The sequence below is a fragment of the Cynocephalus volans genome, chromosome 2, assembly GCF_027409185.1.
Source record: "Cynocephalus volans isolate mCynVol1 chromosome 2, mCynVol1.pri, whole genome shotgun sequence".
In the NCBI taxonomy this organism is placed as follows: Eukaryota; Metazoa; Chordata; class Mammalia; order Dermoptera; family Cynocephalidae; genus Cynocephalus; species Cynocephalus volans.
Window position 1 is genome coordinate 117,184,608 of NC_084461.1, and position 69,618 is coordinate 117,254,225.

A 69,618-nucleotide genomic window follows, 5' to 3' on the forward strand; every position below is an offset into this window, starting at 1 on the left:
GGTGTTGGTGCTCATGTACCCCAGCCATACTTGACTGAACCAGCTTGACTGATCCAAGCTGGAAAAATCAGGATGTCTTGCCTGGGAATTTTATACTACAACTAAAGGTCTTTAGTTTTCATCCCTGCATAGGGCTGGGCTGAAGGATGTACATTCAGAGCTGAGGGGCAGCCAGTGCATAGAGAAAAATCTGGTCTACAGAGAAAGAAGTATATTAATTAAGATACTAGGGCTGGCTGGTTAGCTCAGTTGCTTAGAATGTGGTATTATAACACCAAGGTTAAGGGTTCAGATCCCCATACCAGTCAGCCGCCAAAAAAGAAGAAAAAAAGATACTTTTGGCTGGAAGTAATAGAAACCTCAACTCAAAACACCTACTTGCCTGAGTATATCTGTAATGCTTTCTTTGTTGTCCTTGCTTCTATCTTCAATGCTGGTGGGCCTCAGTGTTAGTGCCCCATGCAGCAGGTGTCCAGTATGTGTCCTCTGAAGGCCCCTCCAGACCTCCCACTCCATGGTTCCCTGATGAGGGAGATTTCAGCTCTGGCTAGGCCACTTTTTTTCAATACCTGCCTCTTGTTCCAGGAGTCCTCTCTCCAACCAGCAGCTGTCTCTGGTAGAGTCCGGTGAGATAGCCCACATTCACCCACCTACCCCAATGTGCGGTGAATCCAAAGGTAACATATTTCCTTGTCACATCCGACTATTTACCTCTCTTGGTTCCTTCTTATAGCTAGATCTCTCCAATTCTCTTCTCTTTTGCTCTTATTTGTCCCTCCTCTGTCAAAGGGGGAAATTGGCAAGCGCACTGCCACAGTAGATGGCCAGCTAAGGCATAGAATGCAGGTCTTTCCTGTTCGCATGCACCTCTCTCCAGTCTTTACAAGAGCCTCCCTTCTCGCTTGTCTTACCTGGAGAGACAGCACTTTCCACCCTTCTCCTACTGGAAGGAAAGGAAATCTCTTCACCTTGTCATAATTCTGCAGTCACCATCTCCCTCTCTCACTCCTCCCCAGTTCTCCTACAGAGACTGGAGGGATGGGGTGATTGGAGTGGGGAGGAGACTGGAAATGTCTAGGCTGTTTCTGCCTACTCTTTTGGGGGAGCTGGTTGGCTCCAATTACTGGCAATTTTCTTAAGGGTGTAAGTTAGTTAGTGCTCTCACCTGTGGGCCCTATTTACCAATTCTAGGAAAACTGGAAAAAAGATCTCACAAAATAGCCCATTAGAACAACAGCAGCAGCAGCAACCACCACCACCATCACTAATATTTATTTTTTATGTGTCAGGCATTGTACTAAGCATTTTACATTAACTATTTTATTTAATTGTCAGATGAGATAGATATTATTTCCCCCATTTTTCAGGTGAGGAAACAGGCTTATAGACTATTACACAATTTGCCTAAAGTCACTCAGGCAATACATGGTGGAACTGATATTCAAGTCCAGGTTGCAGGGCTGCAGAGCCTTTAAGCAGTCCACTATACTCCCTTCCCATACTCTGGAAAGTAAGCTTTTCCCATTGGTTTTTAAGGATATATTCCTTGAAATAGAATTATTGTCAAACGGTATTCATATTTTTCCCAAATATTCTCTAGAAAAACTGAGCCTGATTACAATGTCCTTAACCACTTTGCTAGTACTAGGTATTGTAGTTTATTTTAATCATTTATAATATGGTATGAAAATGGAATATCATTATTGTTTTAATTAGCATGTTTAAAAATTCCAAGTGAAGTTGAATACTATATATTTATTTGTCATTGATATTTATTCTTTAGTGGACATTGTCTTATAATCTTTGGTTCATTTTTTTCTGATTGATTTATGAGAACTATGTTAATATTAAGAATATCACCTCTTTGATGTCATGCATGTTAAGGATATTTTTTCCCAAGTTGTCAAGAATAATTTTTTAAATTGAGAAACTCATTCGTAACATAAAATTTACCATTTTGACCATTTTTAAGTGTACAATTAAATGGCATTAGGTACATTTACAATGTTGTACAACCATCACCACTATCCATTTCCAGAACTTTTTCATCATCCCAAACAGAAACTCTGTGATAGAGTTTGCGTATGTTGTCCCCCCAAAGCTCATGTTGAAATCTGATCACCAATGTGGCAGTATTGGAACTGTTTAGGTCATGGGGGGGGGGGATCTCTCATTATTAGATTAATACCTTCCTTGTAGGGATGGAGGTAGTGAGTCCTCGCTCTATTAGTTCCCAAGAGAGCTGGTTGTTTAAAGGATGCTGGCATCTCCCCTCTCTCTTTCTTGCTCCTTCTCACCATGGGATCTTGCACCCATCTGCTGCCTGCTGTTTTCCACCACGAGTAGAAGCAGCCTGAGGCCTGCACCAGATGCCTTTTTAGGGCTGAAAAATAGTCTATGTATATATCACATTTTATTTATTCAGTCATCTGTTGATGGACATGGATTGTTTCCATCTTTTGGCTATAGTGAATAATGCTGCTATAAATGTTGGTGTATCTGATTCTTTACTTTTAATTCCCTTGGGTATATATACCTAGGAGTGGAATTGCTGGCTCATATGGTAATTCTATACTTAACTTTCGAAGACAAAGCATATATTTTTAAAAATTAAACACAGAAACATGACAGTACTTCAAAAAGTTCATGGAAAGGTTTGTAAAGGAAAGATTATCTTTTAATTCAAATTTTCCATGAACTTTTTGAAGTACCCTCATATATAGTGAGAGCATGTCAGCGATTTATTTAATTCATGAGGGTGCCAGCAGGATAGTTAAACTGATTCAATGGAGAATTCAAGAGACTGATGTAAAAGAAAGAATCCTGAAATTAGATTCCTAAATTAGATCAAAACTTATTTTTGTCCTACAGGGCAATAAAAGCATAATCTTTGGGAATATCTTTTCTACCAGAGGGAAATAATTTGCATCTTTACCATACAAAAATCATTTGCAACTTATCCATCTTCTATAAGTTAATGTCTAATTTTGCAGAGTCTGATTCTTAATCAATAGAAAATGTCAAGTCAAGTTAGATTTTCCTAGAGAATCACATGACCCTAACATGGGCTTGACAGTGTTTTAGTATGATATCGAAAGTTTAAGCAGTAATCTCTTTGCCTTATCTCCAAATTTTGGGTAATTTTTCTTAATTTTGTTTTTACTGCCTTTCATTTTGTTTATGGTCTTTGTTTATATGCATTTTCCATCTTTTCCTTTATTGTTTTTGTCTATTGTTGTTATGCAGACCAAAGTTCACTACATGTGTGCATGTGTTTGTGTAACCATATTTTCTGGTAATTACATTATTTTATTTTTGAAATTTAATTTCTAAACCATTAAATATTTGATTTATCAGGAACATATTCTTCCAAATGGCTTGAGCTGGGGATCTAAAATTTTTTTCTCAACATTTTTTTTCTCATCATTTTTTATTAGCATATTCATTATTACAAATTGTAATTATTCTTTATGCCCTTTACCAACCCCCCTCCGCACCCCGCATCTCTAGTATCTTTACGTTTATTCTCTCCTTCTGGGATCTAAAATTTTTTTCCAGGTGGTTAGTTTATGTCCCAACATCATCCCCCTCCCCTACTAATTTGAAATGTCATGGAGCATACACTATTCTCATACCTGAGTTTGTTTCGGGACTTTTATTTCTGTTCTACTTGATTTGACTTTGTCTTTTCTGGTGCCTTTATCTCAGTTCCAATTATTCCTGCTTCGTTACGCTGTGTTCTCTCTTGCAGTTCTGACAGGATGTCTCTGCTGCAGTTCTGACAGGATGTCTCTGCTGCCAGCAACCACACCTTTAGTTAAGAGAGGTAAGTATCACAGAGGATGGGGGAGTGGCCAGCCTTGCTTCACAAGTAGCAGCAACTCTCAAATGTTGCAGTGAAAATATGTTGCATGCTTTAAGAAATTCCACTGAAATCTTAGAGAAAGACACTAACCTAAGGAACCTGAAAGCAAATGCTCAGTGGTCTGTTTGTGTGTGTGAGAGTGAGAGTGAGAGAGAGAGAGAGAGAGAGAGAGAGAGAGAGAGAGAGAGAGAGAGAGAGAGAGAGAGAGAGAGAGAGAGAACCAGTAAACCTGTGTACTCAGAGAGGGAAAAATCAATAAAATCTTTGACCAGGGGTTCTCAAAAGAGGACCCCTGGCTCTTTCCTGTACTTTCCCCTTCCATCTTGCCATTTTTCACTCTTCCCCTTCTTAGTCCATTCCCCATGAGCTGAGGCTGCACCTGTCTACCTCCTCTTCCTGCTCATGTAGTGAGGTCCCAGGAATAGGCATGCTGGCTGCAGGTGCCTGCCTACACTAGGACAAGAGTAGCCTGTTTCTGGGAAAGATTTCCCAGAATTTCAAGGCTTAAATTTATAGGATTTTAACTGCCAGGTGGAAGCACAAAGAACAGTCTTTCAAAACCAGCCAGGTACCATTGGTCTTCATTCTTTGTTTTCTAATCTGTCCCTTCATTCTCCAATCTTCTCAATTTATCCCCTCTGCTCCCCAGGTCAGGCCCACAGGCATTGTCACTCCCTATGTTACACGTGCCTGCATGGCCACATACCCAGAATTGGGCTTGCAACTTTAAATTCATAGTCCTTTTGCAAGTTGGCCTGCAACTTCATATTCAAAGTCCTTTTGAGGCTACTCCATGTACCTCCTGAACTCTGAGCTGAGACCTCACCAAACCAGACCCAAACAAACGAAGAGTAATGATATATCTGGAAGAAAGGACAGTTGGGCCAGGTATACTGTTTTCTATGGTCAGGCCATGGTACTGAGAATCCTGTCCATTTTTCGGTTCCATCTTATCTTCTCCTGGTGTTTCTGAATTAAAACAGAGAATCCTGATTTAGCCCATGGTAGGCTCTCCAGAGGGTTTCCATAGACTGCCATATGACTTTCCATTTCTTTAAAAAGCTTCTGTTATTGATGTTAAATTATTTTTAGCACTCATTCCCAAAACAAATCTAGCCTAACTGGATTGTATAGAGCACAATCAGTCCTTTCAGCAAAATTATAAGTTGGTGAGGTTTGTTTTTGCCCTCTTCCCTTTCTATTGAAACTTTCTTTCTTGAGCTCATGATTGTATCTCATGCTCATTCATGAACTGCCTCTCAATCATGTGGTTATACTTTCTCTTCATTCACATGGAGATGTCAGATTGTTACTGTATCCCCAACTTTGAAAGGGGATTTTACTTTGAGAGAAGAAGCCCTGAGAAAGAACATTAGAGAGAATCCCTATTGGAGACATTTCAGCTACCACTCTAAATCACTGGAAGAGATCATCTCTTAGTACAGGTGGGGCCTTCTTGGGTCCCTGGACCTTATGAAATTCAGGGGTAAAATAGATATGCCAAATATGAATTGCTACTCCTTCTTGACTATTCACAATATGTGCTAATGTTACTGTAATAAAAAAATCTATATCCCAAGCTCTGCTCACTGACTGAGGCTGCCGTACCCAGTGAAAGTAATCAGCTGGAATCTTTAGGGTCACTACTCTTTCTTCAAAAATAAATTTTTGCCTTTGGTGGAAATGGCATAAAATATACCCATGTTATTAGACAAAATAGTATTCCTGAAGGGCCAGTTATCTAGTTTTGAAGACAAATGGCTTAACCACATTTCTATTCTCATTTTTTCAAAGCATTTCAAGAATACAGAAAGTTCTTATCAGGCTTTTTGTTTCACAATATCTCCATAGTAGAAGCTTCTTCTGGATGATGTCAGGTCCTCTTTTCCAGGCTTGGCCTTTGTCTTGTCTGGAAGAGACTCCTGATGCTTTCAAGTGATCTCCACATTTGCTGTTGCTGCTGTTGCTACTGCTGCCTTTGGCAGTAGGGACTGGATTCTTGTGCCATTCCAGGCAAAACATGTTAGTCACTTCCTCTGAGTTAGGGCTTGCATTCAAGTATCAAACTGTAATCGTCTGTGATATATTTAGATTTTGAACTCACATTCCATTTGAGCATTAACTACGTCAGCAAGAAAATAAATGGTCCTTCTTTGGTTGTGAAGCAATGTATGGGCAGAAAGCCACATGAACTTGAGGTTGTTCATAGTAACACTTATCCTTTATCAAATTTCAAATATTTGGAGCTGGCCAGTTAGCTCAGTTGGTTAGAGCACAGCCTTTAACACCAAGGTCACAGGTTCGGTTCCTGATGGAGTTTGGATGTGTTGTCCCCTCCAAAACTCATGTGGAAATTTGATCCCCAATGTGGCAGTGTTGGAAACTGATTGAGTCATGGGGGCAGATCCCTTATGAATGGATTAATGATTTCCGTGGGGGAGGGGGAGTAATGAGTGAGTTCTTAGTTCCCATGAGAGCTTGTTGTTTATAGGACCCTGGCACCTCCTCTCTCTCTTGCTTCCTCTCGCCATGTGATCTGCTTGTACCCACTGGCTGCCTGCCGTTTTCTGCCATGAGTAGAAGCAGCCTGTGGCCCATGCCAGATGCAGCTGTCCCAGAATCGTAAGCCAAATAAACCTCTCTTCTTTATAAATTACCCAGTCTCAGGTAATTCTGTTATAGCAACACAAAACGGACTAAAACAGTTCCCCATACTGGCCAGCTGTCCCCCCACCCCTCAAATATTCACTCTCCACATTGTTCTTTAATGAAGAAACCTGAAAAGTGAATTATTACTGGGGCCACAGGGCTTTTAATATAATTGCTTTTGAGTCTTAGAGCAAGAAGCAAAGAGCATTCCGTCCTGAAACAAATGAGCTGTACTTCAGCTGAAGGGAAACCAGCACAGGATACACTGAGTCCTGATGAATCTGATAGTTAAAATGAAAAATGGTCAAGTAAATTTTGTAAGTTGTAGGAATGAGACGACAGCTGCTGCTAGGCAGGACAGCTCCTGGTGGCCCTCTAACTCAGGAGCAGGACAGGCCAGAGCAGAGCTGGGCTGAGTAGGGAGTCATGTTTCTGCTGGCAGCAGACAGGCCAACAGGCAAGTCTTGGGGGTGAAGTTGGAATGCCAGCTGCTAGAGGTGGAAGAAAGATAAATCTGGGGCTGGTTGAGAGGGTAGAGCTGGTGGAAGAGGCTCTGTGAGTCCTGCCAGGAAAATTATTGGTGATCGTGAGGCCTAGATGAAGGGGTTACATTTTCATGATCATATCAGCTTATGTGACTTGGAGAAATGTCTGCAAAGTTCACCTAGCATTTTAAGATTATAAAGAGGGAAAGGCGTGAGTCTGCTAATGATACCACAAGCCATATGCATAAGTGAATCAGCTTGAATAAGAGCAAAAAAGTGGGGCTTTGTGGAAGGACCTTTGGATGAGATCATGTTGCTACTATGCAACGAGACAGTTTGATAGCCAGAGTGGAGTAAAGACCCTAGGATTTCAGCCAATTTGGAGTTAGAAATGAACTGTGATGGTAGTTTTTATATCAGAAGAGCATTATGGTTAGAAAAATGCTTGAGTGAAAAAAGCAGGAGACTAAATTATGCTCTACCACTTCTTAACCCAGTATTTATTTATTTTTGAATTTATTGATTTATTTCCTATATAAAGATGACGGTAAGGGGATCTCAACCCTTGGCTTGGTGTTATTAGCACCATGCTCAGCCAGTGAGCCAACTGGCTATCCCTATATAGGATCCGAACCTGTGGCCTTGGTGTTATCATCACTGCACTCTCCTGAGTGAGCCATGGGCCGGCCCCTGAATTTATGATTATACAAAGTTAAACGGGTCTCCCACAGGACTGCTCAGAGCCTTTAAAATGGTAATATTAACCTATTAATCTCCTGGAACACTGTCCTGTGGAACACAGTTTGAGAAAGGCTGGTTTAACCTAATATTTTTTTAATTCAATACACATATAACAAAAATACTGAAAAGAAATATTCTAAAATATCAACAATGAGGGCCAGCCTGTGGCTCACTTGGGAGTGTGGTGCTGATAACACCAAGGCCATGGGTTCAGATCCCTGTATAGGGATGGCCAGTAAGCTCACTTGGGAGACTGACAACACCAAGTCAAGGGTTAAGACCCCATTTACCAGTCATCTTTAAAAAAAAAAAATCAACAATGTGTAGTTGATTTTTTTCTTTTTGGTGTGTGTGTTTTTTCTATATTTGCTTTAATGAGCCTGTAGAAGGAACATGTACTACTCTGTTTCTGTTGCTTATAACAAAATTCCTGGAACTGGATAATTTATAAGAAAATGAAATTTATTGCTGACAGTTTCAGAGGCTGGGAAGTCCAAAATCCAGGGAACACCTCTGGTGAGGGTCTTGTCCTGGTGGTGACTACAGCACATGGGTATCACATGGTGAATATGGTGAAGCAGAGAGAGACAATGTCACTTTTTAAACCCTCAGATCCACGCCCATGAGCACCATTATTAATCCACTCACTACAGCATTGGCCTCAGTCTAATCACTTCTTCAAGGCCCCATCTTTCAATTACCATAATAGGATTTCCCACTCTCTTAACAGTCACCATGGGGATCAAGCTTCTGATACATAAAACTTGGAGGACACAATTCAATCCACATCAAAACATGAACTTAAAGAAAGCAGTGGTGTAGCTGTAGGAGACAAGTATTGAAGTTTTAAAAGCCGGATGACCTTGAACAAGTTTCTTAACCTTATCAGGTCTTGGTTGTGTCATCTATAAAGAGGAAAAATTGCACCTACCCGATGGGTTTGCTATGAAGATTATAATTATAATACCAAAACCACTCAGCACAATATCTGGCACATACTGTAGGAGACATGGTAACCACCATTATTATCAAGTTATTAGAAGTTTAGAGTTTAATAAAGAAGTGTTGTTTTGACTAAGGGCCCTGGTCCACTCACAGTGATATCGGGAGGCCAGAGAAGCACCATTACCTGAGCATATAGCTTCCTCATGAAGCAAAAAATTGCAGAAGCTGCTTCAAGCGTAGGATAGAATTCCACTGGACACTTGCCAGGGAGAATTATGAGTTCCCAGCTGATTGAGAACCTTTTGTCTCTGGGTAGGCAGCCTATGAACACACAAAAATATATATAAATACACATACACACACACACACATACACACATAAATAAAATATATAAAAATACACACACGTATATATATATTGTTGGCTGGCTGGTATAGGGATGAACACTATATTTAAAAACAAACACACATCTTTGTGATTGCTTAGAACTAAATTTAATCATTGTAACAGAGAATGGCATTTAACAACTTTCTGCTTCTAAAATACTCGAATGCTCTACTGCATGAAAAGAACTTGTGCTCCAATCACAATGTCTTCAACATTAAATATTCTGGAAACTTCCTTGCCTTATAATTGTGACTCTTGGAAACTTGCCACTTTAGATTCTTTGGAATTCTCAAATAACTTTTTCTGACTTCATTTATTTAAATATCCTAGAATAGCCTCTTGGGCTATAAGTTTGATGATCCAGGAAACTATTTATAGAAGGATGAGTACTCTCTGTGACTGATGTTATGTTTTATTTTGAGAAAAACAAATCTTTAACGAGAGTGATAGGGCTGGTAATTTAAACAGAAAGCAATGCTGAGGCAAACAAGGCAGGTGAGGTACGAATTTGGAACATAAAAAGATATGGATGTACTTTTTGCCAGGTTAGCTAAAGGTAGAGAAGGCCTTTAAAGAGAAGGAAGGCAAAGACAGTCAGTAACCCAAACTTAGTTATCTTTTAGACAGATTGGACACTCAGCTTAGGCAGCCTGGCCTCTGTTTGCTCAGTGCTTAAACAGAGTCAGGACTCTTCGTCATAATTAAGCTCAATACTGTCCTTGGTGTATTAATATTACCCCTGAAGTAGGAGAAAAATAGGGGACACAGGAAGAAAGGTCGTCAACTTGACCTTTCTAACATTTAAAAATTGTGGTAAAATATACATAACATAAAATTTACCATTTTAATTATCTTCAAGCGTACAAATCAGTGTCACTGAGTACATTCACATTGTTGTGCAACCATCACCAGTATACATCTCTGTAACTTTTTCATCATCCCAAACTGGAATTCTATATGCTTTAAACAGTAACTCTCCATTCCACTCTACCTGCAAGCCCCTGTTAATCACTATTTACTTTCTGTCTCTCTCTATTTGCCTACTTTCGGTGCCTCACACAAGCAGAATCATAAAATCTGCCCATTTGTGTTTGGCTTCTTTCACTTAGCATGTTTTCAAGGTTCATACATGTTGTAGCATATATGTTGTCAGAATTTTATTGCTTTTTGGGCCGGCCCGTGGCTCACTTAGGAGACTGTGGCGCTGATAACACCAAGGCCATGGGTTCGGATCCCTATAGAAGGATAGCTGGTTAGCTCACTTGGGAGAGCATGGTGCTGACAACACCAAGTCAAGGGTTAAGATCCCCTTACCGGTCATTTTTTTTTTTTTAAAGAATTTTATTCCTTTTTAAGGGTGCATAAAATTCCATTGTATGTATATACCACAAACCCATTCATCTGTCAATGGACATTTGGGTTGTTTCCACCTATGGCTACTGTGAATAAGCTGCTATGGACATGAGTGTACAAACGTTTGTCCATGCTTTCTTTTTTTCAAGGGCTTTTCCTTGCTGCCTCTGCTGCTTTTACCCCTATCGCCCTTTTCCAGGTAGCACCTGGTACTTGTCTTTGAAGACAAAAACAGGTTTGAATTAGCTAAAACGTGAGAACTGTTTGCTAATTTGCAAGCTTAAAGGCAAACAACCTGGGCTTTGAGGCAGCTGCTAGAGAGTGCAGTGCCTCCTGAGGCAGCAGGAAATAGAGATTTGCTTCCTATTAAGGGGGGGGCAGGGAGAGGGGGGAAGAATGTCGGTGAAATGAACTTTCTTCTTTGCTCATTCACTTTTTAAATGGTCCAATGACGATTACTTTAGTCCTGAGATCTTCAACTCAGTCTACCCTCCAACAATACAGAACATCTTGTAGTCCTCAGGCCACACTAGCTCTCTATTCCTGGTTTTTCCACCTTCAACAGTCTTTTCCTTTTTTAGGAGTCCTCCTAATCTCCACCATTCTGTGCATATAGCACTTGCCACCCTTTACTGAGATCCCCTAAACTTGTTTAGCTATGTGCCTGATGGAGGTGATCCAGGTTTTGTAGTTTAAGCTTACACACTGTTGGGGGTCCTCTAAGAAATAATCACAAATTATTCAGAACGAGAGATCACAACACGTTACTGGACACTTGGAGATTGAGATTCGTCTTCTTCTGACATCTCTAGACAATTTATCAGAAATGGTTACACAGAATTGCTTCCTGTTCTCAAGTTGGCTTCTCCTCTCCACCCGGAACAATCCGTGACTCTCAGCAACTCCCTGCTCTCCCAGCAGCCCATGCAAGTGAGGGGTCCTGAAGTTGAAAAATCGTTACCTTCATGTAAACCTGCCACTGTCTGGTCTAAGCGGACCTTTCAGGGTAGGTAGCGTGTTATCTGTCTGTTTCCCTTGCATTTTCCTAAGGGCCTACCACCTGCCAGATGCTTGGAATGTGTTGGGGACTGACAGGCTTAAGTCCTGCAGGCCCCTCAGTCTGATCGAAGAACACGAGTGGTGTAGAGAACGGAACAAGGGTGAAAGAAAACAAGTCGGTGTGATTAAGAGAGGATTCCTTCCCTTGACTGGTGAGGGCGCCGCCTTTGATATAGTCCGACGTAAGGCTTCGCTCAGGACCGCCTTCCAACGGCAGCCTTCTCCCTTAACGGCCAACGTACCCCGGGGGGAGCAGAGAGGGCCCTGTAAGACTTGAAGATCAGCTCGCCTTCTCATTTTGGGGGCCCAACAGGAGGTGGAGTGCAGATCCCACCACTGGAACTTTCTTTGAGATAAAAACAGCGGATGTTGGGCAATTGCAGTGCCTCAGCACTTCGCCTCAGGCCAGTTCTCCTACTTCCTTCTGCAAGGGGAGGTGCTCAGCTGTGGAGCGCCGCTGCGGCAGGTCCTGTGCGCAGGCTCAATCAGTCAGCTCCGCTTCCTAGCCACCTTTCAGCTGCCCAGTCCCCTCCCCGCTTCTCGAGCCAGGACGTGACGTACGCACTTACGTAGCTGGAGGCAGAACCTCGAGAGGAAAAGCCTCTGAACGGGATATCGCGAGAATATTCCGTTCCTTTGCAGTTCTCGCGCTCCATCCTTGCTACCGTCGCAACGAGATCCTTCGAGATCTTCTCCGCCCCCGCTGCCGGCACTCTCTTTGCGGCTGCCCAGCCGGAGCCGGCCTGAGCAGTGCACTCGGCTGCGGTCCACCTTCCAAGGACCGAGGCTCTCGCGTGAATATCCACACGTCCCCTAGTAGCCCCGGCCAGCCGACCCACGCGGTCTGCCCTCCGCGCGCTAGTCCCGCCGGGGTCCGTGTCCTGTCTCGGCGGCCGGACCCGGGCCCAAGCTGTAGCCGGCGCCATGTCGGTGGTGGGCATAGACCTAGGCTTCCAGAGCTGCTACGTCGCTGTGGCTCGCGCCGGCGGCATTGAGACAATCGCCAATGAGTATAGCGACCGCTGCACGCCGTAAGTGTGGGCCGGGCCGGCCGCGTGTACGGGGATCGGGAGGGAGCGCTCGCTCCAGTCTGTGACCCTCGCGGCTTGAGGAATGCGGGCTGGGGAGTCGCCTCTTTTCGGAGCCGAGGGCCTAATGGGTAGGGGGCCCCCACTGGGTGCCGGGTCACTGGTGGCCGCGACGTGCCTTGAGCGTGGGTCTGCGCCAGGCGCGAGGCCTTTCCCTAGTGGCCCGTGGGCTGAACGAAGGCTTTGAGCCGGTGCTCGGACCAGCGGAGGGCACAGGTAGGAACTGGAGGGAAGGCAGGCCAAACGTAGGATGGACCGAGATCTTTTTTCTACAGGGCAGAGACCAGGCCTAGGGCGTACTGATGTTTCTTGAGCGCAACACAGAGTTCGGAGTTTCGCACACAGCAGGCGCTTAGTAAAAGTTAGTTGAATTGAACTGATTCTGGCGATTGCCGGCCGCGAGACCCTGGAGCGGTCAGAGCCCCCATGTGAGTGGGGGCGGGGCGATGCTCCGGAGGGAGTCGGAGCACCTGAGGCTCGGCCACCTGAGGGACCCGGGATCTCGAGATGGGGGTGGCATGGATAGATACCAGAAAGGGGTTTAATAAAGCCTATGCTCTCTTTGTTATTTTTGCATTCACTTTTGTTTTCCACATCGTTTCAGGATATCGGACTACGTTGGGTCGTTCTCTGCTATTACTCTGTGCGCATTTACTCCTTAATTGCGTTGCACTTTCGCGATAATACATTCCAACCAGGGTGTTGGCCGAAATTGTTAATGAATGACTCAGGGGCTCGCTTTGACTTCTAGAACCTATCGTAAGTTATGGGACCAGTGTAGACACAACTCTAAAAAATGGTGACTCACCCAGGTCTATCCTTGGTTAGAGTGAAAGGGTCTGCCTTTTGAATATACTCCTGTGAAATACCCTTTAATCTATTGTCTTCCCTCTTGGACAGAATATTCTAGTAAGCTCCGTATTATTTAACAGTCTCTCAATTCTAAGGCCCATTATTTTCACCCATATTTTTCGTCACACTTCTTCAGCAGGTTTCTAGCCGAACTAGATTGCTTCATATACTAGCTTCATCTTTATCACTCAGGAGGTGCACAACATTTCTCTTCTGCTTGTCAAGTTTTTGCCCTCCCCTTGCCGGTTTTTGACCTAACCCAGGTGCTTCCCCTGAAAACCCATCCCAGAACCCAAAACCGTAGTTTGATGTCCCTTTCTGGAGTTTGTTTATAGTTTTCTTAACAGCTTTATTGAGATGTAATTGCATACTATACTGTTCACTCATTTGAAGTGTACAATTTGATGTACGGGTGCAGTCACAAAACGTGCAACCATCACCACAGTCAATTTCAGAACATTTTCATCAACTCCCTCAAAAACCCCTGTATCTATTAGCAGTCAAACCCCATACCCCTCTATTTATAGTTTTAAACAGTGGGTATTATATTTTAATTTGTATTTCCAGGGAAGTGTATTGTACACCGAAGTTTTTTTTTTTAAAAAAGCATTGAAGTTTGTTTTTAAGCATTTTAGCATTAATTTCCCATTTGCTATTGTCATCTTCGCTGGATCCTAGTTTCCTTCATCTGTAAAGATTGTCTCCCCAAGGAATTAAAAAGGCTAGGGCACTGAGTTCTGCGTGTAGTTTGGTCATTTCCTGCCTAGAATTGAACATACTTTAGCTCCAAAGGGTTGGACAAAGGAAGAGACTCCTAAATGTTGGGAAGAACAGTATTCTTGTCCTTTCTTTTATATTATTATCTCATTTTTCTGTTTTTCTTTTAGAGAAAAGGCAACAGTAGTTTTACCTTGAATTCTATTATTTGAAACTGAGTTATTGCAGATAAAGAATTTAACTTCGCGGATGGTAATTAAATTTGCCTCAAAGACTAAGTGATAGTGGCTAAATACATCATGTAATTGTGATAGGAAAATACTATTTATGTGTTTTCCTTATATTTTCCTTTATATTCTCTATTAATTTACAGGAAGACCATACATTTAAGTAATTCCTGAACAATGATTTTGATTAACTTAGATTTCTGCGTTGGAGTCTTCCGCTAAGTAGGATACGGGAGCAGAAAGGTCGATTATTGTAGAGGTTGTGGAAGAGTGGATTTGGATCTCAAATGTACACAGAGACTCCGTGCTGTAAATTTGTTTTAATGTGAGAGTGGAAATGAGATGCAGGCCCTAGAGAGCTGGCAATGGTGGAAGTGCCTCATTTCAAATTGTGGGTGTAACAGTCTGGATTTAGTTTTTGTGGAGCCAATGGTGTTTTATCCAGAAGAGACCCTTGCCTTTCTGCTTTAGTCTTTCTTCATTTTAGCAGCTGTTGAGCGTTTCCAGTATGGCTGCCATAGTGCCAAGCACTGGAGGTATTGTGGTGAACACATACAAGGTCCTGCTGTCATGGACATGGCTAGTGGAAGAAACCAGATGCTAAACAAAAGTAGTATATAATGAGTAACTGTCGTAAAGGACAAAGTGGAGAAAAACAGCATATGATGATGATATAAATGGAGGGACCTAATTTAAATTGAATGTGAGGTGGAGTTGGAAGGTGCTCTGAAAGGAGTACAGATTGACACCCAGAGGACACCCGGAGGATGAGTAGATTACCATGGAGGTCATAGTGGTTTTGGGGAGGAGCTGTTCCAGGCAGTAAGAACAGCAATTAGGAAGACCTGAGTCAAGAGGAGCTTGACACTCTTGACTGAGAGGATCATGACTATTCTTGAGCCACTTGAGAATAGTGGGAGAGGAGTCTGAGGAGTTAGGGCATGCTAGATTATGGAGGGGCCTTGTAAATCATGTTTAAGGATTTTTCTATAGGTGCAGTGGGAAGTGATCCATCTTATATTTTAAAAATGTGTTTGGCTTCTGTGTGGAGAATGGACTTACTGGAGAAGGGCAGGGGAAGTAGAATGATACTTAGAAGTAACAATGATACTTAGGCTATTGCAGTATTTATTCCATGTGGGGGTTGGTGGTTTCCACTAGTGCGTAGCAAGGGAGAGAAATGGGTGGCTTTGAGATAAATTTTAGGGTTTTTAATTATGAATGTTTGTGTTGACATTTTTTTTGAGCATAGATTTTGGAGTAAGGTGGAAAACCTATTTTTGTATTTAGTTGGATTATTATAGTAGAAAGGGTACAACCTTAAATCTTTGTAATAAAAATGTATTGGATTGCCAAACATTACAGAAGCTAATAGACCATCCTTTCCAAAATGAACGATTTGTAGGCTAGAAATGAGTTACCCATGAAAAATTCTGTGGATGAATTGTTTATATTATCATTTTCAAGAAATAAAACAATATATTAGGAATTTGAAGTAAAACAGTGTTTTTTTTTTTTTTAAATACAAAGATGACCGGTAAGGGGATCTCAACCCTTGGCTTGGTGCTGTTAGCACCACGCTCAGCCAGTGAGCGAACCGGCCATCCCTATATAGGATCTGAACCCATGGCCTTGGTGTTATCAGCACCGCACTCTCCCAAGTGAGCCACGGGCCGGCCCTAAAACAGTGTATTAATAACTGCCTTTGAGTGAGCAGAAGTTGAAAAGTATGTGTATAGTTTTGGTTAACTAGCAAATAAACATCTTGTCCCCTTATTTGTGCAAGAAAATTATTCCACTTTGAAGTGAGTGTCTTACACGTGTAGCTCTAAGTAAAACAGCAGGATGACTTGGGTCTTTTGTTTTCAAAGAAAAGTTGATTTGTCAACTAAAGCTTTAGACTGCTTACACCACTCCTCCTTTGTCTAATTGCAGAGGTCATAAAAGTAATTTGTTAGAATCGTTTAAGTTTGAATCCTCATTCCAGCCAACTGCCCAAACAAAAGAATCATTTAAGAACTAAAATATGTTGTATAGGGGCCGGCCTGTGGCTCACTCGGGAGAGTGTGGTGCTGATAACACCAAGGCCACGGGTTCGGATCCCATATAGGGATGGCCGGTTTGCTCACTGGGTGAGCGTGGTGCTAACAACACCAAGTCAAGAGTTAAGATCCCCTTACCGGTCATCTTTAAAAAAATAAAAAATAAATAAAAATCTTGTATAAAAAATTGGTAGAAATAATCTGCAAGAACTTTGTGTCATTAGGTTCCAGAGTGGGTTTTCGAAATTAAAAAATTTTGGGCCAGCCTGTTAGTTCAGTTGGTTAGAGCCCAGCCTTATAACACCAAGGTTGAGGGTTTGGATCCCCTTACTGGCCAGCCACCGAAAAAAAAAATTTTTTTTTTCTTATTTACTTAACAAGGTATTTGTTTGCTGTAACATTAAAAACACTAAAGTACCAAAGTAAAATTTAGTTTCCTCTCCTTCTGATTATTTGCTGTTTGCTGTGTATACTTCTGTACCTTTTTCTTGACTTCTTCATATGTACATGTAGAGTGCTAGTGTGTATTTAAATAAGTAGGATTACACTATATTTTGTAGCTGTTTTCATCCTCATATTTTAGACATATTTAAAGTCAATAAATATGAATTTATATCCTTAAATATGTAATATTCCATATTATGGCTTTAACATGTTTTCTTCAGACAGATTATTTCTAATTTTTTGCTATTATAAATAGTTCTTCAATAAGTAGTTTTTTGTGTATTTATGTTATATTAACGCTTTCATTTTTGTTGGGTACATTTTCAGAAGTGAAATTGCTAGGACAAAGGATATATATGCTTAAAGTTTCAGTACGTATTGCCAGAATACTGCCTGCAAATTTAAGGGATTAATTTGTACTAGGAACATAAGTGATTGCTCTACCTCATTGGAGATTATGGTGATTACAATGAGTTGAAACTGTATAATGCGTTTTTTTCTTGACTTAGTGCTTAGAATTATGCCTGGCATATAAATACTGCCAAAGAAATTAAAAAAAAAATACTGCCAAAGTATTTGCTGATATTGTTATTATTGCTTGCTTGTATTATTAATGCTCTTTATTACTAGGTTATATGAGGGTTCTTCAAAAAATTCATGGAAAGATTCGTAATATTTTTCAATTCTATTTTTCCAAGAACTTTTTGAAGTACTCTCATGTTAGGACAGTAAAACGAAATCTATGAAAGTTTGCCTTTCAGGTTCTATAGCTGTGTACCTGCAAAGCTTATTGACTAAGGAATTTGCTGTGTTCCAGGAATTGCAGCTCTCAAAAGTCTGAATTGTTTGGTCTGTTTGGTATCAGCTCTTTTTGGTACTTTCTGGTTCTAGGCTAAGGCAGTAAGTAACCAGAGAGAATACTCTGTTTAAATGGTATCTATTTTCATGCCAGTTTTGCTTATAGATCCTATTTGATACTAATCAAAGAAAGCGAATTAGAACAACAGCTGTCCTGATATCCTGAGTAGTTCTATGCACACTTACAAACATGAAATTGTACCTTTTAAGGATCTGTGCTGATCACAGCTGTTTGCAATATCCTATCAGAATGTGCATAAATATTTGGTCAATACTCTCTCTTACCCAGGAAAGGGAGAACAGTGCTATTCTCTGGCTGAAAAGGGATACTATTTCTAGGTTTTAAAGATAAGAACAGAGTTATCTTGAACTTGATTTGAATTAACTTCTTGTAATGTCAACCTGTAATTTGGAATGGAGGGAAAGTAATGTCAGTGAAGCAGCAAGTGTGTGAGTACGTCTTATTGTTTTAGCAGCATTGACTTGGCATTGTGTGGCATATAGAGAATGTGCAAGATAAAGATTCCTGCTGTTTATAGAGCTGTAACCAGTCTAGGTGGAAATAGGAATGACATAAAGCAACAATAGATAGAATAAGAGAGTACATTTATGGACAAGTTTATATAGTATAGACTTAAAATGCCATGTTCAGAGGAGAGGTACATTAGTGGGGGCTGGAGTGATGAGGAAAGGCAGGAGTGGGACGTGAGCGAATAGGATTAGAATACATGGGGGAAAAGATGGGGACTGTTTGAAGGTATAGAAGTAGGAATGAATTTATCAGGGTTTAGTAGGCAGAACAAGAGTATGTATGTGTGTATGGGATTTGCAGTCTGATAGTGCTGGTTTTGATTCTTGGACTCTAATATTTATTAGTTATGTTTCTGGGCACATTAACTTGACTTGAATCAGTTCTTCATCTATAAAATTGGGTCAGTAATAGTTCTTTTCCCAAAGTATTTGGGAGTATCAAGTGTAGAACACTTAGCACACTGCCTGGCATATGAAGACTCTGTAATAAAAGCTGTGGGACAAGGCAGCTTGACCTCCTTGGGTGAAAGACTCTTCCTGTCACAGATAGAGATTGGATGCAGGCTCTGTCCAAGTTTTGGAAGTGCCTGGTAAGTGGGAAGTAGTAGATATGTTTACTTTAAATATTAATGCTGCATGTCAAAATCTTGAAGGAATAATTTGGCCACTGAAGACTTTCCAGAGCATTTATCGAGGAGATGTAAACTGGGGTTATTTTACTTCTGACTAGGATTTACTACATTTATTAGGGTTGCATAGGATTATTTACCTAAATGCTAATACTGGCCATCTATGGGGGTGTTTTAGAATTACAAATAATCTTTATTGTTTTCTTCATACTTTTCTGTTTTCTAATTTTCTGAGCTTGTACCAGAAAGTATTGAATATTAGTGGTGGTCCTAATATTCAACTTAATCCTTTTGGACTTCCTTCTCATTTAAAAATTTGGTTTCTTTGTGTAAGCTTAGTTTTCAAAACCCATCAGTTTGTGCTATTTTACATATTGACTCAATTCAGCAAATTGATCATATTGCTGTTTTTTAGTTGTCTTTTCTTAATAGAAGTAGTAGGACTTTTAAAAAAAATTCCCACATCAGTAGATAATTTTAAAGATGGCTGACTAGAGTTTGAGAAGGTGAAACTGTACTTTCATAGCAAGCTATTGGTATATTTTTGTATGAAACCTAGACCATGGCTTCAATAGAGCTACAATAATAGCCAATATTTTATTATTTATATTATGCCAGTCTCTGACATAAAGCCCTTTAAAAGTGACATAAGCCCTTTAAAATTTAATCATCAAATTTAATCTATGGCAATCCTGTGAGATAGGTGCTGTAATTTCCCCGATTTTAGAGATGAGCAAATTGGGAATGAGAGACTAAACAACGTGGGTTACACCACTAGAAAGGCAGAAGGACTTAGACCCAGAGTGTCTGATTCTAGAGCCTGAGAAGTTTTTATTGTACGTGTGTTCAAATCAGCCAAGTTGATGGCAAAGTGGAGAAGCTAAGGATTTCTTTTTCTAATGCAATTGTTAGCCTATTGTTATGGAACTTTTTTAGAATGTAGGAATTACATAGAGATATCATATTGATAATTTTGTATGACGTGGTAAGAAAAGTGTGAATTTTTTCCACACTATAAGAGTTGTGCCTTGTTTGAAGCTTAATTGCTGTATGTATTATGTGGTAAAGATTAAAGTTCCATAAGTGACACATTTGATTGCTTTGTAAGAGGTTGGGAACTGTTTTTAATGTGTATATGCATAGACCAAAAAAAAAAAAAAGAGGATGCATAATTTGAACTGAGACAAACATATTTGGCTCTTCAAGACATATGAAATACTTCCTATTACTGTTAAGAATGCAGATGTATATTTTATTTACTTATTTTTGGTGGCTGGCTGGTATGGGGATCTGAACCCTTGACCTTGGTGTTATAACACCATGCTCTGACTGATCTAACCAGCTAGCCCCTGAGAAAGCCGATGTAGATTTTAAGAATAAGTAAAAATATTAACTGACTTCAAGGTAATATTGTTTAGACCAATATTCTTTGGAATAATGTTCCCAAGACAATAGAACATTCTATGATAATGGAAATATTCTATATCTGCATTGTTCAAAACGGTAGCCACAAACCACACTTGGGTATTGATCACTTGAAATGTGGTTAATGGGACTGAAGAACTGAGTTTTAAATTAAATTTATTTTTAAAATTTTATTTTATTTTTCCAGGATAATTAGTATATTCAGCATTACACAGTGTAATAATTTTTTATAACCCTTACCAATTTCTCCCTAACTCCCCTTCTCTTCCCTCTTTCCCACTGCTAGTAGCCTCAGTTCTCTTCTATTGTTTTGAAAGTTCAAAGAATTATTGTGATTGTTTTATCTTTCTATTTAATTTTAAATCATTTAAATTTAAATAGCCAAGTGTGGCCAGTGGCTGCCTTACTGAACAGCGCATGTCTGTAATCTAAAACCTCAAATTTTATTAAATTATACATTTTACATTGAGGCCAGATAATACATGCATGCAACTGAAAAAAAACTTCATTAAACAGTATACTCTTACATGCAGTACATGCTGTATGCAGTACATGTTGCTGTTCATGACCTCTCCTTTCCAACTCCCCAGTTGATTTTAGACCATGCATACATAGGTTGTGACCTATGATTTATAAAATACTTTTAGAAAGGGAAACAAATATGTCAGGAATTATAATTCAGTTTGTGGTTGGTGCTAAGAAGAAATTAAGCCAAGTCCAGTAAGTTTTAAGAGGTAGACATGGTTAATTTTTATTTGGGTGGGGGATGGTTTGGGACAGCTTTAGAGACAAAGTAGGTGATCGTTCTGGAGAACAAGTGAAGGACCAGGGCATTTCACAAGGCAAAAGTGGCATGAGCAAAGTGGGAAGATTGGGGGACTTTAGTCAACTTGTGTTGGGTCATACTGTGTAGGTGTGATGCAGCTGGAAAATGGGGTGGGGTTCAGATGGTAGAGGCTTTAGGTTCCATATTAAGGAATCTGGGCTTTGCTATTTGGCAGTTGGTTTGGAAGGTAAGCAAGACAGCTTCAGAGTTATTGAAGTAGAATAGGGAATTTATCCATCAACAGGACTTAAGGAAAGTTGGGAATGTTAATATCTTTCCTTCTTAGAGCTAGAGGCTGGCTGGTGCTGTTATCCAACCCTTGACCTTGATGTTATCAGCTCTAACCAAGGCCAGCCCATAGCTAGTAATTGTTTTGAGGAGATAAAGGTTTGAAAAAAGGGCTGCAGGAAACCACAATAGGTGAATAACATTGCCTTTTAGTTATGTTGGGATTTAGGTCTTGGTGGGACACACCTTAGAAATTCAGAGCTGTTGGTTTTTAGAAAGATGTAGGTTTGCCAATTAATAGGCTTAGGCTAGGCACCTTTTTGGAGTGGAGGGAGTGAATGAAGGGGTAAGATTGCCGTAGGCAATTTTCTTTTTCTTTTTCTTTTTGTCTTTTATGTGACCGGCCGCACCACGCTGGCCATCCCTATGTAGGATCCGAACCCTCCGAACCCACGGCAGGAGTGCTGCTGTGCTCCCAGCTCTGCACTCTCCTGAGTGCGCCAAGGGGTTGGCCCTTAGGCAATTTTCTAAAGGTCAGTATAATCTGTGGTAGGACATAAGTAAGTGGTAGTCAGGAGATTTTATTTATTTTAGGGATTGGTGGTTGAGCTTGAAACTGTACTTTTAAGAGGCTATCTCAGCACTTTCCAGGTGCGAAGAGCTTAGGATTTGGAGAAGGTCTGATGAGATCCAGGCTATGCCATATTCTTCCCACTAATTTATGCAGGGCACAGTTGCCTGCAACTGCTCTGGGAGATTGGATTATGGGGGTTCTTAGTCCATTGATTTTGAAAAGGCCAGAGAGGCCCAGCATTCTGCCAGCTTTCGCGGGGCTAGTAAGTTTAAGTCAAACAGTTCTACTGAACCAATAGATAGGTAATCTAATATAGCCAGATTTGGAACAAGGTATTATGGCTCCAGAGCCCTTATTCTTGCTCACTTTGGTAAATTGAAAGAACTAGGAGTTCAGGGAGGATAAAAAAGGGTCAAAGCTGGAGTGTAGAGTATGGAGACATGATCTCAAGTCCTGCTATCGCTTTCAGATCACATGACCCTGGATAAATTTACTTATTCATTTCTTTTTGGACTTTGTTTCCTCTCTTGTAAAATAAGATAGGGTACTTCTGAGTATTAAATGGGGTAGCACACACAAGCAATTGATGCAGTCATTATTATTAAAGTAAGAGGAAGAGAAGGCTTACAAGCTTGAGAGGGAAATGGACTCTGGGAAGAGTTTTTGTCTTTTAGGATTTTTTTGGGTGATGTGGATGAATTTGATCTTAATTTTAGGTTGAGAGAAAGCAGCTATTGGAAAGGGAGCTGACAGTACAGTACATGAGAGTAAAGAGAACACAGGCCAAGGTTTCAGAGGCATTAGAATGAAAACAGGGAGAAACGTAGGGGCCATGATAGCAAAAGCATCAACCCCAATATTACTGACTTTTTAAAGCTTAAACAGTGTTTTTACCTTTAAGTAGGTTTCAGTTTTGTCTACTAAAAGAAACAGCAAATAGAACAAACCGGTATGCAGTATATGAATTGGTGATTGGAAAGAATGTTTAGAAGTGGGAATGAAGTTCCATCTTCTGAGTTCTTGGAAGCTAGTTCTAGAAAAACTACTTTTTACTTGTATGCAGTAGGGCAAGAGTTGTTGTCAGGGTGTAGACTAGACTATATTCTTGGTGAAGTTATAGGCTGTCTTAAAAACAAGAACATTTAATTGATATATTGATGAGAGGGTACGTTATTTTATATTGAACATGAGACTTGAAGAATTAGAGGGTGGTGGACTCTGGTTATAGTATTACAGACCAGTGGTGGTCATGTCAGACTTACGCTCTGACATCTAAGTGACAGGACTCATTCTATGATGCAACCCATTCCATGGACAGTTTATTCAATAGAAAGGTAAAAATCATACTTACCATGTACTGTTAAAATATATGGTTTTTTAGCTGAGACTCAGAAATCTTGCCTGCTACTTTTTTTTGTGGTTTTTTTTTTTTTTTTTTGGTGGCTGGCCAGCATGGGGGGCCGATATGGTTTTTTTTGTTTGTTTGTTTTCTGTTTCATCCCTGATGTTTTATTTTTTAAAAAAAAATATTTTATTTATTGAATCAAAATCGATTATACATATTTTTGGGGTTGAACATTGAGATATATTGATTAAATCAGTATTACTAGCATATATATTGTTACAAATCGTAATTATTCTTTATGCCTCTTGTCAAACCTCTCCCCTTCCCCCATTCCTTCCCCCGCAATTGCCCTAGATTTCTTCTCTCCTTCTGAAAGAATAATGGTTATTCTGTTAACTTGTTGCCTAGATGATCTGTCCAATGCTGAGAGATGTGATCAGGTCCCCCAATATTATCATAGAGCAGATGCTTCTTCTGTCACTCTGAAATGGGTTTGTGGAAAGAGACATGCTCTTTTTTTCTTTGTTTTTGCTGGTGACTCTTCTTGCATGAATGCACTCCAGTGGTTGGAGGATCATCTGCGTGGTGGCTGTGGCATCTAGCTGCTTTTGCAGCAGCCATGGTTATTGTGGTGGCTGTGGTGGGCCACCCACGTGGGGGTGCTGTTTTTGGCATGCTCCTTGGCACTGGCGGTATGCCTGGTTGTGGGGTGTATTTGTTCCCCTTCTCCATGCCTCTGGTCCCTGGGCAGGCTCCAAGTTGCTGGTGTGTTGTGCCTGGTTGTGGGAGAGAGGTCCAGAGTCCCCTTCTCCAGCCCCGGGTCCCCAGGTGGGCTCTGAGGTGCTGGCATGTTGTGCCTGGTTGTGGGAGGGAGGTCCGGTTCCCGTCACCATGGCCCGGGACCCTCAGTGGGCTCCGAGATGCTGGCATGTTGTGCCTGGTTGTGGGAGAGAGGTCCAGTCCCCTTCTCCATGCCTCGGTTCCCCAGGTGGGTCCTGAAGTGCTGGCTCAGATTGCCTGGATGTGGGAGAGAGGTCTGTTCCCCTTCCCCTTCTCCTTGCCTCAGGTCCCCGCCGATATTGCAACAAGATTTGATTCTTAAATGTTTGTTTTATCTTCTAGGGCTTGCATTTCTTTTGGTCCTAAAAATCGTTCAATTGGAGCAGCAGCTAAAAGCCAGGTACAGTTTTGTTTTTTCTTAAAATGACTTGTTTCTCTGGTTTGTCAAATCTGTCCATTCAAAAGCTAGTTGATTGGCCATTATGTACCTAGCATTGGTAGGCCCCAGATATACAACTGACAGAGACAGAACTGATTCCTGTTCTCATGTACTTGAGTGAGAAGCAAATAGCTTTAAAATGGCATTAGCAGTTTAATGCAAACTCCTAGGATGTATTTTGCTCAGGCTTGCTTATTCCTTGATATTTTAAATGTTCCTCGATGTTTGTCTTGTTGAGTCTTTCATCTTAATTCATACTTAAGGTCACTGTTGATCTCCTTAATTAAATCTCTCAAGGAAGGAAAGCATATCTCTAAAAGCACATTAAATAAATTGCTGTTGGTTTACTTTGTAAACAAGGAACCTGACATATTTGCTGGTTTCTGAGTAAGAAGAGTAGTAGCAGAACTCCAAGAGTTCTGTTACCCAAGTGTCTGAGTTCTCTAAAATTAAAGAATTGAATGTTTGTCCTTTCAGTGGCTCAGTCTGGAGCAACATATAGAGTGAATAACTGTCTCATTCTGGAGTGGGAAGGGCCTAAAACTTGTGAGCCTTAGAAAATGGTGCTTGGCCAGTTGGTTTTTTATTAAATTGAGTGTCTTATATATAGTCTTATTTTCTTTCCTTGTTTTTTTTTCTTTTTAAACAGTTTTATTTTCAAAATGTTCAAGATATTTTAGGCAGTAAATAGCAAGTACAGGGTTATTTTGAAACATCTTTCCTTTTAAAATTCAGGTAACTTATTCTTGTTTTTAAACCTGCTTTCATTATTGAGAGCAGTTATTGTACTAAATTGGCTGCCTATTTCTAGGTCACATAGTTATTGTGATCTAGAGTTTCTATTTGGCAGCTTACTCAAGCAGGGCCTGATTTTGGAGGCCTCATTTGTTTTACAAAAGGACTGTGTGTGCCTTTTGACATAGCCAATGTGGAGGAGCTCTGTAATATCTCTGAGGGCTTGTTACATCTGCATTGGGAGGAGGAGCCTGAAAATCTTAAGCACAAGTTCATTCTGGGATTTTTTGAATGCTTTTACCAGCATTTCCCCCCCTAAGTTACAATAATTTATTCTGGAGGAATTAGAAAATGTAGATATAACAAATTTGGAAGTCATTTGTTCAACCACTATCCAAAAGTCATTTAATATGTTGATGTATAACCATTCATACTCTTTCTAAGCATATGAATGTATGATCGAACTATATAGATATTTGTCTTCCCACCTTCTAAAAAATCTTACTTACCTATTGTATGGTATTTTTTAATGTGGATATAACAATTTATTTAACCATTCCCCTGTTATTAATCATCTAGGCTGTTTCCAGTCTTCTGCTATTATAAACAGTACACTCTCAGTATCCTTTTGCATTCATCATTGTGAATTAGTGTGATCTTTTTTTTCCTATGTGGAAAATTTCTTTAACTAGAATTTCTGAATTGATATGTATTCCCAAATTGGTTTCTGGAAAGTTTGAACTATAAACTGTGGGTGATTTTTGAAAGCTTAAAGGCATTTTATATAAAAAGAACAGAAAATACTCTTGTAAGTGTAATGACCTGACTTCATGGAGAAGTAAGAAGAGGTGGGCTCTGGTCTGAGCTCTGCCACTGTGAGACCCATGCAAATTTCCCATTCCTCACTTGGCATGCTAGTGGGCACCACTCAGTATTCTGAGTTTAGTGTCTGAAGGAAACTTTGTGAAGTTGAGATGATGCTAATTTAATCTGAGTATGTTGAAATTTTGAAAAAATTTAGTGGTCGTCTTTCTGCTCTTTGATATTCTTTCTTTTAGGTAATTTCCAATGCAAAAAACACAGTACAAGGATTTAAAAGATTCCATGGCCGAGCATTCTCTGATCCATTTGTGGAGGCAGAAAAACCTAATCTTGCATATGATATTGTGCAGTTGCCCACTGGATTAACAGGTATAAAGGTAAGGTTCTCAAGATAGTGCCTTATGATTAAAATGTAGTGTTTTATTTTATCATACCTTTCTGATGTCAAGTTTAATGAAAATGTTTACAAATGCTTAGAAAAAGACCATTTGACATTTTTGAATGATCTGGATTTTTTTTGCAAGCCATTGGTAGCTCAGGAGGCCATGATTAATGGGTTGAAGGCTGGGGGAGATGGTTTGAAGTTAACATTACTGTTGCTGCTTGTCTTGCTCAAAGATTCAGTGACCTTTCTGGTGTGATTTCAGGGAATGACTCTGGAAGAGCAGGCAAAGGAATCAACACTTTTAAGTCATTAGCCAGGCATATGATTGTACTCTTGTTAATAGGTTGGTAAGAGATGTTCTTTTGGGAAAAGTGAGTTTGTGTTTTGATATCTCTGGGTCATCTAGAGGAGTCTCTGTGATGTGTGCAGTGAACTGATTATACAAGAGAGGTGAGAGGTTGGGAGATGGGTAGGGTGGACACATATGCCTCTCTTGTGCTCAGAGTTAGTAAGAGAAGTCCAGGGATGTATGAATTTTCCAGGCAGGTGAGTTTAGGGAGAGGAGGTTTGGTGTTTGAGATACCCCAGTCAGAGAAATAAGAATTATGAGAACAGGCTCAAAAGCCAACAGATGGTGAGAACTGTGAGAAAAAGGTAGTCCGTTGTGCCAGAATAGCAGAGAATTCAGATGAATTTAGAAATGGAAATTTCTGATAAATAATGATCAGTGGGTTTTACTTAGGATATCTGTGGTAATCTCAGAATGGTTTGAATGGCAGAGTAAGGGATGAAGGTGGAGTGCAGGAGAGGGAAAGGGGGATAAAAGGGAGGTGAGGAAGTGGGGGATATTTACATAGTTAAGAAAGAAAGAGGATGGGTATTGGCAGATTTAGTTATAAGCATTGCAAGAGCCTATGGAGAAGGAGACCAGGAAGATGATCTGGGAAACAAGAAGATCCAGTACAAGGGTGGAGGAATTGATTAAGAATTAAGCAAACAGCAGTGAAGAAGTGGATAATTTAGAAAGGGGCTCACCAGAATGGATATTTTCCCATCTTTTTCATGCAATAAAGTGAGAAACTGTTAGATTCTAAACCACAATAAATTATGGTTGGGCCGGGGAGTGAGGAGAAGGTGGTACTCAAGTGGAACTGGGGAAGCAGCTAAAGAAGAGAGCAACACTTTCTAGTTGGGATTGTAATTGGACAGTATGGGCATGGGGGATGGGGTCATCCTAGGCAGTCTTTCAGCATTTAAAATTTGCAATCCTTATCAAAGTTGGAGACTTTTGTCCAGGGTAGAATATTATCTTGGAGCTTTGTTCTTCATTTATTTAATTCAACTGATATTTATTGTGCCAGATCCTGTCTTAGGTACTGGGGCTGTGGTAGAGAACAAATCAGACAGAAACTGTGTCTGCAGATTAGATTGGATCCCAGTTGTGGAGATGAGTAATAAACACAATAAACAAAGTAGAACACACTTAGTATGTCAGATGGTAAAATAGTTTTGACCACCAGCCCCTTTATTGAGGTGCTGGCAATGTGGGTCATAGTGAGCTACACCAATTTATTTCTGCACAGGTAGTTGCCTCAAGTTTTGTTGTTTTACGATGTGGTCCTCTCCAAGTATTATGTTTGGAGAGCATTTTAAAAAGCTAAAAGTGACCTTCAAGTTGTTATTTCTTCCAAAACTAGCTTTCCTTAACTCCTTCTTGAGATAATGTTTCATTGATAATGTGAAGCACTGTTCATTTTAGGCTTTTGGGACTAGGACATGAAGAAATATAAGTCTAGATCCTTTTCTTGTTTTCTCGCAGGTGACGTATATGGAGGAAGAGCGAAATTTTACCACTGAGCAGGTGACTGCCATGCTTTTGTCCAAGCTGAAGGAGACAGCGGAAAATGTTCTTAAGAAGCCTGTTGTTGATTGTGTTATTTCGGTGAGTTTGATCCCTACAAATTATTGGGGACTTGCATAACGAAGCAGAAAGAAGAAAGCTGTTCGTTAATTGTAAGTAAAAAAAAATTTTTTGTCTCAGGTTGTAATGGTTATTTTAAGAATTTATCAAGCTAGTCTTCATTTTCTTAAATATTCTCTTCTGCCTATTAGCTTTTGCTCAGGCCTCTTCCATTATTCTGCCTATTTAAATCTTATCTGTTCTTCAAGGCTCATCTCAGCCCACTTCTTCCTGAATTCTTTTCCGTTCCTAGCATGGTGCCTGGTGCCTGGTGCAGGGTAGCAACTCATTTGTAGATTTAGTAGAATAATCCCAATTATAAATGGCTGTCTCTTTCTCCATTTCTGTTTGCTCTCTGTATCTAGCACGAAAGACAAGGCAGAACTAGACTTCATCTTGTTTTTTCCTTATCCCTGCTTAGATGGAAGCCTGGCTACAGCTTTGTGCTTATAATATGGTGGAGTCCTTAGGGACTGTGGAAATATGGGTAGCTATATTGGCTTTGCCACTCAGTCTCCCTATTCTGTAGTTGTTATCTAGTACTTTAGCTCTGTGGCCTCTTTTGTGTTAATGCTGGTGCATTGATTAGCAAAGCAAGGACTGTTAGGTGGCTTTTTCACCCCAGAGTCTATTGTTTGGTAGATTCCTTGGTTATCTAGTAAAGTAGAACTGACATTTGTTAGGAAGAATTGGATTATAGTTGTAAACCACATTCTGGGGATATAAAGAAGAATAAAAATGCCGTGTCTCTTTAAAGAGCTCAAATTCAGTGACCTTGATTTCCCAGTGGCTGATACAGTAGATACTGTATTTCTTAGATGCTTCCTACCTTTCCTCACCTCTCCATTGGTCTCCCAGATTTGTCCCTATTCCTCCATCTAGTGCCATTAACTTTGATTCTGAATTATACTCGGTGTAGAAGTAAAATTTATGTAAAATAGTGGAATGCCTGAGTGGCTTTTCCAGTTTTTGGGATAAAATTAAAAAGTGATGTGTTATGTCATGTTTGGGGGTTCTCAAGACCACAGTGAGTTTTGGTGATTTGCTAGGTGGATTCACAGGACTCACCATATACCTGTATTCATGCTAAGATTTATTACAGTGAAAGGATACAAAACAAAATCAACAAAGGGAAAAGGTACACGAAGCAGCATCTGGGGGAAACCAGGTGCAGGCTTCCAAGAGTCAGACAGAATGTGCTTAATTCTTCTAGCAACAAGTTTCAAGAGTTGAACAGGATGTGTTTAATTCCTTCAGCAACAACACATGTGACGTGTTCTCTATCAGGGAAGTTCTGCCAGAGCCTAGAAGTCCAGGATTGGGGTTAATCCCAGAGGTACCCTATACTGGGCATGTACCAAAATTCCAGGCTCCAGGAAGGAAAGCAGGTAGTCAGCATAAACTCCTTTGTTTATATAAACAGTTTAGGCACAGTGGGCTGCTCATAATTATTTGGGGAAATTTTTCTGTCAATTTAGGGAACTTGTTTATGTATCAAGTTCCTAGATGTCAGTCAAGTTCTTAGATGTCAGTCAGGTAGGCAAGGGCCTTGCAAGCAGGCCTTTCTAAGGGTAGCGGTCTTTGGCCTCTGCGTTAACTCTTTCCTGCAGTCTCTACCGTAGCTCTTGGTATTGTGGTCTGCTCTGTAATGTAATGTATGGCTGTCCATTTGTCCCAACACTACTTACTGAATATTTTAACTTTTCTCCACTTATGTGAAACACTGTCTTGATCATATACAGAATAAATTGCTGTAGGTATTTGATAATGATCCTGCATTTTACTAACTAAAATGAGGAATCTCCATAATAGAGTAAACTTCAAAATTTTTTTGTAGGTTCCTTGTTTCTATACTGATGCAGAAAGACGATCAGTGATGGATGCAACGCAGATTGCTGGTCTCAATTGCCTGCGATTAATGAATGAAACTACTGCAGGTAAGAAGGAATATTTAACTATTACTTTTTTGACTTGTTTCATCTTGAAGGTTGTGAAATCTTAAAACCCGCCATCCTTGTTTATCACCTTTGTGTCATAGTGCTTTTGGATACTATGTCACATGTGGAGAATTAATCTGACCAGTACTTTTCTGTACCCTCATAGCATACACTTTTGTATTTAATCATGTGCTTATTCGGAAAGGAACACACTTAATGTATGTGTGGAGCAGTGCTTTGGTCTAAAGATTAGCTTTTTCTCTGACTTGTGGACTGGTCGAGTCAGGGGAAGAAGGTGTAAAGCAGCATCTCAGGGACAGGACATGTGGGAATGTTAACATGGCACAAGGGTAGAAGAAATTCAGGAAATATGTTTGGAAAGTGGGGGAAATTGGTTTGGGAAAAATGGCCAAAGTCCATTAGAAACTGTAAGGAAGCCTAAGTGAATGTCAGCATTTAACTCTTTGAAGTTAATGTTCTTCATGAATAAATTATGCAATGCTTATAAAGAAATTATCTCTAAAAATGTAACACATGATGCAGTCTCTTTCACTATATATAATGCCTATTTTTTCCTACTTAAATGATTTTTATTTATTACTTAGGTGGTATTATTATATTGAATTTACTTTTTTTCTTGTGTAGTTGCTCTTGCATATGGAATCTATAAGCAAGATCTTCCTGCCTTAGAAGAGAAACCAAGAAATGTAGTTTTTGTAGACATGGGGCATTCTGCTTATCAAGTTTCTGTATGTGCATTTAATAGAGCAAAACTGAAAGTAAGTATATTTTTTTCCAGAAAACTGTATTAACAAATATGGTATTTATGAATTTTTGAGAGACAACTTAAAGCATTGGTTAAAGAATTTTTTTTTACTAATGGAAGCTTGCTATGAGCCATCTGAATGGGTGTGGAGTGGAGGTTGTAGGCCCAAAATAACTTATTCAAGAGTTGGCGTGGTGTGAAATAAAGTACATAGACCTAGAGGAAAAAGCTGTTAAGATCCTTGAGTCTTATTTTTTTCATCTATAGTATGGGAAAAATAATGCTTACCTTGCAGGCTTATTAGATGTTTTTAATATGTAGTTCCTTGGTGTACACTGGGATTGAGGGGATGGTAAAGGTGCTCTTCTTGATTTTGAGGTTTTGAGTGTTCTGGGAAAAGAGTAGAGGGATCAGAACTTGGATGCCACAGAAACTACACTAGAAGTGATATTCTACATTTCTGGAAAGCTAAAAGTTCTAGAATAAGCAGTTCTATATGTACAGAAGTATAGAAGAGCTAAAGGCAAGGAGGGGCTAGAGGCAAAGGCCAGAGAGTTGTTTGCTGGTTTATGCTAGTTCAACAATAGGGCGGAAAATCAGTTCTTTGTCTAGCTAGATGATCTTATTTAGAATTTGCTTAAGAACGAAGGATTTTTCAAGTGTTTTAATTATTTGAGTTGTGTATCATGGTTCTTGGTGCCAAGGTCTAAGATGGCTTTCCCCTTCCAAATTGGAGATTGGTGGGGAAGGACCATCCCTAAATATTTGGTAGTTTTGGAGGGCCATTTTGAGATTCTATTTGTTGCAGTCCTGTTTCTTTGAAAAATAGATTTGGTTCCACCTTTTATTCTGGTTTATATCGTTTCTAGGGTTTTGTTTTTGTTTTTGTTTTTTTAAATAGAAAGGAAATCTTTCAGATGATTGGGAAATAAGAAGTTTGTGATTTTTTACAGCTATAAGTGATGAACCAAGTATAATTCTCAGTGTTTAAATTTCAATTACTAATATGATTATTTCTAAGATCCATTCTCTACTTTCACCCTTGTAAATAGAAGAGTCTGGCTATAAATTAGCCTGGCTGTGGATTAGTGATGTATGATCATCTGCTTTTGTTTTTCTAAATTGTCCTTCATTGTCAGCTGTTAACCTATCAGTTTTCCAATCCTTCGCATTGCTTTTAAATTTAATTATAAAAATATTTATTAGAAAAATATTCCTCAAACTTGGAAAATATTAGAAAAATATTCCTCAAACTTGGAAAACATTTATGTGCAAAGAAAAGACATTCATAATCTTCCCATGGTGTACTTCATTCTAGATTTTTAAGAAAACAAAATTGGAATCATACTGTATTCAATTCTATGTCCCATTTTTTTTTTTCTCAGTTGACATGTTAAGAAAATTTCCCCATGTCATTTATCAGTCTTTGAAGAGATTGTTTTTACTGGTTTTATTTCTTTGTAAGGGTGCTGTCACTTATTTAGCCTGTCCTCTGTTATTGAATCTAATTTGATTTAGTTTGTTTCTAGTCTCCTAGAGATTTGGAAAATGGATAATCCAAGCTAATTAGACTTCTAGGCTTTAGTATCCTTCAGGTAGTAAACAGCATAGAGCTAGGCCTTTGGTGCTCACAGTTTTGTGATAGTGATAAAACTGGAAGTATGTACATGACATATTAATGTATTTGGCCTTAGATGTGTAATTGTTATTGGGAGTCAGATTGGTGTAGTTGGGAAGACATAGATTTTGGAATTAAGGAGATTTGCTTTTGAATGCCACTTCTTAGTAGCTTTGTGACCTGCAGATTATCTCGTCTGTCTAGGTCTGTGGCGTTATCTGTAAATTGGGGATTACAGTGTTTATTTTCACAGTGTAGTTATAACAAGGATTAAATGATATGCACACATTGCCTTGTTTCAACCTTAATGTACCTCCTACTTTTTTTTTTTTTTAAACAAATTACCAAGTAAGTATATATCATGATAAAATTTAAAATGGATTATCATCTTTTTTCTAAGGTTTTGGCCACTGCATTTGACCCAACACTGGGAGGCCGGAAATTTGATGAGGTGTTAGTGAATCACTTCTGTGAAGAATTTGGGAAGAAGTACAAGCTAGATATAAAGTCCAAAATCCGTGCATTATTACGACTCTCTCAGGAGTGTGAGAAACTCAAGAAATTGATGAGTGCAAATGCTTCAGACCTCCCTTTGAGCATTGAATGTTTTATGAATGATGTTGATGTATCTGGAACTATGAATAGGTAACCATATTAATATTTTGATGTTAAACTGAGTTGTGATTTTTCTCTACTTATATTAACCTTAATTAGCTAATTGTTGAAATTATTATGGTTATTATATGATAATTTAAGTTCTATGGGTAAAAATTAGAGGCCATTCAGGACCCTGCTTTTTATGTAAAGGTTGGGTTTAGTTATTCTAATAATGTAGACTAATGTCTTTGTTCTGATTAATTGAATATGCCAGGAAGTTGGTAGTACTTTACGTATGCATTTATTACTTTACGTGTGCATTTATTATACATGAATTATCAGTATTCATAAAATCAGGGCAGAGTGCTTTAATGCTAATTAAATTAAGTTTAACTTAGCTGTTGATTAAGAAATTGTTTTTGAGTGTTTCAGGATCACTTGAGGGTAGCAGCTCTTTTTGTACAGCACTGCAAGAATTCTGGGTAATTCACATTCTAGGGCTGTCCTCAGAAACACCCAGAGTCATTGTTGCCTGGTTGGGTTGCTTGAATGTTGGGAGTGAGATGTTGTTTTTGGCTGTGAACTCTATAGGTAGAATTCAGGCAAGACTGATGCCTTCTTTGGAGAAATGTGCCTGAGTTATCCTTAAAAACTGAGATGACATTTATCATTGCCTAGTATCCAGATTTGTACTTGCCTTCCCCTCCTACTTGAAAGTGGTTGCTTTCATTTTTATTAAGAAGCAGTTTTTTGTATATGTACGTGTTATAAAGACTGGGGGTAGGCCAGCATGTGTTTCAGAAATTGTTGGTGAAATGTTATGTGGTTATAAGAGCCAAGCAGATACTCATTAAGTAGTTTATATTTTTTTAAAAACAATTTGTGCTGGTATTTTTTTTAACAGTTGTACTATATCTACATTGTCAGAGCACATACTGTTATATACTTTATTTTATAGCCTTCATTTAGTGTTTAATGCTCACCACCAGTCTTCTTTTTAAATTAATGAAACCAGATTATTTCTGACATTAGTAATTCTTCTAATAAACTCATTTTTAAAAAAAATTGAGGCGCAATTCACATACCATAAAATCAACCATTTTAAAGTGAAAAATTCAGTGACATTTGGTATATTCACAGTGTTGTGCAATGACCACCTCTATCTGGGGAAAAAATATTTTTATCACTCCAGATTAAAACCCCAGGCCCATTAAACAGTTACTTCCCATTTCCCCTAGCCTCTGGCCCCTGGCAACCACCAGTCTGCTTTCTGTCTCTGTATTCACTTATTCTGTATATTTCGTATAAATGGAATTACGTAATATGTGTCTGGTTTCTTTCACTTAGCATAATATTTTCGAGGCTCATCCACATTGTAGCATGCATTAGTACTTCAATGCTTTTTTTTTTTTCTTTTTCTCTTCTTTTCTTTTTCTGGTGGCTGGCAGGTATGGGGATCCAAATCATTGACCTTGTTGTTATAACACCTCACTGTAACCAACTGAGCTAACAGGCCAGGCCTCATTGCTTTTTTATGGCAAATAACATTCCATTGTATGGATATACCACATTTTATTTATCTGTTCATCAGTTGATGGACATTTGGGTTGTTTCCACCTTTCAGCTATTGTGAACAGTGCTGTGAGCATTTGTGAACAAATATTTGAGTATCTGTTTTCAGTTCTTTTGAGTATAGACCTAGGGATGGGATTGCTGGCCCATATGGCAGTTCCGTAGCCAAACTATTTTTCTCAGGGATTGCACCATTTTTTATAACCACCAGCAATGTACAGGGTTTTGATTTCTCTATATCCTCGCTAACATTTGTTATTTTCAATTTTTTTTGATTATTGTAATCCTAGTTTGTTACCACTAGCTTTATTTCAATGTCTCTACATCATTTTGGTTGTTGGAAGGGCATTCTCCTGTACATTTCTAAGGAATAGCACATATGAGCAGTATTTAAGTTCTTGCATGTTGGTGACAGTTCGTTTCCCATGTTTATACTTAAAAGTCACTTCAGCTGGATAGAACATCCTTAGCTCACATTTTCTTTCCTTGAGTATCTTAAATGCAGTAATAATCCATTTTCTTTTGGCTTATAGCATTGCTGTCAAGGTGTGAGAGGGTACTTTCCGGTTATTTGTTACTTGTTCTTTTTGCCTAGATGCTCAAATGTTTTTGGGTTTTTTTTTTTTTTTTCCTTGAAAGTCCAGTGATTTTACTATAATATGTTTTGATGTTGGTTATTTTGGATCAGTTTTTCCCAGATACGTAGTGTGCCTTTTCATTATATAGTTTCACAGCTTTTAAAATTTTACAGTTAGTTAAATTTGCTTGAATTTGTTTTTTTCTATTACATTCTCTAGTATTAATTCTGTTCTTGTGCTTTGGTTTTCTTCTTTAGGAATTCCTACACTCTCCATTTCCCTCCCAAACTCTAGGCACCTACTGAATCCTAAACAACTACAATATGTGTTCATATGTTTTCAGAGTTCATTCACATCCTTTATTTCTTAATTAATTTTTTTGAGAGATATTGATTGTACTTATTTATGGGGTACAGAGATATTTCAATACATGTATACAAATTACCTAATCAGGGGAATTAGCATATTCATCATTATAAAACTCAATCATTTCTTTGTGATATGAACATTCGATCTCCTCTCTTCTAGTCATTTGATCACATGCAGTAAATCATTGTTAATTATAGGTTCCTGGATTGACTGTATACCAGTAGAACTTATTTTTTCTATCTAGCTGTAATTTTGTATCCATTAACCACCTTCTCATGTTTCTTTTTATTGTATTCATTCCTTTCTATTGCTGAATACAGTTGATAGGCATTTGGGTTGTTTCTACTTTTTGGCTATTAAGAATAATGCTTTTGCTTGTAAACACAAGTTTTGGCATGAATATGCATTTTCAGTTCTTTTGGATATAAACCTGGAGTGGAATTGCTGAATCATATGGTCACTCTATGTTTAACATTTTGAGGAACTGCCAAACTCTTTTTCCAAAGTGGCTGCACCATTTTCATTTTACATTACCCAGGAATATACGAGGGATCCAGTTTCTCCACATCCTTGCCAACACTTGTTATTATCTGTTTTTTTTTTTTTTGATTATAGCCATTCATTCCACATAAAAATGGAATGTGATTTGACTTATTATTATTTTTTTAATAGAGGTAAATTTCTGGAGATGTGCGATGATCTCTTAGCTAGAGTGGAACCACCACTTCGTAGTGTTTTGGAACAAGCCAGTAAGTATTTTTGCAATTGAATTGTTTGTGTATCTCAGACTCTTTGGAAAATGTTGTTTGTTATCTCACCTTCCCCCCATCCCCCAAGCAGTTATACAAATTTTTATTGTATGAACTACTTCAGTGCTATCAGTGGTATGTTAGCTTCTTTTTATCTTTTTTTTTTTTAAAACAGTTTTAAGTATTTATCACTCACATAAAGTACAAATGAAAGTTTCAGAATAAAAGTGAGAAGATCATCTCTGCTCTAATCAATTCTTTCTGTCTTAAGTCAAGGTGCTCTTCTCCAACCTATGGCTCCCAAGTCCACCCTGGAAGTCATCTGCATTTTAGCCCTAGAGGGCGTGAGAAATCAGGAAGCTTCTTTTTATCTTAATCTTCCTCCTAGAGCATATACCCCTCCCCCCATCTTTTGATAAGTGTCCAGGCAAATGTAATAAAAGTTTCTCTAAGAAGCTGAATTCAGACTCAGAGATGAATGTAAGCTTCTCAGTTATTTCATGGTGGTAGAAATTGTCTTTTGCAATGCTGATGTGGAAGTCTTACAAGCTTTTTTCTGTCAGTGAATCCTTAGCTAAATGAGAGCTACAGTAAAGGAAAGATATGATAACCACATACTTGTTTAACAGGTGGCAATTTGATTTAGGAACATATTACTAATTTTCCTAAAACCTTCTTCAGCAAAATGTTTACCTAGAGTTCACTGTTGTGTTGGTTGCTATTTCAGTGTTGAGGCCTACTGTCAACTTGGCAAAGGCTTAGCTCTTAAATCAGTGATTATGGCAGACAAGCATGTTCTTTCCACACTGAGACAGCCAATTTCTTTAAATAGCCCTTCTCAAGAAATTGTCAGTGGTTTTTAGATAAAATGTGACCAGGAATCCAGGTGGTATTAAGAAGTATTTTATGAGCAACATCAGATCCTTAGTACACACCTTCTTTCCTTCCAGTGCGAGGAGGCTGTACCTTTGTTTTAGTTTGGATAATACGTAGGCTGTAGATAGAGCTCTGGAGTGGCTAGATATGATTCCGAATACTTCTTTTTCTTTTATACTGGTTCAGGGGTAACCCAGTATTTTGAAGCCCGCTTATTTTTCTTATGGATAGCATACTTGAATGTTTGGTCTATTGATGTGTTAACAGATCTTTGTGTGGGATTGTGTGAGAGATTGCAGTGCCCGTGCACTGCAGGACATTGAGTATTCCTGGTCTTCACCTCCTGAATCCCACTATTGTACCACCCTTCCCCCCATTATTTTGAGAATCGAAACACCTACTTGTTTCCAGATGCCACATGCCTATGTGAGTGTACGTGTGAGTGTGTGTGTGTTGTGGAGGAGGGTGAGGGAGTGGAGGAGTTTTGTTTTACAGCTGTGAGTTATTTCATTGTGATGGGATGTTATTGCTCTTTTACTTCATCGTAAAAATGCTTATTTAGAAATTCTTTTAATCTAAATATCTAATTGTTTTTAAATAGAGTTAAAGAAAGAAGATATTTATGCAGTGGAGATAGTTGGTGGTGCTACTCGAATCCCTGCAGTTAAAGAGAAGATCAGCAAATTTTTTGGTAAAGAACTTAGTACAACATTAAATGCTGATGAAGCTGTCACCCGAGGCTGTGCATTGCAGGTGAGTTTTCTTTCTTTCACATGTAGTCATTTATAGGTCATTGTGACAAGATGGCAAATGGTTAATGTATCTAACTAATAACCTGAGGTTAGCTCAGGGTGATATCAAGGTGTAAGATTTGTAAGCCTTTGTTTTAAAATGGATAGCAGAGATGGTGTTCATAAAAAGAATTGTTACTCTATAACACGTTAGAAGATGAATTAATTGACTAGAATCATAGGGACTCTAAGCCTGAAATACTACTAGAATTTGGCATTTTATCTATGTATATGCAGTAGTGTTGTATATCAATTAAATAAGGGTGTTGGGGGTTAATGGAAAAATGATAAGGAATGGCTAGGTTATATTGGTAATTTGACAAATGATAGAAGTTTGTAAAACTACTAAGACACCATTAAATTGTTAACGTAAATATTTAAGTAAGACCATTAACAATGGTCTTCTGAAGTCATTATTTGTAGGTCTAGTGATACTATCAGTTCATGATGTTTGTACTTGTTAAATGGAATTTTTAAAAATTACTTTTCTAGTGTGCAATCTTATCGCCTGCTTTCAAAGTTAGAGAATTTTCTATCACTGATGTAGTACCATATCCAATATCTCTGAAATGGAATTCTCCGGCTGAAGAAGGGTCAAGGTAATCTGTTTATAAATTATTTTATACTTAAAGTTAACTTAGTGTTAAGTCTGGGTAATATATTGCCCTTCATTTCAACTTTCATAGATCTGTAACATTTTCTCACAGTTCATGAAACAACACGATCACTTATTTTAGTGAGTAAATAAATTTGCATCCTTATTAAGTTTTATATTCTTGATCCTGCAGAAATCATTGGTACTTTTATGTGTTGATTGAAGTATATTCTTTTTTTTTTACTGACATTTTTATATAGAATCTTGGAAACTGTTATCTGGAAACTGGGGTTATACAATAATTATAAACCTAGAATACATAGGTAGAAGTGTTGAGAATATACTGAGTTTGTGTGTTTTTGTCTTTTTCCTCCATTCAGTGACTGTGAAGTCTTTTCAAAAAATCATGCTGCTCCTTTCTCTAAAGTCCTCACATTTTATAGAAAGGAGCCTTTCACTCTTGAGGCCTATTACAGCTGTCCTCAGGATTTGCCCTATCCAGATCCTGCTATAGGTAAGTAAAGAGTTGGAAATTAAAAGAAAACCTCCCCTAGTCTTGTTACCAGGCTTAGAACCAGCCACATGGTTATTATTTAATTGGATCTCCCATTGTGAGAACAGAATTACTCAGTTAACACACACTGTGGTTATACCGTGTGTGCAAAAGATGGTGCTAGATACTGTAAGGAGTTAAAGAAATTCAGTTCTGACCTTAACATTACAATTGTAAATACACAGAGAATCATTAGGAGATTGTGATACAGTATCAATACATTGTAGGGTTTGGAACTATGTTGACTAGAATCTGTAGACTCTCGGAAACTCTTATACTCTGGAAATAATACCAGTTGACAAGAGAGAGAAACTAGAGTCGTATGATAAAGACCTAGAAATGTATTAGGAGTATCCTGAATGGCACTTAGAAGCTTTGGAAGGTAACCTACTTGAGAGTTGTGGGAATCAAAAAATATAAGTACCATCCTGGTACAGTAACTGGAAATGGTAATTTCTTGATAAATGACAGAAGCAGTGTGGAATCATTTTCTCTTTTCTAAAAATTCTGGTAGAGGAGAAGATGACATATCTGTGTTTTAGGCATTTATTTGGCAGTAGCGTATAAAGATAAATTGAAATAAGGGACTGGGGGAAAGAAAAAGTTTGGAGATACTTGAGTCCTTAATTGGGACAGGATAATAGGAATTTGACTCTGTGAAAGAGGAAGAAGAAATTTGATGATTTAGTAAGATTCTAAGAATACCCACTTTGCTTAAATTTGAAGTGTCATGTTATTTACTGATCTGTCATTGAGAAGTGGTCATGACCTGGCATTATGTACATATATATGGAATATATTCATGTTTGAATTCATTCTCTTAGGTGATATTTTCTCTTTTGTCTCTCATATATCTCTAGCTCAGTTTTCAGTTCAGAAAGTCACTCCCCAGTCTGATGGCTCCAGTTCAAAAGTAAAAGTCAAGGTTCGAGTAAATGTCCATGGCATTTTTAGTGTGTCCAGTGCATCCCTAGTGGAAGTGCACAAGTCTGAGGAAAATGAGGAACCAATGGAAACAGATCAGAATGCGAAGGAGGAAGAGGTAATCTGGACATTTTACACCACTTATGATGGTCCAGAGGTGACTTATGTAGAAATTCTAGCCAGTAGACTGGGTGACAATGGAGGAACATTGTGACAGAGCTGCTGAGAGTGGGTTTGCGTGTGTCCTCTTCCTTCAACACTGGTGAACCAGCAGATTTTTACATAGAATTTGTATAGAAGTGAGGTGGTCTTGCTTCTTTCTGGTTATTGAAGATTGCTCTGAGTCTCAATTGATTATTTTCACAGTAGAATAGATTGTACACTCTTTTGTTGGAATTTTGCACTGCATCTTGTCCTCATTGTGCATCAGAGTCAAAGCTTTATAAAATTACAAATGCTTGGGTCTCATCCCCAGAAATTTTGTTTGAGTTGGTCTGGGGCCCAGCTATCAATAAGGTCCCCCCAGGTCATTCTAATATGCTTCAGGTTGAAGGTCTCCACAAACTCCTCCTTTCATCATTATTGTTAGGCTTTGTACTTTTCACAGAATTCTCAGTGTGTCACCTCCTCTAACACATGCAGTGGTTATACTTTTGAGGATGAAAAGGCTGATTTAGGAACTGCTTGAAAAAGTTAAGACTTTTGAGAAAAATTTACTTGTGAGGAAGCTTGGAGACACTCATGCTCTCTTCAGATTACATTTTGTAGATTATGTTAAATGATGCCATGTTGTATACTATGAGCACAATTCCACAGTCAATCTTGTTTATGAAAGCGTAGGGCAGGGCAGGTGTTATCCTCGTAGTACAGGTGTATAACTGAAATACAGAGGAAAACTTCCATGCTCTAGGGGGCATACATATGTGGCATAGCTGGAATTTGAGCCTAGGTCTTCTGATTGCTGATGATTGAGCAGAAATTCCATACCATGTGACTTTGTCCATGTGTAATGAAGGTTGCTTAGTCTTTCATTAGTATTTCCATTTCGGGTTTAATTTGACCTATTTTTTCAGAAGATGCAAGTGGACCAGGAAGAACCACATGTTGAAGAGCAACAGCAGCAGACACCAGCAGAAAATAAGGCAGAGTCTGAAGAAATGGAGGTATGAGTTGTGTTTTAGTATGCGAATTAGTCTCTTAACATACATAGTTTTTGGCTGAGGGGCTGTGTCTTGGAAGGTAGTTATCTTAGAGATTCTTCATTTATTTGAATGAATATTTTAGCAGGATTTTAAGGTGTGTTTGGAAAGTACTTTTTGCAAGAAGGCCTTTGAACTCTATTCTAGTTGATACAGGGGAAGAAAGCACTTAGCCCTAGTTTTACCAGGCTACTGATCAGTTCATGCTAGTTTCTGAATGGCTGTTATTCTATCCATAATTTATTTGTTACTAATAAACAATAATGAGACAACACTTCAGATTTTCTTAACTTCCTGACCCTTGCTTTTTCATTGAAAGATATTGTTTTGAATAATGTATTTAAGTACATTTTATAAATAATGTAAAAAATATATTCAAAAAATGAATATGGAACATTTGGCATCCTTTACAGCTGATTCTTTAATTTTGAGTTTTCAGGTTTAAATTTGTTTTTAGCACTGGAAACCTTTTCTTTCAAGTTACTTATGAAATGGCATTGTATAATCTCACCTTCTTAGGAGTTTCTGATCGTGGCATTTAAAAAAGTTTGGCAGAGTCTGAAGTTGGCTTTAAGTCTGTTACCCGCTTTTGTGTCAGTTAACAAATTTTATTTGCTTTCCTTTAGCTGTGCAAATAATATTAAAAAAAAAAAAAAAATCAACAGAGGAAATTGTGCTCACAGATTCCTTAGTTGGCTCATGCCTTTTCTAAGTTGGAAAACCTTTCATGTTGTTTAGTGGGTTGGGGGCAGCAGTTGGAGAGAAAAGTACTTGTTTTCTTGTGTGTTTGTGGAAGTGGGTGAGGAGAAGGGAGAAGTGCCAACTTCTCCTTCCCACTCCCTCTTACCCTCCCACCATCTCCCATGCCTTGGAGCTATGGGAAGTTTCATGGGGGTTGTTACTTAGGCTTCCACGGGGTAGCTCAGGAACTGAAGTGCCTTTTGTAGTATTGTTTTTAAGAAAAATGAAATACAAATGATTTGTAAATTTCAGAAACTGACTCAAGTTACTTGGATAGAAAATGGGGAAATGACATTGAAATTTTGCCTCATATCATAGAGCAAATTGAATTCCAGATGAATTCATAAGGTAAAGGTTAAAAAAAAAACAACAGAAAAACAGCTTGAAGTGTATATTTTTCTAATCTGTGGCTGGGGAAGGGCTTTCAAAGCATGAAAGCAACAAAAGTAATCACAAGAGAAAAGAGATACCTTTGACAATAAAAACTTGTATGGACCAATAGCATAAAATTAGAAAAAAACTAGAAGAGTCAGTCATTTGTGGGGAAAAAGAAAATCACTAAAGTCCTAAGAGAACAGTGGATAAAATATGACTAGGTAATTTGAAGTAGTAGTAAGTGTGGTTTACAAGTGTGTGGAAAAAAAGGTTATTGGCCCAAAGAAACTCACTAAAATACCATGAGATGAAGTTAAATGAATCCCATTAGTGGACATGGTGCAGTGAAACAGGTTCTCTCACTTCTTGTGATAATGTAAATAACTATAGACATTCTGGAAATCATACTGACAGTGTGATACTGATCCATAAAAATTTTGTGCTGTCTCTCCACTAATTTCATAGATAGTCTATATGTTTAGATAAGAGTGGAAGAAAAAATTTTAATAGTGATTATATGTTGATTGTGGATTTGTGGGGAGTTATGTGTATATGTATGTATTGTTAAATTTATTTTTTGTTGTAAAATACACAAAAAATTTACCATCTGTAGCCATTTTTATGCGTATGGTTCTGTAGTGTTAAGTATATACACATTATGGTGTAATCAATCTTCAGGGTTTTTTCATCTTGCAAAACTGAAACTCTCTATACCCATTGAACAACAACTCACTGCCCCCCCCAGCCCCTGACAGCCACACACTGCTTCCATCTCTGTGAGTTTTGAGTACTCTAGATACCTCATATGTGTATTTTTTTATTTTCCATTTATTATCATAGTCCTAAGTTATTTAAATCATCAGAAAAACTGAGTTAATAAAACAGCTTTTGAAATATGACCCATTTTGAAATTTAAGGTACTCTGTGTATGTGTTTGTTCTAAATGATTTCTATTATTTTAGACGTCTCAAGCTGGATCAAAAGACAAAAAGATGGACCAGCCACCTCAAGCCAAGAAGGCAAAAGTGAAGACCAGTACTGTGGACTTGCCAATTGAGAATCAGCTATCATGGCAGATAGACAGAGAGATGCTCAACTTGTACATTGAAAATGAGGTGGTTATTTAAAGTTTCTTAGAACAGTGAGCTAACAAATTAATGTGACAGTAGTCTTTAGACTCTACCTAATGTCCTTTATGTGTTTTTAGTTCTTTGAATTTAAAGAAAATAATTTAGACTTTTGAGTATTGCAAAAGTTTTAAGTTATAGATCCTGTGGTATGCCTGAATTCTTTTATGGTGATACTAATACGATGTCTGTATTGCTGGAAGCTCTGTTAGGAGATCTTTGACATAATATCTTCGGTGTAGGAGAGATATTGTTCATTTTTCGGTGTGTGTTTGTTCACTAGAGGTTGGGATGTTTCAGGTGGTGGTTCATGGAAGCTGACCAGTAAGAGAAACCACTAGCATTAATGGTAGCACTATTTTGCTTGTAAGTTCCTTCCCTGTTGCCAGTCAGTATGTGAATACAGTAACTGTTATGGTAAGTGATTCAAGTTTGGGACCCTGGAGCACATTTATTGAATTAATTGTCTCTGTGAGGTTTCTTTCCCTGTATTCACTGGATCTTAGAATAGTTTCGTTTTACAGAACCTTTAGCATTTATACTGTATGAATAAATTTTATTTTACTTGGTCCTCCATAGTAAATAATAACAGTGGAATATGTCACCTTGTGACATTGAGCCAATAGTTTCTTAAAGTTCTCTTGTCTTAAATTCTTTCCTTATTTTTGCTTTTGAGTGTCTGCAACTTTATATTTCTGTTGCTTTTTTCTCTAAGACCACCCACAAAACTCTCACTTCTTGATCTTCAAAATTTGTCAAGGACTACCAGCTCTGCTTTGTTAGGTGACTTGCAGAACTGAAAAGATTTGGATTTTCTACTTTAATAATTATATTACTTAGTATTTGAGAGGAAATTGTCTCAGTTGTCTTAATGTCTAATTAATTTATACTATTTTTTAGGGTAAGATGATCATGCAGGATAAACTGGAGAAGGAGCGGAATGATGCTAAGAACGCAGTGGAAGAATATGTGTATGAAATGAGAGACAAACTTAGTGGTGAATATGAGAAGTTTGTGAGTGAAGATGTAAGTGTGTCACAGTGTGCCTAGTTACTGTGTATCTTCTAGAAGCATCTTAAATGTGTTAGAAGGGAAGCCTGCATCTATATGTGTATGGTAAAATTTTTAAAAATGCACTTTTTTGGGGAAAAAAGTTTTATATAGTTTTATTTTGTATTTATTAGTGCAGTGTTTTCCAAAGATTAGTCTTGTGCATCATTTTCACCTCACTTTTTGAGTTCTTTTTGACATGTTTGAATGCTATTTACCTAGTATTTTTCTTTAAGTCAGCTCCCTTTTTCCTGATGTTTATTTTAATTCACCTACTTTTATTTTTTTATTTTTATTTTTTTTAATTTTAATTTTAATTTTTTTTTTTTTTTTCCTTTTTCGTGACCGGCACTCAGCCAGTGAGTGTACCGGCCATTCCTATATAGGATCCGAACCCGCGGCCGCTGGGAGCGTCGCCGCGCTCCCAGCGCAGCACCCTCCCGAGTGCGCCACAGGCTCGGCCCTAATTCACCTACTTTTAAATGCAGTTTTTGATTCTGAAATTTTCAAACATACCCAAAGTCCCCTACAGCAGAGAGAATAATGTGATAAAACTCCCTATACCTATCAAGCAAAACATTTGCCAGTCTTGTTTCTGTCTTCCATCTCTTACTCCCCCTGTATTTTAAAACAAATCCCAGATATATGATTGCAGCCTATGCCTGTAGCTGCACTGGTGATCCAACTGATTTTAGATTGATGTAATTACAATATTTTCTTTATCTTTAGGATCGTAACAGTTTTACCTTGAAACTAGAAGATACTGAAAATTGGTTATATGAGGATGGAGAAGACCAGCCAAAGCAAGTTTATGTCGATAAATTGGCTGAATTAAAAGTAAGTGACTCTTGAGAATAGGATTATCCTGAACCCTTGTGGTAGCTTCCAATGAGAGTAGTGTAAAATTGAGAGGAAATCTCTTTCACGTAAAGAAGGCAGAGTGAAAATGGTGTTTGTAGAACACCCTTTATGACTTAAGTTCATTAACATTCTTACTTTTAGAACCTCATAATAACAATATAATTTTTCTAAAAATTGAGTTTAGACTACAACATTTCACTGAATTGGAGATACAATGTATTTTTGGTGTCAAGAGATACAAAGACTAGCAAGGCACCTGCATTGCAATCAGGCAGGGCTGTGTATATAATTTTGATTCTTGGTAAAAGCAAAGCATCCGGTTTTGTATTTAAAGAAGCTGATATTAAACCTTGGGGTTAAAAATACAAAGAATTATCTGAAGTTGAGAGGCCTTTTGTTTGGAAAGGGGTGCAGATGCACAAGAATGAACTTCTCACATTTCCCTTTAGTTTAGGTCTGGGTTACTTGGTTTCTTGTGGAACTGGGCCATTATGACTACCCTCTTAAGTAGAATTGCTCAAGGACCGTGCCTGCAGTTTAATAATATTATGGCAATAATAATAATATCACAGTAAGAGTCTCTGCGAGTTTGTTCCCATTGTGTATTGTGTTCTTTGTTTTACTTTTCATTCTGGGAGATGTCAAGCACATGAAAGTAGAGAAACTAATAACTTCAGCTGTTGGCAATGTATGGCCAATTTATTTCATTTCTGTTCCTTCCCACTCCCAGTTATTTGAAGCAAGTCCCTCATGTTATATTTAATCCGATAATATTTTAATATGTATTTAAAAGAAAATATAGCCTTGTGTTTTGCTATTATCACACCTAAAAATAATTTCTTAATATTACTGTAGTATTCAGTTTAAAAGTTCTACTTGTTTCATAAATGATTATCTTTTAGTTTGTTTGAATCACGATCCAAAAAAGGCTTACCACATTTCGTTGATATATCTCTTAAATCTATGTCTGTAATTCTTCTTCCATCAATTTTTCCCATTTCCTTGTTTATTTTATGAGGAAACTGTGTCATTTTTCCTGTAGGATTTCCCCCAGTCTGGATTTTGCTGATTTTCATCTCCATGGTGGTGGTTAACATTATCTGGTCAATTTATGGTTAGATCTAGAGGCAGATTCAGGTGTTTTTATTTTAAGGTGTTTTTAAACTATGTTTTTAAAATTAGGCCTTGGGTGACAAGTTGAAGTGACTCCACAATGGAACAGTATTAAGGCATCCTCTCATATCCATCATAAGGCAGCTTTATATTTTCAAAGGGCTGGAGAAACTTTAACTTCTTACATGTATCACAGGGAGATTAAATGTGCTTTATTTTAATACATAATCAATTGTAGTAATAGTAGAAATGTTACAACTCTGATAATTTAAGCTGCCCCATGAAGAATTTGTGTATTCTTTCTTCTGTTAAGAATTTAGGTCAACCTATTAAGATGAGGTTTCAGGAATCTGAAGAAAGACCAAAATTATTTGAAGAACTAGGAAAACAAATCCAACAGTACATGAAAGTAATCAGTTCTTTCAAAAACAAGGTATCTATTTTGTTTTTCCTTTTCCCTACTCTTGTTTTGGTAGAATTAAAATTTGAGACATTTACATAGTAGTTTTTCTTTTGTTCCTTTAACTGTTGTTTAGTAATGTTTTCATTTGATATTAATGTAATATGTAATGCTTTATGGAATCTTACTAAGAACTAGAGGATTTGCTGCTTCTTTTTAATAGGTATTGTTCAGTTTCTTTTTCCTAATGTGAAATGCTTCATCAGTGTTTGACTTAACATGCTCTATCCTAGTTTTTCTGAGAACACGTTAGGTGTGTAATTTGTTTTTGTTTTTTTTTTGTTTTTTGTTTTGGTGGTTGGCTGGTTGGGGGAGCCAAACCCAGCATGTTTGTTCCAAAGATGTAGGACCATCTGAGCAGTAAACTACTTAATTTTTGAACACTATATGATATATACTCTATAAATATATTCTGTCATTGAATCCACATGGTACCCTTCTGAAGCAGGTGTTTGTATCAACATTTATAGATAACGCCTAGCTTCTTTAAGCCTCACTTTCCTTAAGGAACACCCAGGGTTACTAAGTTGAGAGAGCTGGGAATTCAGCCTGAAGTCTGACTCCAAAGTTTGTGTTCTAACCATTCCACTGTAGTTCCTGGTTCTTGATGTATTGTTGGTGTAAGAAACTTTTGTGAGTAATAAATTGGGCTTTGTCGTTTTTTTTTTTTTTAATTTTGCTTTTGCAAGGCCTCCTTTTAAAAATTGTATTTGTTATTATTTTAGTTCCAAACTAGCATGCCTACCCCTCAGCTTTCATATCTAATGAAATATAATTATTTTGCATTGTGAAATTATCTTCATGAGATTTTGTGTAAAGCATGTGCACTTATTTATACTGTTGAAGACTTTCAGTTACCAGCTTATGTATTTTCTTGGTCTTTAAATCTATTTCCTGAGTGTTCTAAAAATTGAGGTTGTGTTTCCTTTCTTAAATATTAAATATCTATTTAGATTGTGAAGCTAAATGTGCTTTATTTTTTGAAAGATTGTAAGATTTTGAAAGATGATGAAGAACTAGAGAATATTTGGGGAGGGAGATTATCATTCTTTGACACTTGTTTGACTACTTGCTGTTGCAGGAGGACCAGTATGACCATTTGGATGCTGCTGACATAATGAAGGTAGAAAAAAGCACAAATGAGGCGATGGAGTGGATGAACAACAAACTGAATCTACAGAACAAGCAGAGTCCGACAATGGATCCAGTTGTCAAGGCAAAAGAGATTGAAGCTAAAATTAAGGTAATTTATGGCTTTAAATATTTAATGGTCTTTTTTTTGGTCAGCCTCATTATTAATAGTCCTCAAGTGACATTTAGGAGGAAACTTTATTATTACATCTTAGCTTCTGGGTTGGGGATTGGGTGGGAGAGGGCGGATTTTGGTTTAGTATGTCATGTATAATCTGTTAATTTATAAGAAACTCCAATTTTCTCTTACCGTTCTAGGAGCTGACAAGTATTTGTAGCCCTGTAATTTCAAAGCCCAAACCCAAAGTTGAACCTCCAAAAGAGGAACAAAAAAATGCAGAGCAGAATGGACCAGTGGATGGACAAGGAGACAACCCAGGCCCTCAGGCTGCTGAGCAGGGTACAGACACAGCTGTGCCTTCAGATTCAGACAAGAAGCTTCCTGAAATGGACATTGATTGATTCCAACACTTGTTTATATTAAAGCAGACTATTATAAAGCTTTAAGTTGTCAACTTTGTTCTAAATATCAATTAGAGCAAGTGAATACTGGAGATTTCTTAGTCAGTTTTTAGGGGATTTTGGGGGAGGGTACATAGGTAATGTATGGAGCATTTTGACTTCTAAATAGTTAGATACAGAAATTAAGTGCATTGTAACTTTTTCATAATGGTACTATTTAGAAGCCCAGTTAGTCTTACTGAGCTTATGCTTCACTCCTTTTATGTTTAATCATGCTTCCTGAAGAATAAGTTTGTTTTGGAAAGTTGAGCTGTATGGCAAAAGCTATAACTGGCTATCAAGCAGACTTTTTGTTATGACGTATATGGCAGGAGCTCTAATTGTGCTTCAAAAATCTGTTGTGGAGATTGCCACAAAGACTCCCTGCCTGGTGTGGGGATGGTGGTGGGGTCTCCCTCTATTTCTGAGGGCTAGAGCATGGCATGGCATGGATTAACATAGCAGAGCAACAAAGGTGTGATGCTCTGAGCTTCTTCACACTGCACCTCCACTCTCAACCCTGTTATCTCCCCCCCCCCCCCCAATAAAAGAGCTCCCATCATCAATGCTATGTGCTGCTCTTGGGAAAATAGACCCCTTTGCCTGCAGCAAGTCATTAACTGACGATTTTAGACCTGGAGGCTGTTCCTGAAAGTATGTTCACCAATAACCCCAAGCATGAATGTCTGAATTTTCTCTTCAGAAGGTTAGAATTGGGAAGATGTATTGTTGGATATAGGCATGGTAAATCTGACTTGATTGATCCTTGTTAATTATGGTGTAAAGATTTGTATCTTGGCCTGTTTATTCAGGTGGGAGATGTTCTGTGTAAATTCGAGGTATAGCTTGAACTCCTAGGACAAGAATTAAAAGTTTTTTAGCTCATTCACAATCACTTGTGTTAAGTAAGTATTAATATCTGTCATGAGTATGCCAATTTGTACATGTTAAACAGCTGACAGATCATACAAAAAACTGAGATGCACTGGATTGTACTGGATGAGTCTGAAATAAGTGTTAAAGAAGTATGGTGCCTGATGTTACAGCAACACCTCATTCTTAACTGCAGTGAATGTCAGGTGCACCAAAGCATTCCTCTGACTGCTCTTTGGGAGCAGTGTTGATAGGACTGAGGCATTTTGGAAACTCCAAGGAAAGGAAGCCTGTATTAGAGGCCAGAGTTGGTACCTGCCTTAGAAACTGTTTAAAGCTTTGTTGGTTATGTTTTGGATCTTTGTAATAATTGATATTCTGTATAACGGAGTGCCTCTCTGTTAATTTTGGCCTGTTGTTAGAAATAAGATTATAACTTGTATAGTTAGAATAAATGTCTGTCCATCTTTACACTGAAAATTTTAGAGTGTTACAAGCTCTAAAGTACGGTAGAGAACAATTGCTTTGAGAGGAGGAAGGTGGAAGTATATTTATGTTGGTGTGTAAGCATGCCAGAAGCCTCACAACACCAGAACTTGAGCCCTGTTCGTAGAGCATCCTCTATTCATTCTCTCTACCTGTCATGCTTCAAAAGTTCCAGCTGGCCTGCCGTGAGGCCAATAGCTATTTTGAAGTACTGGCTGCAGGATTAAGCCAACTCTTATGCAACTGACTCAATCCTTAATGGCCATTTCTTCTAAAGAGTTTTTTTTGTGTGTGGTGGGGGGAAGGATGTGGGTGTCGGGATGGGGATGAATTTGAAGTTTAAAGTTAAAACTAGAAAGACAATGATGTGGTCTGCTTGCTCTCTGCTTAGACAGGCTTTAAGACCAATTGGGTTTACATGAAAGCCAGGCCAGACAGAGAGTGATAATTGATGACTTGCGTGCAGACAAGCATTTATTTGGGTTAGTTATCCAAATTGGTTTGTTAAAAGCTCCAGGTCACGTTCTTACACTAAGAAAAATATTCAGTAGACAGACAAATTTAGGAAAACTAATAAAAGGAACCTGTCTTACACTCAAAGCAATGGATTCCTTAATTTTGTAGTGAAGGCTGGTTGTGTGTGTGTGTGTGTGTGTGTGAAGGTTGATGTGTGTATGTGTGTGCGTGTGTGCTTGTGCATGTGTGTGCGTGTGTGCTTGTGCATGTGTGTGTGTGTTTTCAGTAAAAACTTTCTCCAGGGGTAGGAATCCTCTTAGCTAAATTCTGGTTAACTTCTCTTGGAGACATCCAGTCTGAAGAACTATAACCGAAGCACTGCCCTCTAGGTGACAAGAAGTTGTTCTGTCTGTACTCATTCTCCCCTGTTGAGTCTTGACCCTGGTCCTCTGTGCTAGGAGCAGGTTACCTGCCAGCGCCTACCCAACAGGGCCTCTTCCAGCTATGTGTCTGAGAAACATGTCTGTAGTAAGTTTGGTTTCCTCCTGAGCCTCTGTCTTTGGGAGAAGAGTGGTCCCCTGGTAAAGTGGGTGGGAGCCTGGGACCAGCCAGCTAGTGATCAGCTATAGAGTGCAGATGTTATATAGGAGTATTGGGATCACCTAGAAAGAATAACAGCCCTGTTTACCCAGGGAGGGGTACCAGTGTCCCTGCATGTTACTGCAGAAGAGGGTGTTGGGGGCAAAGCAAAGGCTGGTGTGAAGGTTTTATGATGGGGCAGTTTCAGTTTAATGTGTGAACTTTTCTTTTAGACCTTTTGTGTGGTTGGTGAGGATTCAAACGGAAGTATTAGATTGGTGGCATTTGGGATGTTTTTCAAGCATGAAAGTTATTTTTATAGGGGATCTGTTAGAGGTGATAGAAAAGGCCAAGAGATTGGGGTTCTGTTGTAGGGAACTGGAGGCTATTTAGATTTCTTAATCTGAGAGTGACAGGATGTTTTAGGAAGGCTCATAATGATGTGTGCAGTATGAGTTGGGCCTGGGGAAGTTAGAGGTAGTGAGACTTTAAAAATAAGCTATGATTGAGGGGAGGAGCCAAGTGAAAGAGGGAATGGCTGGTCTTGGTATGTGGAGGAAGAAGGAAGATTCAAGCCTGGCCCCAACTCAAAGCTTTTAGAAGTTGGGGCGGTTGTTATCGTTTGTGGGGTAGTGACAAGGCAATGTGAGGCAGGTTTCAGGGTCCTGGTTTTGTTTCTTGATCAGGCTTTTGATAGTACACTTTTCTGTACATTTGATCTATTTCAAACATAGAGGTGTCTTACATTTTAACGTGAGGCATGTATGTTATAAAAAGTACAGCCTCCCATGTTTGGAAAGAACATGAACTGTGTTTGCATAAAAAGGTCAGAAAGATGTTTCCAAATGAAGTGGTTTCTTCTTCTGGGTGGGTTTGTGGGTGGTTTCTCTCTGTATATTTTTGCTTGTTTGTGTTTTCTAAGATTTCTGTAATCATTTAGGAATTTTATAATAAAAAATTAGAAGTGTATTTTTAAAAGAATGGCTCCAAAATTTCAAACCTGGCATAAAGGATGTGATTGGACATGTAGAGCTTCACATCTGTTGGAGTCACTGGAGATGTTGGTGGGAATTTGGATAAGATTGCGAGGTTGTACAGGATGGAGCTGAGAGACATTGAAGCTCCAGGTGGGCGTGAAAGGGAGTTTTGGGGTTGGAGGTGTGTTCCTGGCTTAGGGAATGACAGGATGTGTTAGGAAGAGGGAGGAAGTAGAAGCTCTGAAAGAAACAAGGAGCTTCCAGAGATGTATAAGGCACGTTGTGAAGAGGGGAGTTTGAGGTGTGAGAAGTGGCCATCGTCAGCTGGCTGGGAGCTGGGTGGGCTTATGGGGCTTGAGTTGAGGCCACAGGTGCTGAGGACTTGGCCAAGAAGCTTGGCTTGGTTGAAATGAGGGATCAGTCTGCAGAGGTCCCCACAGTTCTGTGTATAAATGGGGATGGTTCCCACCAGTTATCTGGAGACCATGGGAGTCTTGAAGTCTTGCACTTACCAGTGCATTCCTTCTCTCTTGGTTATGGCTGGGGCATCCCTGGTACATGACCCTCAAACCTTGTGAACTGAATACTGCTATTTGGAGCAGATGCTGCAAAAAGTGTGGAAAGGAAAGAAGTGGCCTCTTAAGTAAGAATCTAGGAGGCAAAATGGAAAAAATAGCCAAGTTGAGGTAGGAGCAACACATCTGAGGATGAAAGAGGGACCAGGGAAGGGAAGACCTCAGAGGATGTGAAAGAAAAGTAGAATGCTTCCCAGATCTGCCAGATATCCCTGGGCAAGTGCTAGGCTAATCCTGACCTTGTCACTCCAGTTTTGGCACAGGCTGCCAGGACAGGGAGAATAGGGGGAATATTTACTCCTACTTCCTCAGTGGGATTTGCCAGGTTCAAGCACAACACACAAAAGAATATGGGAAGCTGTGTTTGTCTTGGGCCTTTTCACTAGTGTGTCTGGGTTTACATCCTTCGATGGCCAACTGGAATGTTAGATTTGGAGTCCTTGATCAATGGAGGGAGGGAGAGCACTTAAATTACTTACCACTAGTTACCAGCTGCTTACCCATCACATACTGGAGATCTCAAATTGTTTTTTCTACATGCACTTTAAAACATTTTAAAATATACTGGTCTATTTAGACTAGACATGCCTAATGCTTGGGGAAGAGAATGCTGGAAACACTTGGAAGATCTACAGTGGCTCAGCTTCCAGTATGTAAATCCCAGCAAAACATTTCTGAGGATGAGCCGGATCAGTAGATGTTCCAGAAGAGGGAGACCCCTCAATGGTAGAGTATCTTTCAGCAGTGCCAGGGTGGAGGTTTCTAGGATCTATGTGAGGTTACCATGAGGACCAGGTGAGCTGCATGAGATAGGAAGATTGAAAAGGCCCCTGCAGTGGTAAGGAAAGCCCCAGGCTGGGTGAAGGGCCTTTCCTTAGTGACTGGTCTATTTTACATCCTACAGCTGAGGGACACGCTCTCCCTAATTTACAACTGCCTCCCTGCAGCCTGGCATGAAGCAAGGAATGGAGAAGCTGCTCAGTGAATACCTAGGTGCAGAAATGCAATATTTCAACGAAGAGAAAACAACATCAGAGCTCTTGAAATCATCTTATCCAACCCTCCACTTAATGGTATGAGGGAAGAAGGGCCAAAGCAAGCGAATCTCACAAAGCAGGTGGATGGCAGAGCCAGGAATCCTGACACCGGTTGTTTAGAAGAGTGACAATCTTCTGGAAAGTCATATGTGGCTAGAATATAGGGCTTTTGCCTTCCAAAAATTTGCCCTGAATGGAGCATCATTTGGGATAGCACTCCCTAATTTGGTCTTGTGTGAGCTGCAATGTAGTTGCTGCCACTTGGGGGCACCATTGCCCTTCCTTTCTCTCCATGGCTGGCCTGCAGATCAGAATCAGCACGCAGTTGAGACTTCATGAGGAATCCCAGAAGGAAGAAGTTTGGAGAATACAGTCAGCCTCCTCCTCTCCTTCAGGGTAGCTCAAAACAAAATAGGTGTGATTTAACAGAGGCCTCAAGCTAGAAAGTATAGGTATTTGCTACTAACCCCTTAGGTCCTTACCAACAACCAAAATGTGGCATCACTAAAGTTTTAAAAGAAGAATCGTGGACTGATCCCAGATCTTGGGTAGATACCCAGCCCAGTGCTTCTCAAATTCACCTGGAGATCATGCTAAGATGCAGATTCTGGCTGGCCAGTTGGCTCAGTTGGTTAGAGAAGAGACTTGAAACACCATGGTCAAGGGTTCAGATCCCTGTACCTGCCAGCCGCTAATAGGAAAAAACAAAAAACAGATTCTGATTCAGCACGTCAGAATGGGGCTTAAGAGTGTCCATTTCTAACAAGCTCCTAGGTGATGCTGCTCATTTGACTCAGGCGTGATTCCATTAGTAGCCCCAGAAAGGGGCAGGGACAAGACACTGGACTCTGTACAGGGTAGGGGCCTGTCGCTGTGGATAGAGACTCCCAGGAAGCAGCTGTTTGACTGAATTCTGGGTATCTGCTGCAGAGAAGTGAGGGACTGCTTCAGAATGCCCAGGTTAGATGTGAGCCTCCTGACACCCAGTTTAGTGTCCTTCCCATACCCCATGGCAGGGAGGCCAGTCCTGAGTGGCATGAAAAGGACAAGATTTCCTGGTGTATGAGGGTTTCAGGCATTGTCCCCCTCCATCTCTTAAAGAGGATTTTCTCCTGGCATCAACCACCCTCTACAAGTTCCATCTTGACAGCTTGTTTTCCAGATTTCTGTAATGCCAAGCAGGAGAATGGGCAGGGAGGAAGGGCTGGAAGGAATCTCGCTGTGGATCAAGTCCTGGGCTCTCCTTGGAGATAAAGCAGTGGCTCAAGTGTACATGAATCCCCCTGGGGGCTTGTGAAACACAGATTCCTGGACCCAGCCTCGGTTTCCAATTCAGAGGGCTGCAGCTGGGTCCTAGAGTTGTTATTTCTAACAAGTTCCAGGTGATGCTGATGCTTCTGGGGCTAGGGAATCTGGGCAAGGGGTAAAGGAGATAGCTGAGGCTATTGATCCACATGGGAATGGCTGGGGGAGACAGTGGTGCTGGGCGGGAGGCGATGGGGAGAGGCGTGTGTGTGATGTGAGGAGTGGAAGAGAGGAAGGTGTAGTGTCCCTTAAGAAATGCCAAGGAAAGCTTGGAATTTCTTTGGAACTGTTTCTGACTGCAGGACTTTGTGTCTCTGATTACTATATCCAGTTTACACTGGCCCCAGGGATGATAAGGGCTACATGAATTTGCCCTAAATTTTGGTCAGTACATGCGAGGCTCTTCCTCTCGGTGACGGGTCTTCGGCTTATCTCCTGGTGCTTCTCCCTTCCTTGGCCTTAGTGGGAGGTGAGACTGTGACTTTTTTGGGTGTATCTTTCTCCTGGTGAGGCTGAAAGCTGGTCAGGGTGGAGAAGCATTTGCTGAGTTGAGCTCCCTTCTCTAATCGAGCCCACAGCCTAGCTTCAGTATATACCCCTGTCCATCTCTCCTCAAACTGGAGGATAGCTCTGTGGCTTGGAGGGGTCCTCATGGTCCTAGGGAAAGGCCTTGGGGTCTCCTGTGTTCCCAGGTAAGACATCCATGTCAAGCAATTCCCATTAAATCAGATTCAACACTTCAACCTGCTCCACACAGCTTTTAAAGACACTTTAAAAATAAGCCCTAAATTGGAGATGCAGGGTTAAGTGACTATGCCAATTGTCTGGTTGGGCAGTTCATAACTAAAGCCAAAATCTTTCGTTATTTTAGTTATACTAAGTTTCCACTTGTATTGTCAGGGCTAGGGCTTAGGGCCCACAGACCCTTCAAACCCATTGTACAGACTGGGTCAGGCACAGACCCCTCACATGCCAGGCTGGAGTCCATGCTTAGGTAATTGGGAAAGATCCTGGGAGCTGTTAGCAAGTGACACGAGCTTAGTCCTCAGCTTCCTCAGCAACGGCAGCAGTGGTGGCTGCCTTCTTGGGGCATCCCAGGGGCACTGGCAACAACAGCTTGCAGCAATAGCCTCCAGCAGCAGTAGTGGCCTCCCCATGGATCAGAGCCACTCATCCTTTATACGTAAGTCCATAACCCAGGACACCTGGGTGCACATGTGCAATTACATTAGACAATAACCAAGGAACACCTGGGTGCACGTGCATATTTACATCAAATGCTCGGCAAGATTCCGAACATCTGAGGGGCCCTGACCATTTTCCTTCACTTTCCCTACAGGAGCTAACTCATCAAAAAGCACTATCTGTTAATGAAATTGCTTCCTGTTAATTCAAACTTACAAAATGAATGGCTGCCAACAATCCGGCATGGCTGTGATGGCACCCACACACCCGAGGAATGGGCTGCCAGTGGAGGACTTCACCTGGGAACTGTAGACTTTCTGGCCTCAAGTGCCATGGCAACCTTCAGAGAGGACCTGGCGGGTACAACAAATGTGGAGCCCACCTTCATTTGTTGGCTTGTTTGTCTCTTCCATAAACATTCTCTGAGCAGCCATGGAGCTCTGCCCAGCCTGGAGATACAAATATCAACAGGGCCCACAGCTGTCTTCTGCAGCTCTTAGTCTACATTTGTGGGTCTATAAATAAGTAGATAATTAACAATCAATGTGTAGGGGTAGTGATAGAGGGAAGCGCAGGGAGCTATGGAGCAGCCTGAAGATGTGAGCCAGGGTGTGGAGGTGTTGGCTGAATGTGTCAGTCAAGAGAGGGTTTGGTGAGGGAGCTGGAGACAGAGGGGGCAGCTTGACCACAGGCATGCGGGGGTGGAAAGCTCAGGGCAGGGAATGGCCAGAGGTAAGGCTGACAAGATAGCAGCCAGGGCCAGCAGCTCAGATGCAGTCAGTGGGTGGAGTCACAGAAAACCCTCCCCTACCTCTTTTGGCAGCTGTCACTTCATATAGGGGTTGGGAAGATGTTGCTCTTGGGAAAGGAGGCCTTCTGAAATTGAAGATGATAAACACCATCAGAGATGGGGTGGTGGTAAGCAAGGTCAGGTTACAGGAAAGTCCAAGGTTTCCCTGAAAGGGTCTATATAGCAGGGAAGAATTTAGCTTCATGATTCAGAAGAGAGGAGGAAGGTGTCCTTACTCTGGCCCCTGTAGCTCGAGGGCACCTGGTGTGTGCATGGAGAGAGATGGCCCCAAGTCTCAAGGCCTTGGCCCTGGCACCTTTGCTGGGGGTGCTCCTGCCTGCATGTGGCACACTTGAATAGGCAGGATAGAGGGCCAGGTAGTTCAGCATGTCCATTTGTCCAAATTTCTCCTTTTTATAAGGACAAGTCATACTGGATGGATTAGGGCTCACCTTAATGACCTCATTTTAACTTGATTAACTCTAAAGACTCTGAATAAGACCCCATTCTGAGATATTGGGGGTTAGGACTTCAACATGTCTTTTTCAGAGGACACAACACAACCTATTGTGTGTGGGTTTCTCGGGGACTTCCAGGCACACATGCTCATATAGGGCGTGGTGGCTGATGGTTTACTGGGTTGCCTGAGAGGGCCCAGCAACTGATCTGTCTGGAAGGGCCTCTCTGTCACCCCACCTCCACACCCCCATGTCCTCAATGGGCAGTGGTGTGAAGGGTTCGGGAACAGGGCTTGGCTGCACAGCTGGCTTCCTGGAGATCCCACTGTGGGCAGCCTGGATAGTTCCAGGAACCAGGTATACCCTGTATGCAAATCACATCCACATGTGCATGAACCCCCTTCCTACTTGGCCTGTATAAATGTGCAAGAGTCAGGTTGATTTGGGTTCTGGGATGGTGGGAAGGGCCCAGTCTGCTGGTCCAGGTGTGTCACCTGTAGTATAAACCCTGGAGGGCAGGGGCTGATGACCCCTTTTGCCTCTACTCCAGGACTGGGGTTTTCCGGGGTGAGCCCCAGGTGGTCTGCTCTCTGCTGCACATTTTGCTAGGGCCTATGACTCCAGTTCTTTTCTGCCTGTTGTTCAGTGGAGTTGCAGAGGAATTACCAGGACATCAAGTCTACAATGTAGCCTTGGCTTCAGAAACGCGGCTCAAAATGGCAACAACTGAATTTCAGATGTAGATCTCGCCACATTTAACATTTATGAGTGGCAATAAAAGGGAAGGTTGGAATTGTATCTGCAGTTCCCAACCACAAGCTGTAATTTTACACACTCAAACATCTGTTTTAAGATCATAGCAGAGAGTATTGGGCAATTGGCTCCCTTTTGTCCTGGGCCCATCAGTTAGGCCCCATCAACTTTATTATAAATTCTCAGGGATTTATTAGTAAACAACATTTGGGGAGCCTGATGCCACCACACCGCAGCCAGGGAGCTTGAAATGTCTGAGCTTGGCCTCACTTCGCAGTGCTTTCCTGGGCAGCCAGAAAGCCTATAACCCAGGGAGCATCTTCTTTGCAAGGAACCCCGGGGCAGGAGATGGGGGAGAGAAGCTAGAAGGCACAGCTCCCCGGGAAGGAGGCAGGAAGGAGTGGTTCCCACAGCCTGATCATCCCTGGGGGCTGGACCCTGAGAGAACAGGAGCACAGACATCTGGTGGGGCCTCCTGGAGGCTGAGTGGCTTTGGGACTGGACAGGGCTGACTTCTGTCCTGGCTTCCCCACACATGTGCTGGGTGATGAGGGGCAAGGTCTTGAAGTATTCTGTGCCTCAGTTTCCTTGTCTGTAAGATAAAGATGATGGTACTAGTCCTATGTCCTGGGGTGACTGTGAAGATGAATGAGAACGTGCGTGAGGGCTCAGCACTGTGTGGGCACATGGAGAGCCCCCAGAAGAGGGATATCAGTACCAGGGAAATGAAGCGAGAAGGCTGAACCAAGAGCTGGGGGATCAGGTGGCTGTCCAGGGAGCACTTGGGTCCTGCGGGCTGGTGGGTGGACAGTGCTCACCCATGGTTCATTGGGCTACCTTCCTCACGCAGGTGTGGGCTTGTCAGAAGGGGCAAGTCACTGACTGCACCCTGCTGTCTGGGCTGGGGAGGGGCCAGTATCCCTGCTCTGCATGGCCCCTGCTAGCTCTTCTAGCCCTAATTCCAACCCTCAAGTTGTCATGGGGCACCCCTAGCCCTTTTCCAGTCCCCTTGTGCACCTGTGGCCCACCTACCCTGCCTCCACTCCTGCAAGGGCAGAGGTGCTGACAAGGCCTAGTGTGGCCTGCGCTTGGCTGCAGGGGGTCACTGGGCTGGGAGGGCCCTCCTCAACCCCCTTAAAAAGGGCTTGGGTGGGATTCTGGCTGAGCTCACTTCCTGTATTCATATGGTGGGGTAGTCACAGGACATGGGGATAATGGGGAACCCAACAGGTCTGCAGGCTGAGCCCCAGGGTTTGGGGTGAGGGTTTGCTTGGCGTGGGCCTCTCTTGGATCCACTGGCCTTGGCACAGCCTGTCTGGCTGACCTGCCCAGAAGAGCTAAAGCTGGAGCAATTCCTCTGTGGGGTGCATGTCCCAGGATTCCTGCTCCCACCCTGGGCCACAAACAGGCTCAGCTTTCCTCCTTGTGACTTAAAGCTCCAACCTGGCCTCCCTGGGTGGTGGTGGTGGGGTGGGGTGGGGGTGATGAGGAATCCCAGTCTGCCTCAGAGCACCTGAGGGTAATGCGCTCCCAGCAACAAACACACAGAGAGGTTGTGTAGCTCAGCCCTGAGCCCACATCCCTGCTCCCCTGGGACCCAGCCCTGGAGCCTATAATTAACCTCTCTAAACCTCAGCTTCCTGATTTGTGAGCTGAGGGTGATGATGCAGTCTGACTGCGAGGATTAAACAGAGTAATGTGTGGCAATGCTTAGCACCGCGCCTGGCAACTAGTAAATACTAAGTAAACTCTGGCTGCTCTTACTACTCAGGTGAATAAAGCATTGATTGGCATTCAGCATGAGATAAACCCACCATGGATCTCTGTTGTAAAAAGGTCCTCTTGATGAGGCATAAGGAATACAGCCTCTGAGTCAGACAGGGCCTGGTTCAAATCTTGCCTCTACCACCTGTGTGGCCTTGGGGAAGTTACCCTTTCTGGGGCTCCATTTCCTCATCTGTAAAATGGAAATAAGATCATTACTTACCTCACTGGATCATTGTGAAGATTAAATGAAACATAGTAAGTGTCTGGCTTAATAATTATAAGTTCTATTGTTATTATTAATCGTATAATTCACATTCAAGGGAACAAGCCTTTTATGAGCCTGCTTCTCCACCCCCACATGGGCTTGGCTATGTGAGGAGGGGCATGAGTTGGGGACAGACCCTGTCAGTGTTTGGCACACATGGTAAGGGTGAGCCGAGGCTAAACAATCCCTTCCAATTTCCCCATGATCAGCACATATCCATGCCATCCTCGCTGTCCGATTGCCCGACTCCAAGCTGCCAACGAATATCTTGACTCTCGTGGCACAGTCCAAAATGTGGTGTAATTAGCTTTCAGATCCTTGCAGGTCCAGGAGTGAAAAGACATTTTTTGCCCAAAATAGGAAATTAGTGTCAGGAAAGGCTGGGTTGGCAGAGAACTTGTGCCAAATTGTCTGCCAACTGGATTCAGAGACTCCCACTGGCAGGTGGAATGCTGGCTTCATTCCCGAGATGAACCCACGTGTCCCACCCCTCACCCCGAGATGGGCCTAGTGCTATCCTCGGCCATGTGGCTCCCCTGGAGCGGCTGCCCTGGGAGGCTCCAGATCCTTTCCATTGGACCTCAGGGGATGGCACGAGACCTCTGTTTTCCATTGACAGTAAGCTCTGTCTCACGTGATCTCCTCAAAGGCTCTGAGATGTGCCAGGGCCTGGCACATGAGGAAATGATGATTCAGTGTCTGTGGTCCTGCCCCAGCCCACTTTCCACCGAGTGCATCAGAGCACGTCATTCCTCTGACACAGGGCACACTCACCGGTGGCTTCTCGTGCTCTTTGAGTCAAACCCTCCCTATTCAAGAAGGTCTGGGTCTGGCCTCATCCCTGCCCACCCCTTCCCCCTTCCCTGGCCTGCATTCTCCACAGCTGCCTTTTGTTCCGCCCAGGCTGGGTTTTGCATCAGGGGCTTTTTGTTGCAGTTTCTTCTGCCTGGAAGGCTCATCCCCAGGTAAATCCATGGCTCCATGGCTCCTTCCCTCACTTCCTTCAGGTCTCTTTTCCTCCTCAGAGAGGCTTTCCTTGGTTTCCTTCTGTGAAAATAGCTTCCACCAATCACTTCTCCGTCACCCTGTTTGTTTCCTTCATAGGTCTTATCACAAAAGGTGTAGAGTGAGGCGGTTGAGAAAAAGGGCTTAGACACATCTGGAGTCATTGTTCTTGACCCCCTATTTACTGGCTGTGTGACCTTGGACAAATTACTTAACCTCTCTGGGCCTCATGTGAAATGGAGATAGTAATTGAACTTTCCTTAAAGATGAGTTAATCCATATAAAATGCTGAGAATAATGCCTTCCATAAAGTCAGTGCTCAGGAAATAAGAGCTGTTATTATTATTATCATCATCACAGTCTGTACTTATCTTGTTTACTGATATTGTAGCCACTAGACTATAAGCTCCAGGAGGGCAGAAACCACATCTGACCTGTTCATTGCTGTACCTCAGTGTCTATGACACGACCAGGGTATCATGGGCACTCAATAAATGCTCATTGAATAACACAGTGGCGCCAAGCCCATCACAGTGAACAACAGAGCTGGGCCTCAGATGTGGGAGGCTCGCCCCAGGGCCTGAACTGGGTTCATTCCACACTGACATTTCCAGGTCAAAACATTCCAGATCATTTTAACCCAACTACTCCGGTTCAGTTGTATGCCTTCCCACAGGAAAATAATCTATAAAATGAAGGGCGTCCTTTTTTGCCCACTAAAGCCTGGCACTGAGCTCTGCTATAGCAGGAGAGTGTCTTGGTCTCCAGCAGTGGAGGGGAAATGGGGCCGGGGCAGAAATCAGCCTGGTCCTTCCCTGGTTCTTCACAAAGGTAATCTGTCACTACAAGAGCCACAGTGATGTTCAGGTGGGGAGCGCTGGGCACCATTGGGCCACTCTGTCTTGCCCTTGCCCTCTGGGGGGTCTGGAAAAAGGCCTGACCATCCCCCTGGTGTCTCCTCCAGCCCAGCCTGATACAGCGACCCTGGGCTATGAGTGGAGAGTGGCCCTTGGGCAAGGATGGAGGGGACTTTGGAGAGTGGTCCCAGGCCCAGTTTTCCTGAGGGACAAATGAGGGAAGGACCTGGCCAGTAGTGCCTCAGGGTGTGACTGGTCCCTGTGGGGAGAATGCTAGGAGGTGCTGGCATCTGCTTGCTGTGCAGGAGGTGACACAGGTGGCTGAGCCCACTCTGGCTCCCTAGTCTTGGATCGTCCATGTGACCTCAGAGAGCCTCCGTTTTGTGTGTAAAATGGATGTAAGAATCCTGTCTTATTCTCTCCTTTCCACCTGCCACACATCTAGACAGCACCAGGACCTGAGATTCCACAGTTCAGAAAACATCTAGGCAGGCAAGCTGGAGGCACCCACATCTATCCCAAGTGGCACTTCTGAAGCCCCCACATGGAAGTGGGGCCAAGCACCTTCTCTTGTCTTCCTCTGGGAGGGGCGCTCCACAGTACTCTGCCCTTTCCCGAGAATTCTCTCTTTATAGCATCCCGGCCTCCCTTCTCCGGGCAGGAGGGGTGACAGGGTGGATTCCTGGCCACGTTTCAGTAAGTACTCCTCAGGTGGCCTAGCTGCTCTTTTAAGAATGTGTGGACATTTCCTCCCAGTATCGAGTTTTGGGGCTCAGCCCAAATTCCAAAACAGGAAAATTCCTTCTACCATCATTTACTCTGCTTCATCATGAGATCAAACTGGTCAAGTTACAATTCTTTGGGGTGTGGGGGGGCATGTTCTGCCTCTGGTCTGGCTGGGGTGTCAGAGCATGCAACTACTGAAACACAACATTTACTCCACAAGCATTTACTCAGTACCTGCTACGAGCAAGACACTGTTCCTGCCATCTTGAACATACAGTCCAATGGCAGAGGGTTTGAGGTGAGCCTTGTTAGGAGCCCGGGGGAGTAGAGCTCAGGCCTTTACCCTTCCCTGTTCCCTCCTTTGCCCCACCCTGAACTAAGTGTCCATGAGGCTTAGGTGCTGCTGGCCCACTTCCAAGTCTTCTCATTGCTAATGGGGCTGCAGCCTCATTTGTCTGATTTATGTGTAATATTCTCCTGCCTTATACCTTCTCTCAGCAGTTTAATAATGATCCATAAACCTGTCTCCTTGGACTTAGGTTGGGAAGGTCTGTGTCTCTGAGGACCATTTTGATTTTACAGTTTTTTAAAAGTAACTGGGGGATCTACACTCTGTCCTGCCTGGCACACATTCACACGTGTTTCTCTGATTCTCAACCCCATCAGGAGGCAGTTCCCAGCACAGCCTCTCCAGGTATTTTGTGATTCTCTTGTCTGTTCATGAACAGGCAGAGTCAGGGACTGTGGTAGCATCTGTAGTTGTGTTCATCCCTCTTGCTCCAGGTCCCACCTATTGGGCCTGGCAGGTGCTGTGGGGTCCGCTGCCTCTGGCTGGGCTCGCCTTCCAGCTCTGAAGGACGCTGTCATCTCTCTCTGGAGCCATTTGCTAGGGCACTTCAGGCTCACCCATGTGGCCTTCAGCTCTTGCAGAACCTGGATTCTGTGGGGGGTCCTGCAGCACGGTGGTGTTTGGACGAGAGTGGCTTTCAGGTTTGGAGCTCTCGTCCTCTCCTCGCCTGCACCCAGGTTGAGTGACCAGGGGCAGAGCTTGTCACATCTCCTCTCTCAACACCAGGCTTCATCTCTGGGTCAAGTTCATCATGCCTGGCCCTTTTCCTCTTAGGACAAGTCCTCTCCTGGGAGATGCCCCAATGTCTTGGCAGGTGGATATCTGGGGACCTGTCTTACCAGGCTGCCAAGCCTACTAGTCACAAGCCCAGCCAGGCTCAGCCTGAAACATCTCTCCATACACGTGATTTTTCCTGATGGTTGTTTAGAGATGATATTTTTCTTCAAAGGATGTTGAGGGGACTGCAAGATGGAGGTTGCATGTGGGTGTGGGGACAGTCAAGGGAAGACAGAAATGCCCATGGGTGGGTGGTTCTGGTTTAGTGGACCTCAAATTTCCTAGAAAGAAGCCTAATACTAATTGTCCTAGTGTCACTGGTGTTTTCCAGAGGGGCCTAATGGGTGTACCTGGGAGAGTGCTGGGGGTGTTTATCCCGAAGTGTATGTACAAGTGGTCCTGCACCATTGTATTAGTCAGGGTTCTCCAGAGAGACAGAACTAAGAGGGTGTCTCTCTCTCTCTCTCTCTCTGTATTTATTCACATGTAGTTATATAAGGGGATTTATTAGAGGAATTGGCTCCTATGATTATAGGGACTGAGAAGTCCCACGATAGGCTGGAGAACCAGGGAGGGCAGTAGTGTGGCTTAGTTCAAGTTCAAAGGCTGCAGAACCAGCAAAGTCAATGGTATAATTCTAAGTCTGAGGCCTCAGGCCTAAAAACCTGGGGGGGCGGGGGAGGTGCTGCTGGTGCAAGTTCCAGAGTCCAAAGTCCAGGGAACCTGGTGTTCTGATATCCAAGGGCAGAAGAAGAGGGTGTCCCAGCTCCAGGAAAGAGAGTGAGAACTCGCCTTTCCTCTGCTGTGTTCTTCAATCTGGGCCCTCAGCTGATTAGACAGCGCCTGAGCACATTGGGTGAGGGTGGGTCTTCCTTACTCAGTCCACTGACTCAAATATCAGTCTTCTGGAAACACCCTCACAAACACACCCAGAAACAGTGCTTTCCCCGTCTCTGGGTAACCGTCACAGCCATCCCCACTCTCTCACACAAGGGAGAAACAAATGAGGGGTTGGTGTCGAGGCTCAGTCTTGGGCCATTGGGGGCTGACTTCTGGGCTGAGTCATACAGACACTATGTGCTTCCTTTGAGAAAAGGTGCTGGGCCCTTGGCATTGGAACCCTGATGTCCTTATTCATTATGCATTTATACAATAATTTTTCACTGAAGGTAAACAATGAGCAAAATAGACGTTATGGTTCCTGCCCTCATGGGGCTTAGATTTCAGTGGGGACGGACATCTAATGTCCATCCATGTGAAAGCATTGCTATACACTGTGATGAACGCTGTGAGGAAAGGTGCACAGTAGGGAAGACGTCCTACCTCAGGGATGTGTGTTGAAGCCGGGAACCTGAGGGTAACCTTGAGTTTATTAAGCAGGAAGGGTGGGGTGGCGTGTGGGTAAGGAAGAGAGAGAACACGTGCACCCACGCCCCAGCCCTGCCAAGGGGACTTGGTGGCTTTCTTTGGTGAGGAGGAATGACGAAGCACTTTGCTCATGCAGTGTCACTCCCACTCAGCATTGTGGGTGGGCTACAGCTACTCTGGAAATGATGCCCCTGTGTTTTGCTTATGGTGAAAATCATTACTGTTCGTAATAAATTTTTGGCAGAGTTGAAGATATCCTTTTTCCTTTGTTTTATTCATTGTTATGAATTGCAATCAAATTCAGTTTAATGGTGAAATTGCTATAAAATGGCAGAGAAAACATTTCTTTGGATATTAGTTTTGTTTTAGTAAATTACAAAGTAGTGATTTAACTTGCCACCTTCAGGATTATTTCTGCCTCTCAGTGGGGTAATATAATCAGCAAGATCTACTACAGCCTTCATTTTCTAGAGAACACAGATAAACAATCTCCCAATATGCTCTTGAGCAAACTAAATTACCTTGACATTTGATAGCCTCCATCCAGAACCAAGGGGATATCACTTGTGGGGTTGGGCAGGATGGTAGAGAGTCACGGGAAGTCTGTGGCAAAGGGGACAGGGAATTAAAGATGGAAATGGGGTCACTCGAGGAGGGGCCCTGCATGTGCAAATGTGTTCAGGGGTTACCCGATGGTGTCGCTGCACCAGTGCTGGGAGTCAAAGCTGGATGGCTTCCACGGGTATGTGGAGTTCCAGAGAAACGGGAGGAGGCTGAGTCTAAGGGTGGGGAGCCCACCAGCTCACTGGCGATGCAACTGTTAATATGCCATCAGCACCCGACCTGGTTATTTAATAAATATTTTGGAGTTCCTACTATGTGCCTGTTGGGCACTGTTGAGGTAACAGGTCCCATATGTGCCCTTCAGGGAGCTCAGAGAGTGGAGGGGCACTGAAACTTGAGTACCATCGAGTGTGTTGTTCACAGGACAGAATGTGGGTGAGCGATCATTCTGCCTGGGGCTGTTGGGTCTGGCTGAAACTCGAAGGCTGTAAGGACTTTTCCAAACAGAGAGGGGAAAGGTAAGGAGGGACATTCCAGGCAGGAGGAACATCATGGACACAGGCACAGAGGTTGAAGTCCTGGAGCTTGTTGAAGGCAGCTTGCAGGCTGGGGTCTCCAGGGGTGCTCTTTCTGGGGGTGGGGAGGATGAGAGGGAGATGGTGAGGGGTCTTGAATAATATCAGTCTGGGCTCCCCCTCATGAGCCTGGCTTGGGGGTGGAATGGTTCTGGGACCTTGGAGGAGACCCTCTGAGAAACCTCTCTTCAGCCTAGTCCCCTGTCCAGAGGGGCTTCCTGTGGGAAAGGGTGAGAGGGAAGGGGTAGCAGAGTGGAAAGTGGGTGATCCGGGGCCTGATCTACTGCATCACATGTATTGATACCCTGTGTGGCTTTGGGCAAATCACTCAGCCCCTCTGAGCCTCAGTTTCCTCATCTCTAGAATGAGGCAGTTATCCATGTCTGCCTACCCCACAGGCTGCTGGGGATCCAGTGAAGTCATGCGAGCCCCAATTACCCAGAATCAGGCAATCCCTGCCTGGTGGATCAGTATCTCTATATTTTTCCAGCCTCACGTGCTGGTCCTAGGGAAGAGAGGATTCAATCGAGCAGTGATAAAGCTGGTTATGAGGCAGACAGGCTGGAGAGTGTCCTGGAGCCTCATCTCTGTGAGGAGCTAACATAGCCCTGAGCATGGAAGAAGATGGAGAAGGCCACAAGAGCAGAACAGCTCTGTCTGCATATGTTTGGGAGGAACTACCTTGAGGGACCTCTAAGAGGTAGGGACAGCTTTCTGAGGTGCACATTTCAGTAACCTCAGAGGGTGGCCTTACTGGGTGTGCAAGCTTGGGCTGGACCTTAACTTCTCAGGACAGTAGAGGAGGGGTTGTAAATATCATCTTCAGGGCCCTTTGTTTTCTGTTTTTCCTGTCATGGTGCTTAGCTACTCCTCCGATTAGCTGCCAAGAAAATATTCAGCAAATATCAGTTTTAAAAGGTCCCAAATGATAGGATAGCCTCACTCCTTGACTTGGCCTTAAGATATGGTGGTAGGGTCTAGAGCTGTGTGGGCCAATATGATAGCCACTAACCACATGTGGCTATCGAGCCCTTGAAATGTGCCTAGATTGAATTGAGACGCACTGTAAGTATAAAATACACACTGGATTTTGAAGACTTTGTACAAAAAAATGTAAACTATCTTATTAAAAATTTTTACACCGAGTACATGTTGAAGTGACACTATTTTAGATCTATTGGGTTAAGTAAAATATATTATTAAAATTAATTTTACCTGTTTTCACTTTTTTTGACATGGCTACTAGAAAATTTAAAATTAGATATGGGACTTAATTGTATTTCTATCAGACAGTGCTGGTCTAGAGGCTGAAGGGAAGAAGCACTGTAGGTGAAGGGCCTTTACACCTAAAAGAGTGCTCTCTCCTGCTTTGTTTGGCCATTTGAGTAGCAGCTGCTCTGGGAGGCTGGGCACTCAGTTCATGGATGGTTTTTCCCCTCTCCTGCTTTCTGAGCCTGCTAGGAAACTGTGTTTGGGTTGGGCAGTGATGGGGCTGGGGCAGCCAGAAAGTGCTGCTTGAGGACCCCAGACAGAGAACACATTCAGGTCTGCAGAAGAGGTTACTGTATGGGCTTTATTCATAAAGACCCCTCTTCACTAGACTGAGAGCTCTTTACGGTTGGGGAGCAGCTCATATTCATTTCTGGAGCCGCAGAACCTAGCATAGATCCTGTGGTAGGTTAGATGGACAGATGGATAGGTGGCAGGATGTTTTTTTGAGGACATAAATGAAAGGCAGAGGCTAAAGAGTGCACCTGGATGAATGGATAGTTGGATGGAGCTCAGAGAGATGGACGGATGGGTGGTTGGGTAGAAACATGGATAAATGAAAGGGTGGATGAAGACAGAGGATGATGGATCTGTGGAGGATGGATGAAAGGAGGAGAGGTGGGTGACTGGACGGTTGGATGGATGGATGGATGAAGAGATGGAATGAGTAAAAGGAAGATGGATGATTAGGCGGATAACTGAATGATGGGTTGATGGAGGATAAAGAAAGGATGAATGAAGGGGTTCATTCCAACATAAGCGTTGGTCAAAGCCTGTCGAGGACGTCACCTCTTCTGGTCAGCATGCAGCACACATCTCTTTCCTCTTTTAGTGTTTTGGGCCCAGACGTGTCTGAAGCTTCTCCAGGCTTTCACTGGATTCTCTGGAGAGTTCTCACTGCTCTGGCTATGCTAATGAAGTTTCTCTTTCTAATTAGAACTGTCAGCTCCCTGGTGGGCCACCTCTGTCACTTTGGGGTGGGGGAGGCTAGAAGGCTGGGACATGACATGTATGGGGGTGCAGATGATGTGTTTGTTAGACCATGTGTGGGGAATTCTTTGACAAATAAATCATATTTTTATACAAATATCATGGGAATTTTCCAACTAACCAAGGAATCAAGAGTATGATTGAGAAAGGAAGACAGAGGAGAAAGCGACTCAAAGAATTCCGAGTTAATAGAATAGGGCTGACAAGATGGAAAAGACATTTCTTTTTAGGACATGACCTTCCAGAAAGTTCTTTGTCTGATAGCTCATTCTCTTCTCTCAGCAGTCCTGGGAGGCCACATGGAAAGCCCAACTCTCCTTTGGGGAAAATAAGTCTCAGAGAGAAGAAGGGACTGCCTGGTATCTCTGGATTTGAGTTGTCCCTCCAGAGGTGGAAGGAATGGGTGTTGGGATGGGAAGCTCTTAGTCTCTTTGGTGACAGGGACCCTGAGGGAGTGGAGCGGAGAACGAGTCACTCATTGTCAGCTGGTCAGACTGTATCACTTCTCAGGGTAGTGGGTGGGGGAGATATGCTAGGTGTGGTTCTTTTGAGGCTCTGAATTTTCTGCATCAGCAAGGGCTTTAATCATTGTGATCAGCAATCAACTCATCACCGCTAATTGAATTACATTTCAAGTAGGATTCCTGGAGAGGTTCCATTGCAAATGGTGCAGAAGGACAATTGGAGCTTCTCTGCAC

General features: G+C 41.2%; 1 protein-coding gene across 2 annotated transcripts; it reads left to right on the plus strand.

Annotated features, from left to right (window-relative positions):
• Positions 1-12,115: 12,115 nt before the first annotated feature.
• Positions 12,116-50,893, plus strand: HSPA4 (heat shock protein family A (Hsp70) member 4). 2 transcript variants are annotated; one of them, XM_063084251.1, is made up of 19 exons: positions 12,116-12,515; positions 24,393-24,450; positions 26,283-26,423; positions 28,251-28,373; positions 30,229-30,328; positions 30,974-31,107; positions 33,113-33,357; positions 36,501-36,577; positions 38,055-38,206; positions 38,737-38,843; positions 39,220-39,353; positions 40,253-40,434; positions 41,393-41,479; positions 43,594-43,746; positions 44,659-44,784; positions 45,538-45,645; positions 47,096-47,215; positions 48,324-48,485; positions 48,692-50,893. In XM_063084251.1, the coding sequence occupies exons 1-19, from the start codon at positions 12,409-12,411 to the stop codon at positions 48,893-48,895; spliced, it is 2,520 nt and encodes an 839-aa protein (XP_062940321.1). In that variant the 5' UTR covers positions 12,116-12,408; the 3' UTR covers positions 48,896-50,893. The 2 variants fall into 2 exon arrangements, with proteins under 2 accessions (XP_062940321.1, XP_062940312.1); XM_063084242.1 differs by having other exon boundaries at positions 12,117-12,515; positions 41,390-41,479.
• Positions 50,894-69,618: the final 18,725 nt, after the last annotated feature.

Bases quoted from the DNA above. Each gene is read 5' to 3' on its own strand.
- HSPA4 (XM_063084242.1), top strand. From the start codon at position 12,409: ATGTCGGTGGTGGGCATAGACCTAGGCTTCCAGAGCTGCTACGTCGCT. The intron at 28,374-30,228 runs GTGAGTTTGATC...ATTTTTTTGTAG, and splicing joins TTGTTGATTGTGTTATTTCG to GTTCCTTGTTTCTATACTGA. The intron at 30,329-30,973 runs GTAAGAAGGAAT...TTTCTTGTGTAG, and splicing joins AATGAATGAAACTACTGCAG to TTGCTCTTGCATATGGAATC.